The sequence below is a fragment of the Panicum hallii genome, chromosome 2, assembly GCF_002211085.1.
Source record: "Panicum hallii strain FIL2 chromosome 2, PHallii_v3.1, whole genome shotgun sequence".
Classification (NCBI taxonomy): domain Eukaryota; kingdom Viridiplantae; phylum Streptophyta; class Magnoliopsida; order Poales; family Poaceae; genus Panicum; species Panicum hallii.
Window position 1 is genome coordinate 55885045 of NC_038043.1, and position 66905 is coordinate 55951949.

Genomic DNA, 66905 nt, shown 5'->3' on the forward strand with positions numbered 1-66905 from the left:
AGTCTTGCGCCATGCGGAATCCAACGGTGGCCTCAACCACAGGCAAGACTGGGTGCAGGACGAAACCCTACTCGTTGTCTTCGGGGACGTAGTCTGGGTCTTCCACTGTAAAAATAGGAATGTGGTGAGTACGAACGTATTCAGCAAGTCCAATCACACCCACGGAGGGGGTATAACAGAATTTAATGCAAAGGACAATCCAAGGGTACGGTTAGGGTTTATTTTGCGGAAAACTCGGTTACAAGCAAGGGTTCATTTCGAAAACATTTTCAAAACAAGTTTTCCAATACCAAGGAGCACACGATGTTGATCCACACAGGATCCAAGTTTTAAACTGCTACCGGACTCCCCGTCCGCCGTAGCACACGGCACAACTGCCGGACACTTTCCAAACAACTCACACCAGCCCATCCATTCCCAGAGAGAAATACTAGTTATGTGACCACACCATAACTTGCCCAGTACCGTGGGCACGGCTATTCGAATAGATTTTCAACTCTGCAGAGGTGTGCAACTTTACCCACAGGTGGGGTACCACAGCACGAACACCTTAGTGCCGGTGCAGATCCCAACAAAGCCATTACCCACCTTAGCTAGACCTGACTAGCCATCACGGGATCCATCAAGGGGTCATTCGACCTACCACCGAGGTTTAACCAGGGCATAAGTCACACAGAGCTTATCCCCTCTCCTTGACTACCCGTTGCTCTCAGCTCTCCTGATGACTATCAGGCTAACTAGTGGGATTTATGCTAAGCCGCTGCCCATACAACGGTCAAGTGGTTCGCACGACAAGAAGCTAGGTGAGATGTCACATCAACTCGGTCCTTAGGGGTGACAAGATGGATATCTCCCTTCCTTGCTCAACCACACAGGTACGAGCACACCAACGGCAATTCACACAGAAATGCCATCCATCTCGTCTAACTCACTTTTCAAAACCACATTTTATCCCTTCCCACACATACACACACTTTCTTTGCGAAACCAGGTGGTCAAGGTATGGTTATCACAAGTAGGGGTGGCTATCCTACCATGTTTTCAGCACGCAAAACCATGCAATTTTATAAAACGGGCCACTGGGTTGTGTTTATAAAAACTAGGACAAAAGTATGCATCAAAGGGCGGAATTGAACTTGCCATCGTCAAACCCTTGCGGGAGGTCTTGATCGAAGCACTGTCCCTCGGGTTCGGGGTCGCAAAACTGGTCCTCGGGTGCTTGGTCGCAGTCGGGAACTCCTTCGTTCACTCCGTGTCCTACGACGCAAACAAACAGGCATACCATCAAGCGAAAGAACTAAAAGCTTTCATCGTTGAGCTTGAATCGGAATTAATTTAGTTACGGAGTTAGGGGTGATATCTCCGGGTGGTTTCTTAATGGCATGGCTAAAACTATACTAGAAGTGGAGTGGTAAAGTTTCGGATCAATCGGAGGTTGTTTCGCACATAAAATGACGAGTCAAAGAGGGTTCGGGTGGTTAAACAGGGTTCTAGGGGTCTATTCGTAAGTATCTGGAAAAAGTAAGGGCCTATTTGTAAATCCTAGAAATACCCCGAGCATGCAAAAAGGTGTCAAGTGCATCTAGGTTTATGCATCGAGGGGTTTGGTTTGAAATAACGGGGAGAGCAGGGCTTTGTTTGCAAAAAGGGAGTGGATGGGGGGTTCCTTTGGGAAAATAGAAGAAAGGGGGGGGGGGTTTTGGGCAAACGGCCCTCTCTTCTTCCTCCTGCCGCAGGAAACAGGGGAGGGGGAAGGGGGCTCGGCGCCGGCCCAATCCCGGCGGCCGAGGCCCGGGGCGGCTCGAGCGCGTGGGGGAAAAGGGAGAGGGGGGCGCGGGGAACCAGTTCCCGGCCTCACCTCGGGCCGAGGCAGCGCGTAGGGGCGGGGCGACGGGGGCCGGCGGAGGTGGCCGCGGGAGCTTGGCGGGGCGGCGCTGGGCGTGGGGAGGGGAAGGGTTAGGCGGCGTGGCGGGTTGTGGGGATGCCGGAGGTGCCCCTCGGCCCTTCTTATAGGCGGCCGAGGTGGGGATGGCCGGGGGGCGGCAGAGGCCGGGGCGGAGCGCCATTAATGGCGCTTCGGCCCTTCGCGCGTGTCGTGTTGCGGCGTGCGGCGAGGCCGGTGTCAAGCACGTGGAGGAGGAGGGGCCGGGGCTGTGCGCACAGGGGCGGCGCGGGCGGCGAGGTGGGGTGCGGCAGCGGCGGGCGGCGCGTCGCCACGGCTCGGCCGTGCGCGCGGAGCGACGGGCGGCACGGCGGGCGGCGCGGCACGCGGTGCACGCGCGTGCGCGCGCGTGGGCGCGGGCATCCGGCGTGGCGCGGGCCAGGGGAGGGGGGGCGGCCGGTGCTCAGGAGTTGGGCGGCGCCCGGGAGCAGAGGAGAGAAGGGAGGAGAAAACAGGAAGGGAGGAAGAAGAAAAGGAAAGGGAGGGAAAGAAGAAAAAGGGAAAAGAAAGAAAATGAAAGGGGAGGAAAAAGAAAAGGAAAAAGGGAAAGGAAGAGAAATAGAGAGAAAAGAGAAAAGAAAAGGAGGGAGGAAGAAGTGCCGGCGCCGGTCGCGGCGGCGACCGCGGCCGGTCGGCCACGCGCGGGGGAGCGCGCAGCGCGAGGAGAAAAAGGGGTTGCGTCGGCGTTGATTGCGGAAAGTGGTCGCGCGTGAGCGGTGCGGGATGGGACGGCTGTCGGTCGAAAAGAGTTAGGGTTAGGGTTTTGCCGGCGAATGACTTTTAAACGACGCTCTCTAGCGCGTGATTTATCTTGGTGTATTTTCAGGGCGTCACAAACCTACCCCACTTAAATGAATCTCGTCCTCGAGATTCGGCTGGCTCATAAATAGGTGGGGAAACTCCTTTTTTAGCGCCTCTTCGCGTTCCCATGTTGCTTCTTCTACTCCGTGTCTGCTCCATTGGACTCTGCATATCCGTACTTCGGAGTTTCTTGTCCTCCTAGTGACAGTGTCCAGAATTTTGACCGGTACTTCCTGGTACCGCAGATCCGGTTGCAGGTCTATTGTTTCCACCGGCACGTGTTCTCCCTCGGGTACTCTTAAACATCTCCTTAATTGCGAGACATGGAATACTGGGTGTATATCTGACATTTCTTCCGGTAACTCCAGTCGGTATGCCACTGCTCCGACCCTCTTCAGAACTCGGTACGGTCCAATGTATCGAGGGGCCAATTTTCCTTGCACTTGAAACCTTCGCGTTCCTCGAATGGGTGAGACCTTGAGATAGACAGAATCTCCTGGGTGGAAACTTATTTCTCGCCTCTTCCTGTCTGCGTAACTCTTTTGTCGGGACTGGGCCGCTTTCAATTTCTCGCGGATCTCCGCTACTTTTTCTTCAGCTTCTTTTATAAGTGCGGGCCCTACTAGCGCACGTTCTCCAACTTCCGACCACATTAAGGGAGTTTTGCACTTTCTCCCGTAGAGGGCTTCAAATGGCGACATGCCCAAGCTGGCTTGGTAACTATTATTGTACGAGAATTCTGCATAGGGCAGACTCTGTTCCCAATCATTTCCATAGGTTACGACACATGCTCTCAGCATATCTTCCATGATCTGATTCACCCTTTCGGTTTGACCATCCGTCTGTGGGTGGTATGCGGAGCTAAAATCTAACTTCGTGCCCATGGCTTCGTGCAGGCTTTTCCAAAACCTAGATGTGAATTGGGTCCCTCTATCCGAGACAATTCTGCTAGGCACTCCATGTAACTTTACTATGTTTTCCACGTAAAGTTTTGCCAGCTTTTCCCCACCATAAGTGGTCCTTACGGGTATGAAATGTGCCGATTTAGTGAGTCGATCCACAATTACCCATATGGAATCGTGTCCCTTCTGTGTTCGGGGTAGTCCCACTACAAAGTCCATCCCTATCTCATCCCATTTCCAGACCGGAATGGGCAAGGGTTGTAATAATCCCGCCGGTTTTTGATGCTCGGCCTTTATCCTTTGACAAGTGTCACAATGAGCCACGAATCTTGCAATATCTGCCTTCATTCCACTCCACCAATACTTTCGCTTTATGTCCATATACATCTTGGTGGATCCTGGATGGATGGAGTAGGCTGAGCTATGGGCTTCGTCCATGATTACTTGCCGGAAGCCTCCATTCTGGGGTACGCAAATCCTATTCTCGTACCACAACGTCCCCTTATCGTCCACTCTAAAACCTGGTGCTTTGTTTTCTCCAGTTTGCTTGCAGATCTTTACTAGCTCTTGATCCGAGTTTTGAGCCTCTCTAATTTTATCCTCTAATGTTGGTTGGACGTTCAGCACATGGCTGGAACCTCGTGGAACAATGTGCACGTTTAATCGTGCCATTTCCTCGCGTAGGCGGTCATCCTTGGGTCCATAGGTTTTTCGGCTTAAGGCATCGGCTACCACGTTCGCCTTTCCGGGGTGATATTGAATTTCCAAATTATAGTCCTTGACCAACTCCAACCATCTTCTCTGCCTTAAATTTAAATCCGGCTGGGTAAAGATATACTTCAGACTCTTGTGGTCGGTGTAAACCTCACACTTATTTCCGATCAGGTAATGTCTCCAAATCTTAAGGGCATGCACCACGGCTGCTAGTTCCAAATCGTGGGTCGGATAATTCTGCTCATGAGTCCTGAGTTGGCGGGACGCATATGCAACAACCTTTCCGTCTTGCATCAGTACACACCCTAATCCTTGTCGGGATGCATCACAATAAATGACAAAGTCCCGATGAATGTCCGGTAGGGTCAGCACTGGGGCGGTTGTCAGTCTTCGCTTCAATTCTTGAAAACTTCTTTCACAGGATTCTGTCCAAGCGAACTTTTTCTCCTTCTTAAGAAGTTCCGTCATGGGTTGGGCTATCTTAGAGAATCCCTCAATAAATCTCCGATAGTATCCGGCTAATCCAAGGAAACTTCTGATTTCACTTACGTTAGTCGGTTGCTGCCAATTGGATACGGCTTCAACCTTCTCTGGGTCCACTGCTACTCCCTCCGCGGTCAGAATGTGACCAAGAAAAGCTACTCTCTCCAGCCAGAATTCACACTTGCTAAATTTAGCATATAGTTTATGCTTCCTTAGTTTTTCCAACACTACCCGCAGATGTTGTTCATGTTCCTGAACACTCTTGGAGTAAATAAGTATGTCGTCGATAAAGACTACGACAAACTTATCCAGCTCGTCCATAAACACTTTGTTCATGAGGTTCATAAAGTAAGCAGGGGCATTGGTTAGTCCGAAGGACATTACGGTGAACTCAAACTGCCCGTAGCGGGTGACAAAAGCTGTTTTAGGGATATCACCTTCTCTAATCTTGAGCTGGAAGTATCCTGACCTTAAGTCGATCTTGGAGAAGTACTTGGCTCCCTTTAGCTGATCGAACAGGTCGTCAATCCTGGGGAGGGGGTACTTATTCTTAATAGTAACCTCATTCAGTGCTCGGTAGTCCACGCACAACCTCATACTCCCATCTTTCTTCTTGACAAACAGCACTGGGGCTCCCCACGGCGACGAGCTTGGTCTAATGAAGCCAATTCGTTGCAGTTCCTCTAGTTGCTTCTTTAGTTCTGTCAATTCAGAGGCCGCCATCCTATATGGTCTCTTGGCTATGGGGGACGTTCCGGGGATAAGGTCTATGACGAACTCTATATCCCTATCCGGCGGCATACCGGGAAGCTCTTCGGGAAATACATCTGGGTATTCGTTTACTATCGGGACTCCTTCTAAGGGCTTGGCTCCCATGCTAAACATCATTGGGTCAAACTTACTATTCCGGGTATGGCAGATCACTTGTATTCCTTCGGGGTTCGTTAGGTGTACCACTTTGTCAGTGCAGCCTATGAGACCATTGTGTCGGCTTAACCAGTCCATCCCAAGGATCACATCTATTCCCCCAGGCTTAAGTACTACCAAATCTGCTAGAAATTCTACCCCACTTAAATTGATCCTTACCCATGGACAGCCTAATTGACATTTGATGTCGCCTCCAGGCGTCCGGGTTAATAGGGGTGTATTTAGTAGTACTGTGGGTATTTTGTGTTTTTCCACAAAGCTTGAGGATATGAACGAGTGCGATGCTCCAGAATCAAATAGTACTGTTGCCAGAGCTGAGTTGACTAGATACTCACCGAGCACTACGCCCTGAGCTTCTTGAGCCTCCTGCGCGTCGATGTGATTGACGCGGGCTCGTCCAAATGATTGCTGCTTCACCTGCTGGCTGCTATCGTTGTTGCGGACCGGCACTCGGTTGGCACCGGTCAGGGCTGGTCTGGGCCCATTCACCGTGTTGGAGAAGGCTGACGTGGCCGGCTTATTCTTGGCATAAGGGCAGTTGGCAATGTAATGCCCTATCTCGCGGCAGTTGAAACAGGCCCTAACATTGTTGTTGTCAGGGGCGACCTGGCTTGTATTGCTCTGCGGGGCCCTCGTGGTATTCTGGCTTCTAGGTGGGGCCTGTGATCCTGTCACTTGAGACTGAGTTCTATACTGCATCGGGGCCTGAGATCTTGGTGCAGTGTAGCTGGAGTTCCTCGGCTTTTGGTAGCGGTCCTGTTGGCGGGTCTTACTTTCCAAGAATTTGCGTTTATTATCCTTTCTCTCTTCAGCTTTGGCTCTTTCTGTGAGGATAGCCTTGTTCATCAGGGTGTTGAAGTCCGGATAGATCTGGGGAGTAAGCAAGGTCCGGAGTTCTGGGCTTAACCCCTTCTTGAACATGTCTTGCTTCTTATCGTCGTCGTTCACTTCTTCCGGCGCGTACCGGGCCAATTCTATGAACCGGTGGGTGTATTCTTCCACCGACATGCTTCCTTGTTGTAGTGCGCGGAATTCATCCGCCTTGCGCTTGATAGTGGCCGAAGGGATGTGGTAGCGGCGGAACTCTCTTACAAATTCTCCCCAGGTGATGGTAGAGGCATCTTCGGCTGCAGCATAATAGTTTTCCCACCAGGATAATGCCGTTCCGGTGAGCTGGTGGGCTGCCAGAAGGACTTTATCCCGGTCCTGGCATTCGAATGGTTCGAGCTTCCTCTGAATTACTCGCAACCAGTCGTCAGCATCCAACGGGTTGCAGGATCCGGCGAAGGTAGGTGGCTTGGTCCTTAGAAAGGCCGTCAGCTTGTCGTTCATATTCTGCCCTCGAGGCTGCCGGTTAATGAGGGCATTCGCCAGAGTCTCCAGTATGAGGGTCTGGTTATGGATGATCTGCGCCAGGTCTCCGAGGGGTGGGGGTGGTGGTAGTTGTTCTCCTTCTTGACTTCCCCCTCGGTTCTGGCTTACTTCTTGTTCTCCTTGGGGAAGATCTTGTTCAACGGGATGTGCTCCGACACTAGCGGCTACGGGGTTCCGGCCACGGGAGGCCCTCGCGACGTTCCGGGGGGTCACCTGTTGATCGGGTAGATTGGGGTTACGTTTATGTGATGTTTAAGTTGTTTAATTCGTACATATATGTAAGGCAGAATCTACCTCCTGCCGGTACTCATATAAATAATCAGCACACAACAAGCCAGCAAACAACATCACAAACAACAAGCACAAACCATTTTATTACTGCAAGGGGGGTTACAACTTAGGGTAAGGCTAGGTATCGTACTACTCGTCTGGGATCAGGCACCACAACAAAAGTGGCCAGGGACACATGACTAGGGTGGCGCCGGTCATTTTACTCGCGGGGCAGGCCTTCTTCTGGGGCGGAGAGCGCGAGTGATCCTTGCTCGACGTCCTCTGGGTTTCCACCGGCCAGGGGTTGCGCTTCAGCATCCCTTTCGACGGCGGCAGCAGAGCTTTCAGGGTTCCCGGGTGGGGCTTGTGTGTTTCCAAAAAGGGGTCCCCATCCTATGATGGGCGTCCCGAGTAAAACATGGTCCTCCCCAATTGCCGGGACTGGTGTCCCACTTCGGGTCCAATCTTGCATGCGTCGGTCTCGGGCTTGCCTGAGGCTTTCTTGGGCGACTGCTTCGCTACTGACCGCGGCTGCGGCTCTCGCCTCGGCGTGGGCGGCTCGGATCTGCTGTAACCTTACTGCGAGCTCTGCTTGCTCGGCTCGATGGGTCTGTTCCCTCAGAAGGTTGGCTTGCTCATCAAAGAGTTGGTCCAGGGCTGCTAGGTATGTAGCCACTTGGTACAGAGGGCTTTCTTCGTGGCGACGCCGCTCCAGGTTTCTCATGCGTGCTTCCCAGACTGGGGTCCTGATGGCCGGCGGGAAGAACTTCGCTGGCGTGGGGGCGAGGTGTCCTTCAAAAATCCGGCACAAGTAACGGAGTGCTTTCCTGATGGCCAAGGGGTAGGTGTCTAGGTGTCTAAACCCTGTGGCGGTCGCGCGACAGGGCTGGATGTCGGGGTAGCGGTTGCTCCTGGCGATGACCAGGATCACCCTACAGCGAAGGGTACCATGGTGCTCGTACTCTCGGCTGTAGTACCTTGGACGTTCTGTAACGCCAAGGTCCTCCAGGGTGTTGATTAAGAGGCTGGGAAATCCAGGTGTAGCTTGGCAATCGCCCTGGGTCCATCCTTCCTCAGCCATCTGAAACAGAAATAGGGTAAACAACCTGGTACAGGTGCAAAAGGGAGTGGACGATATTTATTATTACAACAGGGGTGGTACAGTTTTCATAGATGCGTGGTCATTAGGGTAGGGTTTTAGCTAGGGGTGCTAATCCTATCATGGGGATTCTTCCTCGGCCCTGATAGAGCGCTTCTTTATTGGAAGGAACCGATCCATCTCGTTTTCGGTCTGAGTACCCTTATCCCAATGGGTTTCCATAGGTTCTTCTTCTTCTTCCTCGATCCATCCACCTATTCCGTTGCGGTTTTCGTACTCTTGCATCTGGACTTGGAGGGCGGCTAAGGAGTACTCGGCGTTTGCGGCTCTTGTCCGTTGTTCCTCCAGCTCCTAGGTTATCTTTTCAATCCTATGGATTAGCTGCTTCAGTTGTGCCGCCTGTTCGCGGTAGAGTGCATCCAAGCCAGTGAGGTAGATGGACAGGTGGGAGACCGTGTCTTCCAGGTCTTCTTCTTCTCGTCCAAGTCCCCTCATTCGGGCAATCCAAGTGCGCCCTCTTCCCTCAGCGGGTGGGAAAAATCCCATAGGAGTCCGCTGAAGGTGGTGCCTGTAAAGCACACGCAGTCGTCGCAAGGCTTTACGAGCGGCCTTTCGATAGGTGTCGGGGAAGCGGAAACCAGTGGTGGAGATGAACCAAGGGTCCACATCAGGGTAGCGGGTGCTTTTCTCCACAAAAACCATTACGTCGCACCGAAGGGTGCCTCCGGCGATGTACTCACGGTAGGCGTACTCCGGTGGTTCCATAATCCCGACGCGTTCCAGGCTGAGCAATAGCAACTTGGGGAGGCCGGGCTCTGCGTGGCAGATTCCGCTAACCCATCCATTGCCAGCCATCTGGAACAAGGCAAAGACCAGTGGTGAGTGTTTGTGCAGAAAATTTCTGAATCGGGACAAGTTCTAGGGCCTGAAAAGGGGTCTCGCTCCTAGGGTCACGTCCTACTGCCAGCCTACGGCTCTGATACCACCTGAAGCGTCCCCCCCCATCAGGGAAGACTTAAAAGCGTTAATTTATCAGTCCCAGGTGGCTGATAACACTTTTATTACAACAGGTGGTACATCACCGTACAACTCTTCGCGGTAATGGGCAGTGAAGCGCCACTATCGCGAGGATTACAACTAAAACCCACACCACTACACTAGTTACGAAAAGAGAATCATCAGAGTCTTGCGCCATGCGGAATCCAACGGTGGCCTCAACCACAGGCAAGACTGGGTGCAGGACGAAACCCTACTTGTTGTCTTCGGGGACGTAGTCTGGGTCTTCCACTGTAAAAATAGGAATGTGGTGAGTACGAACGTATTCAGCAAGTCCAATCACACCCACGGAGGGGGTATAACAGAATTTAATGCAAAGGACAATCCAAGGGTACGGTTAGGGTTTATTTTGCGGAAAACTCGGTTACAAGCAAGGGTTCATTTCGAAAACATTTTCAAAACAAGTTTTCCAATACCAAGGAGCACACGATGTTGATCCACACAGGATCCAAGTTTTAAACTGCTACCGGACTCCCCGTCCGCCGTAGCACACGGCACAACTGCCGGACACTTTCCAAACAACTCACACCAGCCCATCCATTCCCAGAGAGAAACACTAGTTATGTGACCACACCATAACTTGCCCAGTACCGTGGGCACGGCTATTCGAATAGATTTTCAACTCTGCAGAGGTGTGCAACTTTACCCACAGGTGGGGTACCACAGCACGAACACCTTAGTGCCGGTGCAGATCCCAACAAAGCCATTACCCACCTTAGCTAGACCTGACTAGCCATCACGGGATCCATCAAGGGGTCATTCGACCTACCACCGAGGTTTAACCAGGGCATAAGTCACACAGAGCTTATCCCCTCTCCTTGACTACCCGTTGCTCTCAGCTCTCCTGATGACTATCAGGCTAACTAGTGGGATTTATGCTAAGCCGCTGCCCATACAACGGTCAAGTGGTTCGCACGACAAGAAGCTAGGTGAGATGTCACATCAACTCGGTCCTTAGGGGTGACAAGATGGATATCTCCCTTCCTTGCTCAACCACACAGGTACGAGCACACCAACGGCAATTCACACAGAAATGCCATCCATCTCGTCTAACTCACTTTTCAAAACCACATTTTATCCCTTCCCACACATACACACACTTTCTTTGCGAAACCAGGTGGTCAAGGTATGGTTATCACAAGTAGGGGTGGCTATCCTACCATGTTTTCAGCACGCAAAACCATGCAATTTTATAAAACGGGCCACTGGGTTGTGTTTATAAAAACTAGGACAAAAGTATGCATCAAAGGGCGGAATTGAACTTGCCATCGTCAAACCCTTGCGGGAGGTCTTGATCGAAGCACTGTCCCTCGGGTTCGGGGTCGCAAAACTGGTCCTCGGGTGCTTGGTCGCAGTCGGGAACTCCTTCGTTCACTCCGTGTCCTACGACGCAAACAAACAGGCATACCATCAAGCGAAAGAACTAAAAGCTTTCATCGTTGAGCTTGAATCGGAATTAATTTAGTTACGGAGTTAGGGGTGATATCTCCGGGTGGTTTCTTAATGGCATGGCTAAAACTATACTAGAAGTGGAGTGGTAAAGTTTCGGATCAATCGGAGGTTGTTTCGCACATAAAATGACGAGTCAAAGAGGGTTCGGGTGGTTAAACAGGGTTCTAGGGGTCTATTCGTAAGTATCTGGAAAAAGTAAGGGCCTATTTGTAAATCCTAGAAATACCCCGAGCATGCAAAAAGGTGTCAAGTGCATCTAGGTTTATGCATCGAGGGGTTTGGTTTGAAATAACGGGGAGAGCAGGGCTTTGTTTGCAAAAAGGGAGTGGATGGGGGGTTCCTTTGGGAAAATAGAAGAAAGGGGGGGGGTTTTGGGCAAACGGCCCTCTCTTCTTCCTCCTGCCGCAGGAAACAGGGGAGGGGGAAGGGGGCTCGGCGCCGGCCCAATCCCGGCGGCCGAGGCCCGGGGCGGCTCGAGCGCGTGGGGGAAAAGGGAGAGGGGGGCGCGGGGAACCAGTTCCCGGCCTCACCTCGGGCCGAGGCAGCGCGTAGGGGCGGGGCGACGGGGGCCGGCGGCGGTGGCCGCGGGAGCTTGGCGGGGCGGCGCTGGGCGTGGGGAAGGGAAGGGTTAGGCGGCGTGGCGGGTTGTGGGGATGCCGGAGGTGCCCCTCGGCCCTTCTTATAGGCGGCCGAGGTGGGGATGGCCGGGGGGCGGCAGAGGCCGGGGCGGAGCGCCATTAATGGCGCTTCGGCCCTTCGCGCGTGTCGTGTTGCGGCGTGCGGCGAGGCCGGTGTCAAGCACGTGGAGGAGGAGGGGCCGGGGCTGTGCGCACAGGGGCGGCGCGGGCGGCGAGGTGGGGTGCGGCAGCGGCGGGCGGCGCGTAGTCACGGCTCGGCCGTGCGCGCGGAGCGACGGGCGGCACGGCGGGCGGCGCGGCACGCAGTGCACGCGCGTGCGCGCGCGTGGGCGCGGGCATCCGGCGTGGCGCGGGCCAGGGGAGGGGGGGCGGCCGGTGCTCAGGAGCTGGGCGGCGCCCGGGAGCAGACGAGAGAAGGGAGGAGAAAACAGGAAGGGAGGAAGAAGAAAAGGAAAGGGAGGGAAAGAAGAAAAAGGGAAAAGAAAGAAAAGGAAAGGGGAGGAAAAAGAAAAGGAAAAAGGGAAAGGAAGAGAAATAGAGAGAAAAGAGAAAAGAAAAAGAGGGAGGAAGAAGTGCCGGCGCCGGTCGCGGCGGCGACCGCGGCCGGTCGGCCACGCGCGGGGGAGCGCGCAGCGCGAGGAGAAAAAGGGGTTGCGTCGGCGTTGATTGCGGAAAGTGGTCGCGCGTGAGCGGTGCGGGATGGGACGGCGGTCAAGCCCGCTGTCGGTCGAAAAGAGTTAGGGTTAGGGTTTTGCCGGCGAATGACTTTTAAATGATGCTCTCTAGCGCGTGATTTATCTTGGTGTATTTTCAGGGCATCACAGTGCAGTATCTGTTGGCAAAGGACACAAAGCCTCTGCTTCATCCTGTGCAGTTATGTTTTTTGATGCGTCCTCGGCTCTTTTCTTTCTAGTCAGTTCATCAAGTTTCTGCCATTGCTTGTTAAATTTTTGCTGATTCGTTTCCTTGCATAGCCTCTTGAACATATCCATAAGGTGCTTGTTCTTGAATTGCCTGAAAAAGTTTGCACCGATATGTCTCATGCACCACCTACTGCGAACATCACGCCACTTGGGCGGCTCTCCGGTCTCCACACACCCCTGCTGCAAATCTAGTATTGCCCTCAGTATGCCGACGTGACGATCATGAATCAGGCAGACATCTTCCCTGTCCCGAACGACTGCAAGCTTAACCCGTTCCAAAAACCAGTACCAACTGTCTGTGTTCTCACTCTCAACAAAAGCAAAAGCAACAAAAAACAATTGATTGTTTCCATCCACTCCAATAACTGTCAGCATTTGCAATCTATACTTTCCTGAGAAAGGTCCCGTCGATGCACAGGAGAGGCCGGCAGTGATTGAATGCGTTAATGCATGGACCCAAGCTGAAAAAGACCCGCTGCAATGTGTAGGGCGGACCTTCTCCTCTGTCTAGAGTTTTCAGGTCATAATAGCTTTCAGGATTTCTCTGACATAGGACGGCCAGCAATCGAGGAACATTATCATATGCAGCCTTGAACGTACCAAATCTCATCTCCAACACCTTTTGTTTTGCACTCCACGGCTTGCTGTACGAGATGGTATACTTGTACTTTTCCTGAATATACCTGATAATAGATTTTGGTTCATATGACAAGTTCTCTACTATTGTCCCGTACATCTCATTCGCGATGTATTGCGACGTGAGGTTGCGATGGGTCTTCTGCACCCCAGGCAAATGACAAATATGCTGAGTGATAATGGGGCATTCCCAGTAATCTTTCCATTTACCCTTATAGGCATGCACCCGCCACGGACAGCCCTTCTTCACACATACCACATCGTACTTACGAGATTTGCACTCGACTGTTTTAAACTCTCGCATAAGAGAGAGACCAGCACTTAACAGCTTCCTTCACCTCTTCAGTTGAGTGGTACCTCGCACCCTGAATAATTTCATTCTCCCTGCAATCCGAAGGCTGGCTAGATCCATCATTTACGACAAGATGACTGAAATCGCTGCTTACCCAATCTTCAGGCACATCATCGTCATCATCAGACGAATCAGCATTCATTGCTTCGTCCAATTCACGTTCTTCGTCTTGCAGCTGTTCAACAATGAAGGGTATGTTCTCCCCCTCATCAGCCACGCATTGAGGTGCTGCGGTGCCACCTACCTTAATGTTTGCCTCCTCAACTTCTTCATCAATATTTTCATCTCTCGGAGCAGCTTCAATGTTTATCAAAGGGTTCTGGTGCACACTGACAAGAAGTACCAGTGGCCATTGCCAATGACTTGCATTTTGCAGATAAGTTAACCAGTCCTCGTTGCTTGCAAATGGCATCAGCTCCCAGATCAAAGCGTGAGTGGTACGATTTATGACGCATTGAACACTCACAGTGTGTGTCTCCTGATTAATCCTTAATCCCCTCATTAACCAGTTGCATAGGGATTCAAATGTCCTCTCGTGCGGTCTGGTAATTTCTCTGACCGCACAGTTGAATTCACTTAAATCTACCCCATTTGGCCCATAAATCACATTTTCTTATCCGTAATATATACTGAAAATACCCTTCTCGGAAGACATATCTGAAAATACCGCACAGTTGAATAAACTAGTTATACTACGTATTAATACACAACGACGACCATAAGTTTCAGCGATTCTCAGATTATATTTTACAAATTCTAAACTATTCAGAACATAAATTATACTAAAAATAAATAAAAATACTAAAAACTATTCAAAACATAACTACTCTAAGAAATATTTCCTAAATTATAGTTATTTTGAAGTAAATATACGGCTAGAATGAGAATATACCTCCAAATCGACGTGTGAACAGGGCTTCGCCGCTTCCTCTTCTCTCTTCCTCTCCTCTCTTTCTTTTTTTTCTGATTTTTGCTGGATAAAAAAAAAATTTTGGGGCAGATTGGGACTTATATAGCCGGGGGGACCTCCCGCCTGACTAAAGGGCAGGATGCCCCTCAGGACAACATCCCGCCCTTTGGGTGGGCGGGATGCCCCCGTAGGCTCCGCAGGGACCTATTCGCAAATAAGAAATTCGCGAGGAGGCCCTCGGGGAACCTCCCGCCCGCTGGATGGGCAGGAGGTTTCCTCCCGCCCGATCAGCGGGCGGGAGGTACCTATTTTTTAAAATGTTCCCCACCGGCACCCCTTTTCCCAATTTTATTTTTTTATCCTTTTTTAAAAAAAAGTGGTGTTTCCGTAGTGGGCTGTCCGACCCACAAGGCCGAGTTATCACATCAGGGTCCTTGATGTATACTCTTTTTCTTTTTTTTTTGAGGACAATGCATATAGCTGCTCCGCTTCCAAAAATGTTAAAAGCCGCGCGCCGGTCTTTGTAGCAAGCTGTTTCAGTTCCAAATTATGTGATTAGGATGCCTGGACCATACATGTGATTTGGATAATGTTTTTTTTTAATTACACAGTACAACTCAGACACTCACAACGTACGTAGATTCATCTCTATAAACGCATATACGCAAACCATACCTCTGTGAGTAGAGCTGGAACTTGGACCGTGCTATTTTTAGGCAGGCTGCAGCACGGCCTTTTGGCACGACCTTAAGCACGGCATGGCACGAAAAATTTTAGACCGTGACGGCACGACACAAACACAAGACCGTGCTGTGCCTAGTGTCTTACACAATGGGCTGTATGGCACGACCCGTATTTTGGGTCATGCTTGGCCAGCACGGTACGAAAATGGTCCATCAATTTGTGTGTAGCCAGTTATTCTAATATCAATCAATTTATACTACTTTCTAATTAACAATTATTATTCTTCAATAGAGTTATTAAAAAGATGATTTTTCTTTTTTATATACAGAAATCTTTCTAATTAACAATTGTTATTCTTCAATAGAGTTATTAAAAAGATAACTTTTCTTTTTTATATACAAAAATCTTTTCATATAGCGACAAGTATTTAAACATACATGTTCCGTAGAACGATAACTGTAAAATATACTGAGAGATCGTGCTTGGGCTGGCACGGCACGAAGACGTGCCAGTGTGCCGTGGGCCGTATTTGGATCTAGTAAAAAGATTGTTGTGCCGTTGTGGCCCGGCACGATGTGGCATGAGGCATGAGAGGGCCGAGGCGGGCCGACCCAAATCCCACATGAGTATCTTCGAAAGCTGAGCTGGAAAATCCTTGAACAGACGCCTCGTTGTAGACAGGAACATCATTAAATCTTAAAAAATTCGCTCACACGGAGAATCGACTCCAAGATCTCGGATACTACCAAGACTCTTTTAACCACTGAGCTAGTCTGCTAAACTCTGCGCTGAACGGTCGATGAGAACCGGAACGCTGTCGATCTAGCAACAAAAGGTCGTGGACAGGTAGCTGGTCTAAACCGTTGCATAGGAATCTTAGAATATATATTGAATTTCTAGGATCCTACACTACATTTGATCAACTTTGGCATACCACACTACTTATGCAACCTAGGAATCTGACAAGAGGGTTGCTTGCTCGTATGACTTGGCATGTCATCTATGTGATCGGCACTCCTCGACCTCCTTTCCTTTTGGCTTATCATTGGCTCCCCTCAGGGCCTAATTCGGTCCAGTATATATATTTTCTAAAACGTTTCTGATTTGCGCCTGCGCTGCGAGACGCTCTGCTCCGCTCCAGCCGTCGCCTGCGCCTGAGCCAGCCGCTCCTGCTCGCGCCTGCGCCTGCGCCTGCTCCAGCGCGCGCGCTCGCTCCGCCCGCACAGCGCAGAGGGAGGGAGGCAGCAGAAAATGAGCGCCGCCGGTGGGAGGGAATGGAGAGAGGCGCAGGTGCGGTCCGTGTGTACCTCGGCAGGCGCCAGGCGTGGCGGAGGAGAAACTGGGAGCCGTGCAGCCTGTGGGGGATCAGCGCCGGCGCGGGAAGCAACGGCCACCTCGCGTCGGAAGGCGGCTGCGGCGTCCGATGGGGAAGCTGCTGGGAGCACGATGCAGAGAAGGATGCGGAACAGCTGGACCCCACCTCGGTTCGTGCGGTGTTATCCTATCGGGAGCCGGTAGCTGCTGGGGATAGCCTAACGCCCGCAGCTCCCGATGCGCTGGACATGCTCATGCTGCTGACTAGATAGAACCAGTAGATTCGTCTCCCGAATTAGCCTCCATATATACAATTAATTTTATAATTAATTTATCTTTAATACGTCTAATTAGTAATCAAACATTCGATATGATAGAAACTTTGATCCCTGAAACCAAACATCCTTAAACCTGGCCCTATTGACCCATCCAAGCAGGCCAGTTCTGCAGTCTGCACCATGCAAGTCTGCCTAGGTCCTAGTGCACCATACCAATCACAACCATAGCCACCAAAACTCTGATCCAATCGTAGTCTCAAACTTAGCCCTTGTTCGTGGTCACCATGATCAAATCCAGCGTTTGAATCACCAAAAAATGAGTTAAAATATTCACATTAACTATCCAAGAATAGATCTGTCTACACATCCGAAATATTGGGGATTCCTCATTTCTACAAACACAAAAAATGGATGGATTTACAAGAACATGCACGCTGCTTGCAGCGTGGCAATATGGGCTGGGTGGGACTGGGAGAGATTCCCTCGTCAACCATCCGGCTCCAGTTCCGTTTCCTCCACGCGACTGCAGAAGCCGCCTCCTACTATCACCACCCGGTCAAATGGAGCTGCGCTGAGACCGGCTCACCCAGTTCCACTCCATCAGCAGCGCTGAGATCTAGGAAGGGCATGTTGGACTTGCCGAACGGGAGCCCAGACCAGTCACGCGGCGGCGCGCTGGTGCGGGAACCGCGGCGTCGGCACAACGAGCGGGTCGCGGCCCTCCTGCATCTTGCGCAGCCGATCCGGGATGGTGTCGTCGAACAGCCGCGACCCGGGGTTCTCGGCGTAGCACACGTAGTAGCACCCCACGCACGCCTGCGGCAGCGCCATGCCGATCCGGGTCATCAGGTACCCGACGAAGAAGGCCAGCAGCGACACGGTGGCCGTGTAGTGCCGGTGCGTGGCGAACGCCCAGGACCCCGCCATGGCCACGCACAGCGCGCCGCTCGTCACGCCCGTCAGGAAGCACACCGAGCTCGTGATGTCCGAGTCCACCAGCGCCGCCATCCCCGGCAGCGCCTCGAACTGCCCCCAAGTGCTCCGCGACGCCTGCACGAACCCCCGCCCGTACGCCGCGATCTGAAACACCACACCAACAAAATCATCAGCTTGCTTGTCAGTGCCAATCGCATCGCCAATTGAAGAAGGAAGGGAAAATGGACCCGCGATCTGAACAGAACTCACATGGACGAAGGCCCAGCTGTTGCCGAAGCTGAAGATGCCGTTCATGACGTGGAGGCAGCAGTGCGCGCAGGAGAACATGAACTCGTCCTCGCCCTCCAGGAGGTTGAGCCCGCGCGCCAGGATGCGCAGCGCCTCGATGGTGGGCACGAAGAGCGACCCCAGGCAGGCGCTGCCGAGGTTGTAGCTCAGCGCGCGCTGGAAGCTGAACTGCACGCTCGACTGCATGCCGCGCAGGTAGTAGAGCGCGATCACCCGGCTCGCCGTCAGGTTCGCCACGTTCCGCATCACCTCCGCCGTCCACATCAGGCTCAGCACCAGCGCCAGGATCGTCAGCCCGGGGAACCGGAAGTTGACGGCGCCGATCACCGCCACGCACCATACGGAGATCCACACGAACCCGGCCGCCACCATCAGGTACGCGGGGCCGTTCAGCCCGCGGAACTTGTCCACCGGCTGCACGGCGCGCTCGAACACCCGCGCCGTGAACCCCACCCGGCGCGTCACCCAGCACGCGTACAGCCCCGTGCCGATGGAGAACACCACCATGGCAACGCCGAGCCCGACGGTGGCCAGCATCGAGAAGCACATGAGCAGCGCGCCCACGCCCAGGGTGACGGCGAAGCTGGACCAGAGGATGACGCGCACCATGGCGCGCGGCCACGCGCGCACCGCCTTCTGCCACGCAAAGGCCAGCACGATGCTGAGCACCACCGTGCCCTCCACGGGGAGCAGCCAATCGCGCAGCAGGCTGCGCTCGCGCCGTGCGTTACGGGACCGCGGATTCCGAGTGTTGTCATGGACGGTCTTGAACACGAAGAACCCCATGGCGAACCCCGCCGCGGCAAGGTGGAGCAGGAAGACGCACAGCGTTATGCAGTTGGTGTACTTGTGCGAGTTGAGCGACGGAAGCGGACCCTGCAACGACAAATCAGTTACTCAGCTCGTCAGCTCAACTGAACCAGAATGTCAATAGCAGCTACAGATTGTCAGCTTCAAGCTTAGATTACCGATAAGTCGCATTCAGATTCAGAGATTCGATTCCAAGCATTGGTACATTCTTGAGCATATTTTAGAGGAAATATTAGTACCTATGAATCATGCATGTGTAGCTAGTTAACCAAAGCTATAAGTTAGGCGGCATTGTGTCAAGCACTACCACCTACGATCCTTTTCTATTGTGGCAGGTTGAGCACCTTGGTTCCTTATTAAATTGCTTTTGGCGTTCACCTCAAAAGAAAAACACAAGCCGGTTGTGATGTTGGATATTCCATCACGCATTATTGGCTTGCTGCCGTGTGCTATGTGGAAGCTCCATAATTGAAGAACCTAAGCCTAAAATGGGCACATAAAGATTACCTTTCTTTGATCCTTTTAGCATCTAACATATCTGCAAATATCAACAACACAACTTGCAAAGCTGCATGTTAACTACTCTTTCGCCCATCCTAATCTAAACCAAACTATCAGCATCAGACTATTCTTTGACCCTCTTTTACAGCTATTTCTTTTGCAGTACTTTCAAATCCGTACTGTCAATGTAGCATAGTGATAGAATAATTCTGTGATTCTTTGAAATGTAGTGTTGTGGTAGAATAATTCAGCAAGCAAGCTGCAAGCAAGCATGAACTCCCAAAGGTCAGAAGTACAGGGCACCGCCAATACACTAAACCAACTGGTACCAAACAAAATTATTGTACTGCCCTCCTAGCCTACCAACCAGCTTGAATTGATACAGTCGGATCGCAATCAAGCACGCCCACATGTCCTAAAAGGGCCGAGGCAATCCCACTATTTAAACCGAAAATCCTAATCAATTAGATCGAGGTTTTATTTTATATCAAGAATATAGGCAATTGGGATTGGACATTTCTTTCTACCTGCTGTGGGGCCAGCGGGACGGGCTGGTACGCCGCCACCTGCGGCGGCGGCTCGACGGCGCCGGAGGCCACGGAAATGGGCGGCGGCGGCGCCTGCGTGGTGACCTGCAGCGGCGCCAGCGGGCGCTGCGCCTGGAGCCTCGACACGGGCGGAGGCGGCGCCTGGTCCACGACGACCACCTTCTCCACCGCCTCCGGCGCCGCTCCCCTGTCTCGCGCGGCCTCCTGCCGCGGCGGCGCCTGCAGACGCGTCACAGGCATGGAGTCAGCACTCGTCAAAGCCCACCAGCCGCGCCCGTGGCAGAGCGGCGGCCAGAACAAGCGAGCAACGGGCGTTACTCGACAAAGGGACGATCTTTTCGGGGAGCAAAAGGAAGAAAGAAACGTACGGCGTTCTCGGCGGCGCCCATGACGCCCCGCTGCTCCCGGCCGCCGGAGAGCACAGCCGCGGCCTCGACGCCTTGTTCCTCCTGGCGGAATGGAGAAGTAGACGAGAGGAATGGAACGGGTGGACGGCTGGTGGTATGGAGAACTGGGGGAGGAGGGAGGAAAGGGGAGGCGGGCGAGGATTTGGCTGGGGGTAACTTGGTGGCGTTGGCGACAGCAGGAGGGAGGGAGAGAGAGAGAGAGAGGAGAAGGAGGCGAAACTGCGAGAGCCCAATCTGTGACCGTTGGTGTGGCCTTTTCGCTCGTGAGGTGGCCTCGCGCGGGGTCGTGGTGGGGCCGGCGTGGCAGTGGGCGCGTGGGCAGGGTCCGCGGTGCGCCCCCGTGCTCCTGTGGGCGGCCCTGTGGCGTTTACGTTTTGTTTAGTAGGGAGTTAATTTTTAAGCTCTCTTTCTCTCTCTCTCTCTCTCTCTCTCTCTCTCTCCTCGTCAGCAGCTCGGGAGAGTGGCTGTGCTGTGTGCTCGAGAGCAAATTGACTTTTTTTTCTCACCCTTTCTACGGAGTAGCATTTGGATTTGGAATTGGTTTTCTTGGGCCCCTGGGTTGTCCACACGTTGAGCACGCAAGGGAGAATGGCCATTTGCCCGGGGAGCTTTTACAGTCAGCCACTCCGATCTCCAGCAGCCTGCGTGTGTATGGTCCACGTGGGCCTGGGGCTGCCTGCCACCTTCAAAGCCTGGGGGCCCGGGGCCACATCCGTCAGTCAGGGTGGTCGTGCACCTTTTGGGCCTTTTAACCCAGGACGAGATGCGTGACGTCGGCGTCTTTACCCTTTTCACCGTGCCAGTAGGAGTGACAGAGAGGTAAAATCGCCATTATGTCCTCATCATGCCTGCGGTTGTCATCAAAAGCATCGTCATGTCCTCATCACTCGATGATTTGGGATCCGGGTGATCATCAGCACGGTCTTGTCTTTTTCATCCCCCGTGCTCTGCTCTGCATTTTACTAGTAGTTTCTAGTGTAAAAACAGTCAGAGCGTGTGTGAGAGAGAAACAGAGAGAGAGAGAGAGAGAGAGAGAGAGAGGGGGAGGGAGGGAGGGAGGATACTACCATGAGGTCCAGGCGAAGTCAACGCTAAAAACACGTGCAAAAAAGAAGGGGCAGCATCTTTGACGTCTGAACTCTGACGTGCCCGAAAGAAACAGCACGTTTGTTTGGAGCAGGCAACCGACATGGCTGCAGAGCTCTGCACCCCAGAAGATCACGCCCGGATCAGTCCCGGCGACCTGATACGCGTCCAACTGTCAGACTGCCAGTCCGCCGCCGTGCGAGGAAGCCATTGCAGACTTGCAGTCTTGCTTGCGGAGGAAATACAAACCCAAAGGACGGCGTCTTGGCGACGCTGCGCATCGCCGTCGTGCGGATGCGATGCGATGCCCAGGAGATGGCTTGCTTGATCCTCCCGCGGGGCGTGTGGCGCGGGCTTCGCCCCTGTTCGACCGTCCGATGCCGCATGGAACTGTGCCAGGCGAGGGCCCTGGCGGCGCCGGAGATAAAAAGGAGACCTGAATGTTCCTGAATCCCTGGTGGCGACGCGTCTCGACGGGGAAGACGGCGACGGCGAAGGCGACGCCTCGCTCTTGGCCAATGGCGCCATTTTCCCGCATGGGTTCGGGTCTTCGGGATGTTTCGAGGTTAAACTTTGCGCGATGTTTTGGAGGCAGGTTGCCTAATTTTTCATTGACATTGTTGATTCGTTGCTTCGCTTCACACTTTCACATAACCCAGCTAGTTCCATTCCATGTCATGAAGATTTTTTTTTTGAAAAAAAATGCGTCCCTGCTTCCTGATACTAGCGCCAAGTCCCGGCAAGGTTCAACGGCCGAAAACACGTGCAGAAAGAGAAAGCATCTTGAGATGTTCAAAAGGAATGGCACGTTTGGAGTAGGTAACCGACATGGCTGCAGAGCTCGGCAGCCCAGAAGATGCATGGATGAGCCTCTTGGACCGAGCAGGCCTACTTTGACCCGGCCTGGCCTGCGCCCAACTGTCCGTCGTCCACCGTCAGGCAAAGTCCATTGCAGCCTCGCAGAGGAAGGAAACCTCACTGATTGGACCCTGCACGTCATCACCATCATCCTGTCCTGCATGCACACGCGATGCCCAGCTCCAGCGGATGCTCGCCGTCGGAGAGCATGTGGCACGCGCGAACTCGCCGCCGTCCGGCCGTCCGACGCGCGTACCGGCGGCAATGGCCGCATCGAATCGCCAGAGCAAGCCTTGACAGCGACTGGGAATGGGATAGTTTTCATTGCTCACGATTCTGATGCAAAAGACGACGGAGATAAAAGAAGATTTTGGGTGATCCACTCTGAATCCGTGATGGCGATGCGTGTCGAAAGAGACGACGGCGACGGCGACGGTGACGGCTCGCTCACGGTCTTTGGTCACCGGGGACCCTTCTAGACTCTTGATGCGCGTTTGTGCCTAGACCAAATCTGGGGCGTACAGTACATGGAGATTCGATGGATGGGAGAATTTAGGAGTTGTTCATCGATGTAGGTCGTGATCCGTGTCAAATGTGTGTGGATGTCAAGTCCGGTGGAGACGTGAGATTGAGCGAAGGCGTCACGGGCAGCTAAGGTCCGAGTCACGCTGATTAATGGCTGATGGCACCATTTACCGGACGGGATCAGAGTTTAACTGGGTTCAGGCCTCTCCTGAATGGTAAGTGTGGGCTGGGCCAAAACCAATCCATGGTCTTTATTACTCTGATTTTTTTCCCGGTGCCGCCGCCTTTCGGTTTTCATGTGACCGTCCAAAGCCTGGCCCAACAGCGCCCGAAAAGGAGGCCTCGTAATTTTTCCAGAATTCCTCGTACCAAACAGCCAAACACGGCATATGTATTCTTTTTGTGTGTGTGTGGAATGCGTTTCAGACAAAAAGAAAGAGAAAACCTGTGCTCTGTTATCTTAAAGCTCTATAGTAGACTACTGTGGGCACGTGGACCTGTCTCATTGCTTGTCGTAGCACCCGGGTCCCGTCTCACCAAGGCACCTCCAAGCCGAGCGCCTGGGCGGGGTGTCGGTGGCCGGCAGTGGCACGGGAGCTGGCCCCTCCGCGCCACACCGCGATCTCGTCAAAACTGACGTGATCTTCGGCGGCAGGTCGCGCGCGCCGGCCGCCGCCTCGTCCGTTTGCCGGCTGCTCCCGCCGTCCCTCGCTTCGATTCGATTCACCCGGTGGCATGGCATGGCGTGCGCCCACCCCGCCGCTGCGGATCAGGATGATAAGCTGCAGGCTACCATCGCGTAACGGCTCTGCGGCGACCCAACCGCGTGACGCGCGAGATCGAGGGCTGGTGTGCCGTCGCACGCCACGACAGACATCGCCGGGCGGCAAGAGAGTTAGCGGAGGTAGATAGATAGCCCCAAGCTTGCACGCGCACGCGATTGCGGCGCGGGGGCAAGGCTCGGGTTGATGTGCACGGGACCTGTTTCCATTGCGGGGCGCGCCCCTATCTTGATATCCCGCGCCTTGGCAGGATTAAGTATTTTAGCAGGTTACTTATCCATCTTTCTAATACCAAAAATTAAGTATTTTAGCAGGATTGCCACAGCGTGCCTAACTTGTGGCGCTCAAAACGGCCGCCACATCTGCGGCGGAAAAAGTGTGGCGCGCCGTGGCGGGTTAGACGGCACTCCAAACAGCCCTTAAGTATTTTAGCAGGTTACTTATCCATCTTTCTAATACTAAAAATTAATATTTTGATGATTGGAGGTGCTCCAGCAAATTACCAATCAAATCTCTAATACCTAAAATATTTAAGCAATCACCAAAATACCCTCACCTCCACCCTAAATAAAAGGTATTTATCTCTTTACCTATTTTTGGTGATTAAATTTTGGTAGTACGCCGCACAACTATTATCAAAAATATAAAAGTAGTTATTAATAATGAAGAGAGTGTGTGTTTTTAGCGTGAGATACGAGTAATTTATTGGAGATCCTCTTATCTTCGGGACCAGAGCCTGTGTTCGCAGCACGCACGTGTACAGATATATGTTTGTTCGGTTGTGTCGGTGTCCGGATACGATGGCCCATAGCCATGTTCTGAACATAGCGCGTGGCACTCCTTGTGTGCAACTCGCGTCAGTTCAGAGGTTCGTTTGGAGCAAGGACTATGCAGGTAATGCAGCTCTTGAGGTACTCCAAGGCTAACGTGGCGGTGCCATAAAAGTGAAGACTGTCCAGAGAATTTCGTTTTTAGTTCGATACACCACTGAAGAACTGCACAAACGCTGCCAATCATTGACGCAGTGACTCATTGAGACGATGGGTGTGGTCCGTCAGCATGGGAAGGAGTGGAGACAAACAGAGCTGCGAATGTCAGAAGATATTTCAGCCCCACCAAGAGCATAAACATCCACAGAAAAAAAACAGCAGCAAACTACAGAGCCCTTGCAATCAAACTGTAACTGTGAGCTTCCAGTTCCAGCCACGCAACACGCAGTAAACACAAACACACGACCTGTCGGCTTCAGAGTTCAGAACTTGAGTTGAACAACAGTCAACAGAGCATGGCTCAATCTTTTATAAGCCTTGGGAAGGCACGGCTTGTGTCTCCGGGCTCCAGCCTCCCTGCTCCCTCTCCTCTGGGTCCTTGCAGAGAGCCATGAAGAAGCTCACGGCACAGGTGCCAGTGCTAGCGGCGGCGGCAGCTCATATCCTGCTGCTGACGCTGCCGGCGGCGCAATGCTACTGGCTCAACCCGGAGATCTACGACGCCGGCGGGCTGAGCCGCCGCGCGTTCCCGGAGGGGTTCGTCTTCGGGACGGCCGCGTCGGCGTACCAGGTCGAGGGGATGGCCAAGCAGGGAGGCCGGGGGCCCAGCATCTGGGACGCCTTCATCGAGGTGCCAGGTAAGAAGTTGCAGAGTAGCTTACCATGTATCAAGAAGAAATGGTAGCACTGATATACTTGGAATTGCTGTGTTCTTGTGTTGGCAAAAAGGGACGATCCCTAACAATGCCACGGCAGATGTGACGGTCGACGAGTATCATCGGTACAAGGTGTGTCATACACTGTATAGGCATTCTGAATTTCTGATCACTGTGGTTTGGTGGTGTCCTTGTTTGATGCCTGATGGATGCTCTTTGAGGTGTAGGAAGATGTGAACATAATGAAGAACATGGGCTTTGATGCGTACCGGTTTTCGATCTCTTGGTCTAGGATTTTCCCAAGTAAGTGTAAGTGTGCTCCCTTTTTAGAATTTTCTTGGGTCAAGGGAATTTGTGATGTAGAATTTTGCATAAAATTTAGATGGAACTGGTAAGGTGAACCGGGAAGGAGTGGATTACTACAACAGGCTCATAGATTACATGATTCAGCAAGGTAAATTTCTCAACTGGATTCACTAATAACCTTATAAAGAAAACAATCTTTTGTGTCAGATTACTGTTTTATGATTCCTCAAAAAAGATTCTTGGCCTACTTTATTTTTTTATAAAAAAATTGACTTATGGTTCTGTTTCCGTACCAGGAATCACCCCATATGCAAACCTCTACCACTATGATCTCCCATTGGCACTCCATGAGCAGTACCTCGGCTGGCTTAGCCCAAAGATTGTGTAAGAATTTTAAACTAGGAACTGGGATATCAAATTCCAACTCATTCAATCGTGTGACTAACACAACTGTATATTGCACTCACGGAGGGAGGCGTTTGCAGACTACGCCGAATTCTGCTTCCAGACATTCGGAGACAGGGTGAAGAACTGGTTTACCTTCAACGAGCCGAGGTGCGTCGCTGCCCTGGGCTATGACAATGGCTTACACGCACCAGGAAGGTGTTCTGAGTGCGCTGCCGGAGGCAACTCCACGACAGAGCCGTACCTAGTTGCACACCACCTCATCCTTTCTCATGCAGCTGCAGTCAAGCGATATCGTGATAAGTATCAGGTGAAAAATGAAAAATCAGTTCAATGTTTAGAAGCGTGCACTGCACACTGCAATTTTGGTTCAGTTAAAATTTCAGTGGTTCTTTCAATTGGACAGCTATACCAAAAGGGGAGGATTGGAATTCTCTTGGATTTTGTGTGGTACGAACCTTTCAGCAACAGCAATGCGGATCGAGCTGCAGCACAGCGAGCCAGGGACTTCCACCTTGGCTGGTAAAAGCCTGAAAAATAAAATACTACATTCTGGATCAAACATCATTGCTCACCTTAGAAGTTCAGTGTATCAGTGACATTGTTACAGTGTTGGCAACTAGCCGCAAACTGATGATGTATTCTCTTGGCTGGAAACAAACTAACACAGCTCGTTTCAAAGAGAAAACTGATATTAAATCTTCTTACAGGTTCCTTGACCCCATTATAAATGGACAGTACCCGTACTCGATGCAAGAAATTGTCAAGGATAGGCTGCCATCATTCAGCGATGAAGAGTCCAGGATGGTGAAAGGCTCCATAGACTACGTTGGCATCAACCACTACACTTCTTACTACATGAAGGACCCTGGGACATGGAACCTGATGCCAGTCAGCTACCAGGATGATTGGCATGTTGGTTTTGTCTGTAAGTTCTGACTTCACAACACCAAATTCTTGAATTCTGGAACGTATATTACTTTCTGCAGTTTCTTGTGCTGCTGTCAAATGTGACTAGATGCTCATTCAGTAATATGCTTCTCACATGTTTCAGATGAAAGAAACGGTGTTCCTATTGGCACTCATGTACGTGTACTGCTAGATTCCTACAAATATCAAACGCAGGGAGAACTGAAAGTTGGTTTGCCTCTGATTATGACATTATGTAACTGCAAATTCTTTGATTGTGCAGGCAAACTCCTACTGGCTGTACATTGTACCGTGGGGAATCAACAAAGCTGTCAACTATGTTAAGGAAACCTATAAAAATCCTATAATGATCCTTGCTGAAAATGGTACTCATGATTCAAAATTTCAATTCCAAAGGAAGAATGATCTATGGCTTGGTTGTAACCAGTGTTATGCTCTTGCAGGAATGGACCAACCAGGTAACGGCAGTATTACCCAGGGTGTGCATGACACGATAAGAATACGTTATTACAGAAACTACATAAAGGAGCTCAAGAAGGCAATAGATGAGGGTGCCAGAGTCATTGGGTACTTTGCGTGGTCACTGCTTGACAACTTCGAGTGGAGGCTTGGGTACACTTCCCGGTTCGGCCTGGTTTACGTGGACTACAAGACACTGAAAAGGTACCCCAAGGATTCAGCTTTCTGGTTCAAGCACATGCTCTCCAAGAAGAGGGGCTAGGATGGCAGACAAGAGGGCCAATGGATTCAGGTGTCACACAACAATTCACTCTGCACATCTAACCCTTAGATGTCAGATTGAGCTTTAAGAAACCGTGAAAATAACTGTGTTTCAAGCTCGACACCTCTAGCTTTGTTAATTGTAGCAATACTAAGGTAATAAAGTGGTATCTTCAAACACCTTGAGCTTCAATAACAGAACTAGTAGAAGCACAATGACTGGATGACAGGCAGATGACACACAACATCATCTCCACTTAAAAAAATCAACAGCATCAATTCCATAGCGACAGATAAGGGCCAAATTAGAATTCCATAGCATCAAAGAGGCTGAAACATGAACGCTTAATATTGAATTATCCAAAAAGTTATATTCGATTATATGATATATCAGCTCAGCATAAATGAACAAAGAAGCATGATAGCTGCATCACTATAATTTCTGTACTAGACTTATATTTAAGATCCTATATATCTCTCCAATTTTTTGTCCAAGAGCTTATCTTCATGGTGCTAACATGACAAACTTCTATCCTATAAACCTCTGTAGGAAGGCCAAACTGGGATATTAAGATAACAGGTTGCAGAAATAATTAAATACTCTTCAGAAGATAACTTGGCCTCTCCAATAGCCTTACAGTAAACATCCCCATTGCTATAAACACAACTTAGTCAAATTCACCGGGTCAGTCTGCGACCTGCAATTTCATTCAGAAAGTTAGTATACACGATAAATCATGTGAGTCAATAACTATAATACATATTCTGCAAAATTAGAAAAACTCAGGATATGGTTGAGACTGCTATTCGTGCTTGCAACAGTACACTATGCTGCGAAAATCACATCACTTCTATAAATTCTACATTTCACTGGTTTGACCTTCCTGGATGTGCATTGCCCTTCAGGTGTTCAACTTTGCGATGTAGTACTTGATGGTTTAAGTATTCAAGAAACAAAAGCTGATAATTCAACCTATAGAACTTTCAGAACTATAAAGTCAAGCAAGATCTTTGTAAAGCTGGGTAAGCACAAATCATTTTTAGCAATTCATATCAACTTTTCAAATGTTTATTCTATACTGGACCACCACAAAATGCTAATAGCTAAGCCTTTCAATTCGAACTTTGCACACAGACACATATAGACCCAATATCTGAATCTCACAATTCTAAAGCTCTTATCTCACAACTAGTCTCCTACAAGCATTTTTACAAACTCCACAGTTCACCAAATGTGAAAGATATTCAGGGTTCCATCTTTTCTACTGAACCACAATATCTCTGAAATTTGCAGAACTTACAATTTTTAGAAATATTGAAGTCAAGAATGATCAGTGTACACTTAACGGGTATAGCAATTCATTCCAACTTTCAAATGTCATCCAATGCTGGGCCACTTCATACTAGTGAAGTAGTATTCCAAGAAGTGAATAGCTAATTGATCACAGTCTCCACTCCAAATTTGCATAATAACACAGGTCCATACAGATCCAATTACAAATTTCTAAAACAAACTAGCAATCTTCAGTCAACAACCTAATACAATGAATTTAAAAATCCAATTCCAACTACCATCCTAATTTAAGTACTCTGCACGAATTTCACATACCATATAAACATACGGATCCAAGGGGCCGCCAGTTCCTGCTCGCCGCAAGCCCCCCTCCTGCTTCAGCAGCCTGCAAATTTCGCACGAGCAGAAGGAAGCAGATACACATGTTTAGGCAGCAATCAGGCAACCATTTCAAAACCGCTTCAAATGGGAGTTGGAGGCAGAGTCCTGCTCACCAGCGTATCGCCTTGCTCGTCCCGGAGTTGTCTCCGACCGCGGCGCGGATGTCGTTCTCAGTGGCCGGCCCAGCTTGAGGCCGCGAAAACCACTGCATGATCACGTCTGCCCTCCTCGGCGGCTTCTCACCACCACCACCACAATCACTCGCCCGCGGAGGCCGGCGGCATCTCCCCGACGTGGCCGTGGAGCCCGCGGACGCAGCGGCCGTGACGGTGCTCCCCTCGCTGGCCACCGCGCTGCTCCTCTCGCTCTGGTCCTCCTCCTCGTCGTAGCTGTCGATCTCGATCCACACACCCTTCCGCTTCTTCTCCGCCCCTCTGTGGAACAGCGTGCTTGTGGCCTCGGCGAGCACCTGGAGCCAACGAGCAGAGCCATCAGTATTCAGTGCGTATCTGCGGAAGAGACGGCTTGCAATCGCGCGCTGATCAGCAATCGAGGAATGGGATTGCTCACCTTAGGGTTGATGCGGCGGAGGGAGGCGACGACGGCGAGCACGCGGAGGGGGTCGACGGGGCGGCTGCGCCGCGCCGAATCGGAGACGCACGACCTCGCCGACGCCCCGGAATAGGAGGAGGAGGAGGAGCCCGAGTAACAGGAGAGCTCGTCACTGCAATGTGGGGAAGCGCGCCGCAACGGAGGGTCGATAAAATTGCGACGACGGAGTGCGCGCGGGCACGCAATTCGACAGTGCGACGTGAGGAAGGGGAGGAACGTACCTGAGAGCGGGAGGAGGCGGAGGCGCGGGCGAGGAGTCGGCGAGGAAGAGGAGGGCTCTGGCCCCGGAGACGTCCGCGAAGGTGGGGTAGTCCGTTCCCATGCCGCCGCCTCGGCGCCGGCAAAGGAGGAGGAGAGGTCGCCGGGAGCGGAGGCAGCGGTTGCCGGGGCTGGGATTTTGTTGGGGAATTTTCGAAAAGTTTCGGTGGTGTGGGCTGTGGGCGTGAGGCTGACAGGTAGGGTGGTGTGGGTGGTGAGGGATTTTTTTTTTGATGTTGGTGGTGAGGGATTTTGGTTTGACAGGGGAGCAGCGCCATTTTGAATTTCAAGCGTCTCGGAGAGGCGTGCGAGTTTGGGATTCGTGGGTGCCATAATGGGCTGAATGGAGATCCTAACTCGGCCCATACCACCGCAAGCGGATAAAGGCCTGCTGCACACGAAAGAGGCCCGCAGTTCGGTCCAAATCCATTTCCGTTACAGCCTACTTCCCTGTTCCCACAGTCCACGCCTTCCGCGTTCCGGTCCCTTCGCCGGCCGGAGTGCCGACCACACCGGCTGCGCCACCAGCGAGGCGCCGCGGCCGTCGCGCTTGAGCCGGCGGGTTGACTCCCCGCCACCATCGCCCTAGCACATCATCAGGTCACCTCACCCTTTCCCTTCCCCCACCCCGCACCAACGCCGACCAGCGACCGCGCCCAAATGCCAGCGCGCGCCTCCCCCACCTCCGCCTCCAAGCGCGTCGTCTACGTTCTCCTCGCCGCGCTCGCCTCGGCTCCTTTCCTTCTCCTCCTCCTATACGGTGGCGCCTCCCCCTCTGCGCTCTGCCCCGCCTCGTTCCGCGCCCCACGCCGCCTCCCCTACCCGTCCGTGCTCTGGTCCCGCGTGCCCCCACTCCCGGCGCTCCCCACCTCGCCGCACCCGACCCTCCGCGCCTCCCGCTGGATCGTCTTCTCCGCGTCGCCGCACGCCCCGAAGCACCGCCCGCTGCGCGCGGTCCCCGGGTGGCAGCTCCTCGCCGTCGCCGACGAGGCGACCCTAGCGGACTGGTCCCACCCGGGTTCTGTGCTGCTCACGCTCGCCGACCAGGCCCGCCTCGGCTTCCGCTCCGTCGCCTTCCTCCCCGCGCGGGGCCCGGCGCGCAAGGCCGCGGGGTACCTCTTCGCCGTGCAGCGCGGGGCGCGGGTCATCTACGACGCGGACGCGCGCAACGCCGTCCTGGGTGGGAACCTCACCAAGCACTTCGATGTCAATCTAGACCAGCGACAGGGAGGCGCCGTGCTGCTGCAGTACAGCCACGCCGATCCTAACCGGACGGTCGTGAACCCGTTCGTGCACTTTGGGCAGCCGTCGATCTGGCCGCGGGGTCTGCCGCTGGAGAAGGCCGGGGAGGTGGACGCTGAGGAGTTCTACACTGCGATATTCAGCGGTGGGCAATTCATACAGCAGGGGATGTGCAATGGCCTTCCAGATATTGACGCAGTGTTCTACTTCACCCGGAAGTCATTAGAAATGGAGGCATTCGATTTCCAGTTTGATGTGGATGCACCCAAGGTCGCACTGCCGCAGGGCATGATGGCGCCCGTCAACTCTGTTAACACATTGTTCCACTCACCGGCGTTCTGGGGGCTTGCATTGCCGGTCTCGGTAAGTCCAATGGCATCAGATGTCATACGTGGATACTGGGCGCAGAGGATACTATGGGAGATTGGAGGGTACCTAGTGGTCTATCCACCAACGGTACACCGGATCGATAATGTGCATGCTCACCCATTTGATGATGAGAAGGATATCCATGTCAATATAGGGAGGTTGATAAAGTTCCTAATGGAGTGGCGATCCAGTAAGCGGACATTGTTTGAGCGTATTCTTGATTTGAGCTATGCAATGACAGAGGAAGGGTTCTGGGGTGAAAAGGATTTGGATTTCATGGCTGCGTGGCTGCAAGATCTGGTTGCTATTGGGTACCGGCAACCACGGTTGCTGTCACTGGATATTGACCGGCCAAGGGCAACAATTGGACATGGGGACAAGAAGGAGTTTGTCCCCAAGAAGTTGCCTGCAGTGCACCTCGGGGTTGAGGAGATTGGAGAAGTAAGCACTGAGATTGGCAATCTTATAAAGTGGAGGAAGCATTTTGGTGATATTGTGCTCATAGTGCATTGCAGCGAACCTGTGGACCGAACTGCACTAGAGTGGAGGCTGCTTTACGGTCGGATATTTCGTGCAGTTGTTATTCTTTCAGAGCAAAGCAATTCTGATCTTGTTGTAGAATTCAGCAACTTGGCACAAGCCTACAAGTGAGTGAAAATAGCTTCATTTCTTATCTTGATACAAATTTTGCAACACTAAATCAATCTTACTGATCCCTGCATCCAGCAAGACTTCATTCCCTTGGATTTTGTAAATGCTTACTGATAATTTTTCGTTGCAGGTACCTGCCAAAGGTGTTTGATCGGTTTGCAGGTGCTCAAGGATTTCTGTTCCTTCAGGATCATGTGGTCCTCAATTACTGGAACCTCTTAAATGCTGATAAGGATAAGCTCTGGATAACCAACCAGGTGCGTATCCATGTCATGTTTTCTAGAACCATGTACACTAAATAAAGAACTTCTGAAGTTTTTGATATGATCAAATTAACCTCTCCCCAGGTGAAGGAATCATGGTCGGATGTGCCTCTGCAAGGTAACAAAATTGAGTGGTTTGTGAAGCAAGGAGATATGGTTAAAAAGGCAGTTGGCAGTTTCCGACCTCATTATCAAACTAATTACAGAAGAAGTGTTGGGAAAAATAAGATAGTTCATTGCAGTAGTGAGATATTTTACATACCTCAACGGCATATTGGTGACTTCTCATATCTTGTTAAAGCTACTGGAAGCCTAGAGATTCATCACAGTATTGCAGTCCCCATGCTATTCCTTGCAATGGATTCACCAAGCAACTTTGAATCCAAAGCTTTGACAAAACTTGTCTATAGGGCAGATCTGCCATCGAATACCACTTTCTTATCAATTTATACTGCTGAAGCGGATGCAGTGTACCCATTGAAGATTCGGAATGAGATTGAATTTGTAAAGCTAATCAGAGTAATGGCTTCAGGTGATCCATTTCTTATGGAATTAGTCTGATCAAGGGTTCCACTGTTTTTTTTAGAAAAGATGGGTTGGAAAGGGAAAGCAAAACAATATTCAGGATACTGTTCTGTTCCTTTTTGTCCACCCTATCAGCTGTAACTGCAATTTAACATTCATCTTACTAGTAAGGATAATCTAGTGTCACTTGATCTCACTTTACATGTACAATCAGAGAATAGAAACTTTCTTTCTTGTGTTGGAATGTTGACATTTCAAGTCCTGAGGTGTTCTCGTTTTTATAATTGGGCGCCTAAAGGGAAAAGAAAACAATGTCCAAGATACTGTTCCGTTCCCCTTTTGTCATGCATTTCAGCTGTCAGTTCAATCTAACACTCATCTTTTTTTAGCAAAATAATCTACTGCAGCTTGACCTCAGTGTGAATGTACAACCAAATAACAGAAAATTATTTTGTTGAAGTGGAACATTCACAATTTAAGTACAAAGTTGCTCTCGTTTGAGAAAACAATTCTCCTCCGACTGCTCCTGGGGATATGCCTGCGCTGCGCACATGTAGCTCGTGTTCATCTCTCTCCTCCGGCAAGCATCAGCGCCATGTTTGGGCCGGACTGGGCCGCAGGATAAGGCAGCTAGGAAAAGGAGGCCAAGCCGTAGCACACTACGGATTTGACGGTGAAGTAAACGCCTCAGAGATTTACAGAAGAGTTTTTCGAGACCGATTACAGAAGAGTTTCAGAAACAAGAGGAGATTAGAAAAGAGGCGAACCCTAGGCGCGAAAGAGAGGAGGCGGGGAGCTGAGCACAGGGAGATCAATCGATCCGGCCGCCCCTCCCCCGCCGAGAAGCTCGGATCCGGTGGTTTCGTGTCCCGCCGATCGGGTCAGACAGCCCGGCCTGCAACAAGCAGCACTCCTTTGATGCGATGTCATGCGCACCCACCGGGCTCGCATGGTCCAGGCGAGCAGGGCTGGTCCTGGAGGAGCCTCCCGGCACCACCGCCGCCGTTCGACGCCTATGAGATCATTACCTCCTATGCCGTGCACTCGGACGCCCTCACAATCTTCATGACCACGTCCTACCGCGATCGCCCGGGCCTCCAGAAGAAGACCTACTCCTTCAACACTAAGCACCGTGTGTGGAGGTGGCACCCCTGGGTTCTGCCTTTCAGAGACCAAGGTTTCTTTGACAGCGAGCTGGATGCGTGGGTTGGGCTCCACAGGGACGGGTACATTTGTTCCTGCGAGCTTCCCTCTGACATCGGCAGCGAAACTCCAATAGAGCTCGGGACAATGGAGTTGGATTGGCAGATGGCGGATGGCAAATTGTTTCGCAAGGAGACTGAGAGGCACTCGAGGGCCTCTCTCACCTACTTGGGCAGAAGCAAGTTCTACCTTCTCGAGAGTGTGATGCGCAAGAGAGGCAAGGCAAAGTACATCTTAGGTGATGGTGAAGACGGCTGTGTGCTGCGTCTCGCTATGTTTGGCCTCAAGTACAATAACAAGGGAGAGCTGGGCGTCACGAATCACAAATCCTCACGCTCCTTCCGAGTTACTAGGCATTCAAATTTCTTTTCTCCCGTGGCATTTTGGTTGCAGAAACTCACTTCAGATCTATGCATATTCTCCGATCCCATCAGAAGGAAAAAGCATGGATACAAATGTCTGTTTCAGGATCATCCGCACACCAAATCACCTTTTGAACCTATTTTCATTTTTTTTTTCCGTTTGGATGTGAGGTGAGAGCAGAGACACATTTAGCGGCTGAAAAGGTGGGGGGAATTCAGAGGAATTGAAGAACATGCGCCCTGCCTCCTACTCCATGATCATGGCGCCGTAGCGGCTGCCATGCCCGGCCACAATGTTGCTGCTCTGCTCGACCAGGCCGACCACCGGTCACTACTCGCTACTAATAAAACACGCAGTAACTGTGTGGAAAGATATGCCTCAGTTTTCCACATCAGTTCTGTCCATCTGGTAGCTCTAGCGCGGAGCTGCTCGTGCTCTGCCCTCTTGTGCAATACGCATGCGATTTCCAAGCAACAAACATTTTTAACTGAAATCCAGATACAGCCATACAGGTATGCCAGAAACGAAAAGGCTAGCTACTCTGCAAAAACACACGGACGAAGAGGAATTGGCTATTGCATCGCCTCTCCTTGTTGTCGCCCGGCTGCATCCCTCCTCTGGCTCTGGGAGCGCGACCTACAGCGCCATCCGTCCGGCTGTTGGGGGTGAAGCTCCAAACAGCCGTAAGCTGTTCGTCCACTCCTCTGTCATCCAGGAATTGCATCATGGATGACGAATCGCCGCGATCCGGGAAGAGGCGAAGACGGGCTTGCTTGCTACGGCCAAGCCAGACAGCTTGAGCTTCAACGGCGCGGCTGTTCGCTCGTCTCGATTCGGCCGATCAGGGGCGCCTCCTCCACTCCTTGTCTTCTTGCTGCGGGTCGCGGTGCTGGTTGTATGGCCTGGTATGACCGTGATGGGTCTTGCGCTTGCGGCTGGGACAGACCGTGGAGAGGGCTGCGGTAGCCGGCGGCGAAGTGGCGCGGTAGCAGGAACCCCACCCAAATCAGGGACCTATTTGAAAAGAAAGAGGGCTATTTGTAAATTTAAGGGGGTTAAATATAAATATTCGGATCGCGACTATTAATCTCGATCCGAACTAGGGGGTTATTTGTAAATTTTGGGGGTTTTACTGTAAATATTTGGGGTCGCCGGCGACGGCCAGTCCCATCGCCATGCGTCTTGCTCGAGCGCGGTCCTCGCTCAAACTCTCATCCTCGAGCTACTGTCTGCGTGGCTGCGTACTCCCTTGCGTGCCGCCGCTGCTGGCTCGTGTCGTCGTCCTCCGCAAAATCGCACATGGCTCCTGCTGAGCGGCTGCGTCGCACCGGCGGTCGTAGCCCACGCCGCCCGTTGGCGGAGGGACTGCTCCAGCGGCGGCCAGCCCGGCTCATGGCGGCCCCTCGGGCGGCGGAATCCACGTAAGCCATCTTGGATTCCTGCCTGTTCCGTTGCTGCTCCTAATTCTAAGCTGATATTGCTGGAACAGTCATGCTGATATTTGGGATGGGTCTTTACACGCTGTTCATCAGCAATACTTCAACACATGTGCCTTCAGAATCAGATCGTGCCCTCAGGGGGTCATCGCTGTTTGGACTGTTCGCTTTGAAGGTATCATCAATGTTCAGACTGATATTTTTACAAAGCTTTAGCTCCACGGGCGATCGAGGGGCGTGTTTCATGCGCCGGAACAGACCAAACAGCTATGTGTCCTCCACGTGCGTGGGGCTGAGCCGTGGGGACGGCGCGCCCGACAGCGACGTCGTGCGATGCTAGGGTATATCTCTTGCTCCCGCTCTGCCCACCTCTCCCTTCAGATCACTCGTCTCGCTCCACTCCAAAGTCCAGCCCGGCGTTGCACTGCCGCACGCGAGCCGCGGCGGGCAGCTGCTCAGCTCGAACCCCACCGGCACGTGCCGGGAGGCAGGAGCAGCAGCAAGTCGCTCGTGTCGCCGTCCACCGCGAGATGGCTCTCCTGCTGAGCTGCGGCGTCGCGCCGGCCGTAGCACGCGCGGGCCCGGCGCTCCGGCCGCCCGCGGGGCTGCTCCCGCCGCGCCGGCGGCCGGCCCGGCTCGTGGCGGTCGCCTCGGTGGCGCCTTCCTCCACGCCGTCCGGCGAGGTGGCGTCGCGAGCCCGCGACTACGGGGTCGCGGGCGGGACCAACGGCACCGTCACGCCCACTGCCAAGGCCACCGCCATCGAGACTACCGTCGAGAGGGTAAGCGCGTTCGTTCTTGCAAGATTTGCTTCGGTGGATACATGAACGTGATGATCTTGAAGAAGCCTTCCACACGCATGCTGAATTGCTGATGCTGTTCGTGGCGCAGGTGATCTTTGATTTCCGGTTCCTGGCCCTCCTCGCGATCGCCGGGTCGCTGGCCGGCTCCCTGCTGTGCTTCCTCAACGTAAGCCATCTCGGATTCCTGACAGTTCCATGGCTGCTCCTGATTCTAAGTTGAACTTGTACGGTTTAGTTGGTGTTATCCCAAATTTTCAATGGGAGCCCTACAAGCTGTCAGACTGTGTTACCATTCTTAAGCCTCATTGCTTTACTACTGTTACTGAACAGGAGGGCTCATGGATCTTGTTATCTGACGTCTACTTGTGAGTTGTGACCAGGGCTGTGTCTTCATCAAAGAGGCGTACCAAGTTTATTGGTCGAGCTGTGTCAAGGGAATTCATTCGGGGCAGATGGTTCTCAAAGTCGTCGAGGCCATCGGTGAGATGTTCATCCAGCCTATTTGTTCAGTTAGCACGAGCAACGGCCTTTGCCGCGGTAATGCGTGTCTGTGACATCTTGCTGAAGTGCTGCTTTGCGGCTTCGATGCTTTGCAGATGTGTATCTTGCTGGAACAGTCATGCTGATATTTGGGATGGGTCTTTACGGGCTGTTCATCAGCAATACTTCCACCGATGTGCCTTCAGAATCAGATCGTGCCCTCAGGGGATCATCGCTGTTTGGGATGTTTGCTTTGAAGGTAACATCAAATGTTCAGACTAAACAGTTTTACAAGCTTTAGCTGAAAGTATTTAATCATTCAGCGCACTACGTACAGCTGGACTAGCACGCCCATGTCTCCAATGGCATTGCATAGCTTGCTCCAACTGTTATGCGGCCAACTGCTTAACTGAGTCCATTCAGACTAACTATACTACTGAACCAAAAATTCAGACTAACAATTACTGAAACATAAAGATACTGTATAATAGCACATAAGCACTTCCTACTCCTGGCTTCCTGGGTCGAAAACTGTTCTTGTCATTTCAACAATTTTCTTCTTAACTTGAGAAACACAAACGGGCCATGCAAACTCTAGAAGCTAGCATACCCTTTTCTTTTCTTTTGTGTGTGTGTGTTGAAGTGAAATCTTACGGTAAGCCTTAATTGCTATTTTCTTAATTCGTACAGGAACGGCCAAAGTGGATGAAGATCACATCCCTCGACGAGCTCAAGACGAAAGTTGGGCATGTCATTGTGATGATTCTGCTGGTGAAGATGTTCGAGAGGAGCAAGATGGTAAAGATAGCCACAGGGCTAGACCTCCTCAGCTACGCCATGTGCATCTTCTTGTCGTCGGCTTCTCTCTACATCCTGCACAATCTCCACAAGGGCGACCACGAGGAGGGTGCAATCCCACATTTGTGAGTCTGTAAAAATTGTAAAATGACCAAATCAGATATGCTGTAGCTATTGAAGGAAGAACTAGAAACTTTTTGTGCAGAATTGTTTATCTCACAGGTACAGCCTCTGACTGCTGCAAAGTCACAGGCTTCCATTAACAACACAAGAGATATTTGCCGCTTGGTTCTGCTGCCATGTGGCCCCTGGACCCACATGTCAGTTTGCAAGGGGATGGCGGATATTGCAGGCTCTTCTGTCTCCGGACATAGTCAGCTATACACTCAACATTTCTTCTTGTTTCCATTCTCAAAACCTTTCTTCCCATCTGTTTTCTTTGCTCAGCATTTTGCAATTTGAGGAAATTGTCTGTACATGGTATCTACATTGGGTTTGGCCTATTGTGGACAACGGCCTTGTTGGAGCCGTAATGGAGCGAGCTTCCAACTTGGTCACTTTGACAGAGAGAACAGCATTGCAAGAAGCGCAGCGCAATCAGTACTCCGAGTATTTCAGGATGAACATGAGGCGGTTCTGAATAATCTCATCTCATGAACCGATTCTCCTTCCCGTGTCCAAACAATTTTCAGGGGTTACAGATTTCACCATGGTTAAATGTGTTTTGTGATCCATTTATTCCGTGAATACTTTTATGATCCTTTCGTACCGCTCACTATGCGAAACAGAAGTTGGTTCTTTCCAGCAAAAATGAGCTGCGATCACTGTCACAGGCTCGATCGCATCCTCTCCTGCGCCCGCATAATAATTTTCAGAGAGGACAAGGGTGTCTTACGGTCTACAGTGTACTGGGCGTGGCTATTTATCCCTTCAGGTGATAAAATAGCATCCCATCGCCTGAAGCAGTCCGCAAGAGGCGCATCCATCTCCCCGACGCCTTGCCCGCGCGCCGCCATCCTTACGGCGGCTCCCGCCGCTTCTCCCCCCTCGCCCCCTCCTCCCAAACCGTCATTCTCTACCTTCTTCGACGCCGGAGCCGCCGGATCAGACCACCCCAGCCTCGACGGAGATCTCCAACACGCCCCCGCCTCCACCGCCACCCACGGCTGGTGGCGTCCGCCACCTCGCCGCCCTGCCCACGAACCGCCACCGCCGCCGGCTGCCGTCCACCCAAGGCCTTCCCTATGCATCCAGAAGCTCAAGACATCACTGGATTCCCCCCAACCCGAACCCCGAAAACCCCCAACCTAACCCTAGCCATGGCGGGCGAGCAGAGCGCTGGCTCGAGGAGGAAGATGGAGTGTTCTTGGGCCGCCGTGGGCCGTGAGAGGCAGCGGGAGGAGGAGAATTGCAATGGGCCACGCGTGGGTGATGGTTCTCTGGTTCGTAGCACAAGCGGCATATGGGTTGTATATAGGTTGTGATTGGTAGGCTGCACGAGGGTCTACCAGCTTGCATACATAGTGCAAGTTTGGATGTTTGGTAGTCTGAATAGATTGTTAGTTAGATTTTGGTTATGCAAATAGTTCTGTTCGGTCTGCATAGTGGAAAATGCAAATAAGGCTCTGTCTCTGGTTGTGCAGGCTGCAGTTGGCCAACTTTTAGTCTCAACCTAGCTACAACAGTGCAGCTCGGGGAGGAATGCAGCCCAGGAAGCAATGCAGCTATCCAAATAAAATCTTATGCGGATCAGTAAATCCACAAATACTACGTAAGTCTAGCTTGGACTGGTCTACGTAACTCCTAGCCAGGTTAGAATGGACCGGGTAACCCATCACACCCATAGTCGCCGTGCGGTGTACTGCTCGGTTTGAAAAGGAAGTTAGGCACGAGATGAAACGTGGTGTTTTGCAGCAAATGGGCCATGGTCACAGAAGGCTTTATCAGTAGTTGGAAGCTATCTCTCTTGCTTGGTGGACCAGTTCGGTTGATCAGTGAGCGTGGTCCAGCAGAGGAGAGGATAGGAGGCGGACCAGTTTCGGTTGATCAGGTCGTGCGACAGGCGAGCTGCGTGATGGGCCAGGCAGGCTCCTTGCATTTGGCAAGATCCTCCCGGCCCCTCGTCTCCCCCGTGGCCCCTGAGATCTCGTGCTGTCGTGATGGTGCTATTTCTGGCCCGTTCTTCAGAAGTTCAGTGCAGAGCGTTCGGTGCAAGCTGATGCTTGTTAACCGTTGTCGAGCTGGTGGGGCCACCGTCCGTTGCAGCTAAAAGGCGTCTCGTTGGTGTTTTCATCGGACCTAAAACCTTATGCTATTTATATCCATGAGCCTTCTGTAAAACAAAATTCTCTTTTATTTATGTCATAATGGTATTTTTTTTCCACAAAATTATTGAAATCCCCACTTGCCAAACATGGTGATTTTTTGCTCACTGAAGTGAGCTTCCATTGCGAAGCTGTCAAGACTCTGGAGCATAGCGCCCACGTGCTGACACTTACGCGTGGCAGTCAATGACCGACCGGTTAAAATGCTTGGGAAAATGAGCAAAAAAAATGGTGGGGACGGGCGGGCAGTGGTGGAGAAAACAGAGCCACAGAATCACGGTACCAACCAAAACGGAACGGAGGACGTAACACAGCGCCCAAAGAAAAGAAGTCTCGAAAAAACAGGAAATGATTTAAAAAATGGAGGAGCAACTGGGCGGGCGACGACGGCGACGTGCGGTGGCGGCTGGTCCCAAGCTCGGGGGCGGGCGGGAGCACCGCACCGATGCCGATGCTCCTCCCACCCCCAACTACTACCTTCCCTCCCCCCATCCGCCCCACTCGCAGCCCGCTCCGCCTCTGCTCCTAGCTTCCGGCCCCCACGCGACGCTCCCCGGCGATGTCGTCGCCGCCGCCCGACGACGGCGAGGGGGAGGGGAGCGGGGGGAGGTCGTTGAGCTACGGGGAGGCGGAGTACTGGGACGCGCGGTACGTCGAGGAGGGCGGCGCGCCGTACGACTGGTACCAGCGCTACGACGCGCTCCGCCCCTTCGTCCGCCGCTTCGCGCCGCCGGCGTCCAGGCTCCTCATGATTGGATGCGGCTCCGCTCGTACGCAGACCGGCTCCTCTTTCTCCTATCCTATCGATCGCGGTTAATTCATTGCTTGCTGCTTTGGATAATTTGCACTTGCTTTGTATGGTAGTAGGACTGCACGAAACAAGTGGAGTTACCGTTGCCTCGCTTTCGGATTCCCATCTTCCCGAAGTAGAAAGCTTGTGTCCTTTTTGTACTTCTTCTTTTGCTCATATAGCTGGGAATGGATGGTGATCCTCTGTACTTGTAGCTGCGTGCATAGGCAGAGTTTGCGCCGATAGAATAGAAATTGCTGTTTGGGTTTGGCCACGCAATAGTTTGTGGAAAAGTGTACTTGACTAACTGGTGATTTGGCCGCGCTTGTTTTTGTATCTTTGCTTACATATCATCATGACAACCGGGCAGTGTCATTCTCTCCCCCCAAGTTCTTTTTTAGCAAGTCATTCTCTCAGTTAGTCAACGTGTTAGCATTGGTGATTGGTCCACTTCTGTACTGATAGGTCCCTTGATAACAGTTTACTCTGAATGAAATTTTGTTGCTGTGAGCTGCTCTACAGCCGGTCCACTTGTGTACTGAAATAGTGAATGGCATCTCTTGTTGTTGATGCCCCATGTCTATGAGGCCGGAGCAATGTTTCTTCTATTTTTGTTGTGTTATAAGTGCAGAGCCAATCATCTAGAACCAGTACTTGGATATAATTTTGTTTCTTAGGAAAAATATATAGCTTTATAATTGATTATCTGTGCTTGCCAAGTTAGGCTCCAACAATCTGAAAGCAGCCCCCTCTAAATTGGCTAATTCCGGTTTCCTTTTCTTCCGCTGCTGTCTGTAGTTATGTCCGAGGACATGGTCACCGATGGTTATGTGGAGATTGTGAACATTGACATTTCTTCGGTTGTGATTGAGATGATGAGAAAGAAATATTTCAACATTCCGCAGCTACAATGTATCCTTGACTGTTTTATCATTTTCGCTGTTGTTTGAAGATGCTATCTACCTTCGATTGATACCCTTATGACCTGCAGACCTGCGTATGGATGTCAGAGATATGAGTATGTTTCCTGATGAATCTTTTGATTGTGCAATTGATAAAGGTATGCATTCTTTTGTGATGTTATATTTCTGGCAATTGCAGATATTCAGTTGCAATTTCACTTGCTTAACTTTTATTATTTTCTTAGGTACTCTGGACTCATTGATGGTAAGTACGTAACATAAGTGACTGTGTCCTTTTGCTTATTTCTGGACTTCTTCAACATTGAGGTCTTGCTGCTTTCTAGTGTGGTGTGGATGCTCCTCTCAGTGCAGCTCAGATGGTTTTGGAAGTGGACAGGTTTTTTAGTGTCTTGCTGCCCCTCTGAAGTATCACTCTGCAGTCTACTCTGCACCAAGATATCTGTTTAATTTCAACGTTCCTGTAGCCTTATCAGTTTTACTTTTGTTTGCAGGCTTATTAAACCAGGCGGTGTCTTTATTTTGGTAAGCCCTGTACATTTTCTTTGAGTAGTGATGTTGAGGACGATTTGGGAACTGAATTCTAGATTATTTTCCATTCCTCTTCTTCTTATATGTATATGCGCAGTCCAGCCTCAACAATCCTTAATTTGTTAAAACCCTGATATATATTCTGATCAACTTTCATGCGTGAACTTATAGATAACATATGGTGATCCATCAGTTCGTGTTCCTCATTTGAATCAACCAGGATGCAATTGGAAGATTGTACTTTACATTCTACGTACGTATGAAACTTAAATTTTAGTTTTTACCCTTTTGCTTGGCAGAAATGTTGTGAGAGTGACAGTAAATCTTGTATGTTGTGGCAATTTTCCTTTTCCTTTTGTATTGCGGTACAATGCTTAGAAGAAGGCTTCGATCTTTTCCCGCTGTATAATGCAATTAAGAATTGATTTTTTTTCTGTTTGCTCATGAATATTCTGTCCCGTTACATGAAGTTACTAACATGCGTAATTCATTTCATCGGATTCTGGAGTGCTGCAAGAGTTATAGAAGAACAATGCCAAACTTCAATGTTTTTAGTTTATCTATTAAGGCGCTTTGAACCCAAGTAATAGATTGGTGTTCCTGTATCAGTCTTACAACTTTATTCCCTCATGTAATATTCTTCTCGAAGAACAAGATGTTTTTTTAGAAAAACAAAATTGCTGCAGAGTTGCTTCTGTTAGTTTGCTTTCTGTGGTGCAACATTTAGTATTTTGATTCTGAATTAGTGGTCCATACTACCTCCCACATTGTGTTTCGGAAGAGGATAAATATTAGCATGATAAATCAAAATAGATAGCTGTGTAAATCCCAGCTGAGTTTGAAAAAAGAAATAACTGTACTTTTATTCTGGCTTCATCATTGCTATTTTAATGAATTGCAGCAAGACCTAATTTCACTGGGAAGATAAGGAGGCACGTATTGGATCCTGTTCCACTGACAGAGAAGGGTAGACTCCCTGATGGATTTGTTCCAGAGGATCCTGACTCCCATTATGTCTATGTCTGCGAAAAGATGCAAGGATTGACAGGGGCAGGTTCCCCAACCGTAGAGAGGCAAGGGGAAGAATAAACTATAGGATGATTCATCCCACAAGATTTGTGGATCATTGTGATTTGTACATGATCAGATGACGTGATGTTGCCACCTTTGTTATGGCCATCCAGATATGGTAAGCATGCCATTGCATGCATTTATATTTAAGAAATCTTGCAAGAATCAGGGTGTCGATGTGTTGTGCAACCACTGTTTCTCACTCTCATTTTTGTATCGTCTTGGAAGCACAAAAGAATTGCTTGGTAGATTCGAGGAAGAAAATTTGTTATTAGGAGAAAGGAATTGGCCTTTTTCAAGGAATACTCTATTTTGTTTCTGTGGAAGTGAAATCCTTTGTTTCTTCAAGAACTGCTTTCACTAATGCCTGGGTGTGATTTCTGAGACACAGGCTCTTTAATACTTCTAACTCATGGAACGGATGTTATATTATCTCCTGGCAGTACCAGTACATATGCTCCGTAAATTTCATTCTCTGATCGATATCTGCAACACGTGAAAGCAGCAGTTTTGCAGCATAACTTTCTGGTGGTTACTTTTCAGATTTGGTAGGTTTCATTCGTGTAGAGATTTCTCTATGTGAGTATATAAGTCTTTGCAGACCTGCAGTTACATGATCTAGGAGGTGGGTATATTTCTATCTTCTAACATGATTCGTTTTCGCTTTCTTCTCTCAATGCTGAATGGAATGGATACATATCGTGTTGCTGCTGATGCACTCTTTATACTTCAGAATGCTAAGACTGTTCGCATTTCTTGCAGTCAGGGAGCGCTTTGCCTGCAAGGAAACTCTGAACGAGCACAAGCGCCCGCTTCGGCTGGTAGCTGGGGACCTCATGGCCGGCTCCTCGCACGGTTGCCAGGCTGAGGCTGCCCTTCTCCTTGCCCTTGTACTGCACGACGTAGCCACCCACCTCTCCAGCACCCTGGGTTCAAAGGATTGAAAAGATCACCACAAAAAAACTATTGCTCATGAATTGAGTGCCTGTTCACTTATATTAGCTAGCTACTGATGTTTAGTGTTGTTTTGTGCTTATATGTTTGCTTCTTGTTGCAGTGAACAGGGTGAGGGAAGTGGTGAGCACCTGAGTGCTGCTGAACCATGGCCTCCATTTAGCAGCAACTGGGAGCTGGAGCTGGTTCACAGAGTATCTGCTGGAAGTGACCGGCACTCTCCCATCGGTGTCACCGCTGCAAAAACATCAGTGGCATCAATTTCCAATTCGAAGTGTTGCATCAGTGAAACTGAAGCATCTGGTGAAAGCTGTTGCCCATACCTGTACACCCAGACCCTGATGTTGTTGCTCAGGAGCTCCGTGATGATAGGCAAGACCGTTGTGGCGCTGTCTGTCCAGCGTCTCAAGACGTCACTGAAAAAAGATTTAACATATTTTTGTAAAATATAAACACACACACGCCGCGGTTTGAAGATAATATTTGATCTCATTTGTTTGTCGTAGATGGCTGCGTTTGCACATGGGCCCAATAATTCCTTGCGGGATGGGCAGGAAGCAAGTGGACCAATCATCATGGACTTCCAAGGCCCATGCGTAGCGCTGCAAGCTTCAAGATCGATGTGGAGTAGGCTGCTCCATGCATCTGAAAGGATCTAAATCCCAAAGAACATGGAGAAAAATGCGGGCTCGTCATGTGCGTTGGGTCACGATATGGATGGACGAGTGGAAACCATGAAGGTATGATGCTATCGGATCTTGTTAGGGATCATCAAGGTCAAACCTGAAACCCTAAACTAGTGGCCATGCGATCCCTGCCTTCACATTTGTTAAAGATATAAAATTTTCTGGGAAGCAATCTCTACAGGGAGCTGGAGCAGCGGGCGATTTCTGCACGCTTGGCCAACTCACCGGAGCAAGTTTCGCAGTTGGTGAAAGTTCGAAGGCATCGAGCAATCGAGCATGCAACCACCTACCTTTTTGCGTTGTTCCTGTGCTGCACCTACCGTATGTAATGGCGCCGCATTATCATACTGTTACGGACCCAAAAAAAATTGTACGTGGCGAACTATTCAGGGTAGCTAGATGAACACTTTTTTCGTGCCTGTGTTTGGCACGGACCTAATTAATCCCTATTATCGATGCCGTAACAATCCAGCTCAAGCCTGACGTCATAAAAAAAATCGGCGTGCGTTTCGTGTGCCGTAAGGCACGGCTTGTCTGAACGAATGATTGATGGGCTCCAGGTTGTGCAGCGATTAGTCAGGTTAACAGTAGTGTAGATCGGTGACACGATGAGGCAACGGGAAAAATATCCCTAGCTGCTGTGATTTGTGAACCTGGGATCCACCGGACCACTTGCATTGGATGGCTAGGCTGTATTTCGTTCGACCAAATCATGTGCTAAGCAAATAGAAATAGTCCCCGTTTGATTATTGTTTGAAATAGGGAAATTCTTGTGCTCCGAGCACACCGTAGGTTTGGATATGAACGCCATTTATTCGGTGAGAGGTGGAGTGAATTAAAATTAAGTCTAGTTTGGTCAAACATGAGATTAGTAAGATTGTAGGCGCGAAACGTGCTTTATTTCGTCCTAATGCGTCAAGAGATAGTAATCCTTTTTCTCTTTTTCCTTGGGAAAAAGAAGGAGTGTGTGTACCTGCAGGCCGACCAGGGGTGGTCGAGGCGGGTGACGTTGGCGTGGAGCGCCCTCTGCACGTCCGGGTCGTTGAGGTAGGCCTCCACGTAATAATCCGTGCACGGATCAAAGCTCTCGATCTGCAGCGGCCACATTATTATTTGTCACGTAAGATCCAAGCCACATCATTATTAGCAGTAGACGCATGCTTCGGGCCTTCGACTGCATGTTAGCTCAACTAATCAAGGCATCGTCATCGTATCAATGGCGGCCGGCGGCCGGCGCAGGTACGCACCGAGGCGGTGACCGGCGGCGTGACGAGGCCGGCGGACTGGCAGTTGGGCGCGTAGATGTTGTAGATGTCGATGTCCTGCAGCGCCTCGTTGGCCTCCGTCGTCGCCGCGTCGCACTTGTCCGAGTCCGCCGCGCCGGCGCTGAAGTTGCAGTACCTGCTGATGCCGTCCGCCGCCTCGTCGGAGATGAGCGCGTGCGTCCAGAAGAAGTCGTACATGCCCTTGGTGTCCGTCCCGTCGTTGATCACCGCGTTCCCGATCTTCACCGCACGCGCACACATCAGTCATTAATCAGCCCACACGACACGGCACGGCACGCCAATTACTGCTCGGTTAATCACTTTGACGTGTTGGTTAGTTTCACACTGCGCGCGGCCACGTACCATGATGCCCTTGAGGTTGATCGGCGACGAGGCCTTGGCGGCGTGGCGGAGGATGGCGTGGGCGAGCTGGGGGACGTAGTGGCCGGCGTAGCTCTCGCCGGCGAGGTAGAAGTCGCGGCCCTTGTACTCGGGGAACTTCTCCATCCAGTTGAGCAGGAACAGGAGCGCGTCCTCGGCGGTCTTGTTGTCGCCGCTCCGGCTGTAGTCCGCCGTCGTGTTGGAGTAGGAGAACCCCACGCCGGCGGGGCTCTCCAGGAACAGCACGTTCGCCGCGTTGTTCCACGCGTACGGGTTCCGGTACAGCGTCTTGCCGTCGCTCTTCACGCGGAACGGGCCCAGCTCCTCCATGGCGCCGTACCCCAGCGACGAGCACCCGGGGCCGCCGTTCAGCCAGAGGAGGAGCGGCCTGGACGCCGCGGAAACGTTGCCGGCGGCCTCGGCGAGGTAGTAGAACAGCGCGCGCCCGGCCGCGGCGTCCACCGTCACGTACCCGGCGTACTGCGCGAAGTCCACGCCCTCGGGCTGCCCCGGCAGCCGGTCCACGCGGTCGTCCTCCTTGCGCCCCACCCCCACCGGCGCCGCGTGCCGCTGCGCTCTGCCCGACGGCGGCGCGACCGCCAGCGACGACTCGGCCTGCCACGACTGGCGCCCGGACGCCGGCGACCCGCGCAGGCGGTTCAGGTAGTCACCCTGCCGCGGCCGGGCCTTGCTGGCCGCGGCCGCGCCGGGGAGCAGCAGCGCGAGGCAGAGCGGCGCTGCCAGCGCCAGGAGCGGCAGCACGGTCCTGGTGGTGGTCCTCATGGCGCGTGCTCTGCTCTGTCCGGTGGTTACGGAGCTGGACGAGCACGAGCACGTCGCACCGGAGGGCGTCCAGTATATATAGGCACTGATGGATCGCGAGCTGCAATCTTCTCTTTTTTTTTTCTGTTTCTGAATTAGGATGGGTTGCTGAAATCGATAAGGGGCGAGACAAATGACAGGGAGGAATTGGTGGCAGGATTCCCCATTCCAATCAAGAGGATCACCCACTTGGCATGGATGATGATTGAGCCTGCTCTGTCCCAATGCAATGCAATGGCAATGCTTGTGTTACTATCCAGTGTCCATTGCTATTCTGTTCTTAGCTGGAAAGGAAAAGGGTAACCTGCCAAGAACTATGACCAGGTGCCACCAAGCTGTAGGATTTTGATTTGGCCGATGGGATGAAGTGATAAGCAGATTGTTCTTCCATCAGATTTTACTGCCCTCTTCAGTGGTTTTATCGATCAGTGGAACTGGTGTGGAATTTTCTATTGGTAGACAATGATATGATATATGATTTTGATTGACGAGCATTGGAAGTGTGAAGGAAACGGCATCAGCATAAACGTAACACTGAAGGTTCAAACTAACACTGGAAAAACCTAGCTCTAGATGACGTCCAGTCGGTTGATACGAAAACAAAAGGAGATCAAAATATAAGAGGGAAATGAGAATTCGTCAGCTGTTTGTATCTCATGCCGGGTGCGACAACGGAGGAACATTGCATTTTGCCTTAGATATGGATTAGTTTCAACATCATCTAGAGACAAGTCTCTGTCAAAACTATGTACTTGAGATGATAATGAATTCCCAATCAGCAAAGCAATGAGTTGAATCATTAACATCTAGAAGTTGATCCTTTCAAGATAGAAAAGAAGATTAAGACGTGATGTTTTGGCAACACCACCCACAGTTCTTGAGGAATACACCTCAGGCATTGGAGTTCCTTTTTTAGTGTGGGGAGGCAGGTAGTGGAAAGTATCATTTGGCCTCTTCTGACTGCTCCAGCCTTCAGCTATGTTATCCATGATCTGGTTAGGCAAGTACACAATTAAGTATTACCAATTACCACGTGATTGCGAGCTAAGCTTGGTCAGAATTTTTGGGCCTTCCACTAAAAAAGGCCTAGCACTTTTACAATTTGCGATTAGTAAACTTCTTAAAGCATGCTGGTTATCCCTTTCAATGGATATCCCGCGTATACGCAGTACGCGTTCCAGATTACCTTTTTCCAGTCAAAGAAAGGTGGTGTCATGGAGAATGTGCAATAACCAACTCTTCAGTTTGATACTTTGGCATACACTATATCAAATACATGTTTATCATATGAAAATAATATGTACAATTCATTTTAATTAATAGCATTATATTATTAGTTTTTTTTGGACTCTTAACGCAATAACGCTTGATATTTTTAGGCTCCAACTTTAAGATCTATGACTCAAATAAAATCTAACTTATGCAAAAAAATACCAGGTGTTACATGAGGCTTTGACACCATAATATTCATCATTATTGTCAAAATATTACACAAAAAAGTAATTATAACTCGTGTAAATTAACTATAACTAAAACATAAACAAAATATCAGATATTGGAGGCTATATAATGCTTGAAATTTGGAAAACCTAGATTTGTGCCATTTTGGTAATTGTGGTTTCGACATTTGCCTTTTCTTTTGTAATATTTAGACTCATGGCTTTGCTTAAAAAGGGATTTAGTGAGAATTGTTCCTTTGTTGGACTCCTGTTGAGAATAGACTTGTTCTTATTCATGCTGTTGCCATACTAATTTCAGTGTCGAAATTTCTTCGATCCATGCCATTCAAAACAGTACGGTAGTAGCATAAATGGAACAAAATTTACACAATGGTGGCATGAATCCAAAAATTACAAAAGCACTGGTAAATATGGATATCGTAAGCAACACAGCGGTACAAATCTAATTCTTCCAGTTATTTCTTAACTCGCATAGTAACCAAATATCGGCACAATTTAAGATACCCGACCAAATACCAGTTATTTTTTAATACAGGTCCAGGTTCAAAACAGTGTCTCAAGGAATATGGATGTCGTCCATGCCCAAGACATCACCGTTGCCGTGTATCTTTACCAAGTCTTAGATAGCGAAACCACCAAAATTGGTGTCTCCGTAGTAGATAGCGAGAGGATGCCGACAGAGCCGAGGAGAAGTGAGCAGGAGTATCCTTTCGTCGTCATAAATAACACGACAGTGTAAACAGCTAAGATGCCTCCTAGCTAGCTGCGTTGAGTTCCAAGAGTGTCCGTCCATGCAAGATTTCCACTGCAAATCGTCCTGATGACGATGTGCAGCATGCCTAGAAGCTCTCTACCCAGCAGCAGGTTACAGGCCTCCCCCCGCACGCAGACAAATGCGCCGACTTTGGACTGATGGATCCGCATTTCGCCATTGGAGGAGTGTGCGACAGGGACGCTGCCGTGGCGACCGGTCTGGCCTCAACCGGCGTCCAAATCGGGCCGTCGCCGTCGACGCCGAATGGTGGGCGCGGCACAGCCGCGCAGGTGTACGCGTAAGTGGAGACCTACTGGAGCCCGTCGCATCACCGCGCACGAACCGGAGCCGATCGTGCGATCAATTGCAGAATGCTGCTGCTGCTGCCCATTGGAGCCGAGCCGACTAGCTAGACCACATAGTAAACATGAATGCATCCATGTCCTGTTTGCCCCCATTGCTATTGTATTGTTCAGGTCCATTTGCATCCAATAATTTTTACTCGCTTGCTAAAAAAAACTTTGTATGTTCCTTCAGCCTATGTATAAGCCGTCTTCTTCCTCTTCTCTAATAAGCTACTCCTACTTGCTCTACTATGATAGTGCCATCAGCCTAACTGTAGTACACGTTAGGCTGGATGTGGAGACTGGAATTTGACTGGTCGAGATAATGCCATTGCCATTATCCCTTAAGCATCGTCTCTCTCGCCGTCTTCGCATCTGGGGGCGGCTCCTGGGTCACTTTCAGGTGTAGTGTGCAGTAGACTGTAGCGGGGAATGACATCCTCTTGGAAGAATCCACACTAGCCGGTAGTAGTCTCTCACTAGTCACTACTCCAGTCTCCAGCCACTACGCTCGGCCGGCGTTCGTCGTCGACGAGCTCAATCATTCTGCACGGGCCCGACCCGGAGACCGGTCCACCCGCCTACCGCACCCTTGTCCGCCGGCCCGTGCTCGTGCGCGCCGATCGCGACGCCACAGGCCGCCCCCAGCCTGTTGGCTGTCCCGTTTCTCTTGAGGTGGTGGCGTTATCTGGTCGACGGATAAACACCTGCGGAATCTGAATGGCACGGCCGTCGCGTCTGCCGGTTCTTCTTCTTCTTCCTGGCAGAAGACGCGAGCGATAGACGGACGCCATGGCGATTTCTAGTGCCTCGGGCCTGAATCCATGCGACTGTTTCTACTATCTCTCTCACACACACAGTCTCACTGCGTTCTCGGTCAGAGTTCTTCAGAGCTACCCGCAAAAAAAAAAAATCTTCAGAGCTGTGGAAGCATTCCACGGCCGCCGTGAAAGCTGTTTGTTCAGCCTTGTCCGATCGGCTGTCAGTCCCACCCACTGTCCACTGAAAGGGAAACTTCCTGCACTCTGAACTTTATGGTTGTTACCAGCAGCAGCAGCATCTCTTTTCGAGGCACGAGGCGGTAAGGGTTAGGCGTATGATTTGCAAGAGGGCAGGAGAAACGCTCAAGTTGCTGTTTACTAATTTGGCCGCCGCATGTCGTTCGGCATCGTGATGAGATTTCCTAGAAATCTGCTGAGCTGGTTACTGTCGCAGTGTCGGGACTCGGGACCAGGGGCAGTTAGCTTGGTCTGCTGATGCCAGGAATCCAGGCGGTCTCTACTCAGACTGAACCATATCCTCAGCAAAGGCTTCTCTTCATTCCTGCAAATTCGACTAATTTCGCTGAAACCGGCGTCTAGAAATGGAAGTTTCCATCAAGAATCGGAGAGATTGCGTGGATAGCTCTGAACTTGCTGTGGCCACGCACGAAGGAAACACAGGCAGAGGGTGCCTTTCAGGTGAACAGAACACAGGATCGGGATTGTAGGCGCAGAAATGGGACAGAGAGGCGTCGAGAAGTACGCAACGGCGCATGAAGAGGAAATGCGACCGCCGCAACTTGCAATCCGTGTTAAAGCGATGAACCTGGACGTGAAACGAGGAACGTACGTTGTGATTGTGAAGCCGAGCATCGAAGGAATAAGTGAATAACGGAAAGGCAAATAAATAGCTAAGCAGTGCCCATGTTGCTGTTGTACCTTAATCAATACCTTATCAGGATTTTATTATGCCACCGATGAAATTTTGAGAATGCCACCTATATCATTATTTGAGTTTGGAGCTAATGTAGGGTTACGGTTACCCAGGTAGGTATAGCAGCTACCCCGCGAAAAAAAGGCAGAAATATGGTACCAGCTCCACTCTCAGCCCTTGGCTATTTTTTTCCACTTAGTTTCAGTATGCAACATTGTTGTTACTCAGCTTGGGTACATCAGCTCGAATGTGCTCTCTGAGAAGGCCCAAACAGTGCAGAAGTTTGCTGTTTTTGTTTTGGATTGATATTTTGTAAGTATAAACTCCAGTGCTCTGTCTTTTAGGTGTTATTAGTTTTGGTACATCGGTTCTGACTCAACAATGTGGGGTTGCAAACGCTGCCCAATCTTCAATTCATTATGTGCCTGCTAATAGTGTCATGCAAATGTTTCAAATAATGGGCCATCCAGACAAGGTTCAGTCATTGATGCAGGTCTGTAAGTGTACCGATTAATATGTGAATTATATCACATTAGAATTTTCATTATGCCTTCTGACATTGATTTTAAATGACAACAGTTAGGGATGCTGCCAACACTCCACAGGAAATGAAAAGATCGAGGGATAGGGTGCACTATGCTAATATGTCCGATGAGGCTAAAAAGGAAAAGATCATCAAGAAGAATCTGAACCGTAGCGTTGCCAGAGGCGGTGTCATTGCGTCTCTCAGAAATAGATTATTCGAACCAGGTTTTTCTCTGAGCCAACGATGTATTGTTTGTTCGTTATATCGATTTGAATTAGTGATTTTGTAACCTTTTAATATTGTTTTATTTTGTGATCCTCAGCGGACTTAAATGCTTCGGTCCAGTCAACAGTGACCAACATCTGCAGTGCTCCGGTCACCAGAAGTGTGTCTAAAGGTTATCAATTCTACTGTCCAACAATGGTTTATCTTTAATCTTTAAAATATATGGATAACTGTCTAAATTTGTCAACATAGTATAATTTTTTATTTAATTCTTAGCAGCCGCGTATGACTCCGGTATATGGGAGCCTGACGATACTGCAGAAGCTAAAGAAGGTGTTTTATTTCTACGGTCAAGTACATTTTTCATTATCGTCATTCCGAACATCATAAAGCTTCACTTTTCAAAAACATGCATAAGAAGATTTGGACTGCAAACAACCGGATGGTGTTGAATTTGAAATTTATGAAGATGATGAGGCTAGAGTCTACCATGAGATAAGTATGTTGTGTGTATAGTAAAATCTTTTGTTTATGTCTATATATCAAGTACGGCAATAATTTTTAGTAATTGTTATACTTTTTTTCAGATGTGCAGTATAAAACATCCAGAGATCCTGATATTGTCATCCCAACACATGATCCTTTTGATGCAATTTATAAAGATCTTCCACAAAAACATTTTGTTTTAAGAAAAGTTCCAAACTGTGAATACTGTGGTACTTTGGAAACAGTTTCCAAGCGAGGGGCCTGGATTTTGTTGCAGAAAAAGGAAAGGTTAACATATACACACTGGCCGTACCCGATGAACTTCGCCGATTGTTCATGAGCCAAATGGATAGGGATGCTATATACTTCAGAAAGAACATAGGTTACTTCGGTGCCACTGTTGATCATAGCTTCGCCACTGTCGCAGTTACTTTATTTGCTATTTGTTGCCATAAATAATTTTCTTTAACTATTACACATCACACTTTCATATATATATATATATATGTAATGATAATGATGTTTTTTCAATATATGTATTTAGGGACTGGAATTTATACGTTTAAAGTGCACGGTCAGATTTGTCACAAGCTTGATCAATTAAAACCTGGTGGCAAGGGTCCACGACATATGCAGCTCTATTTTTATGATACTGATAATAGTATGTCGCATAGAATAAAGAGATCTCCACATCTGGATTCAAATTTAATTAGAGCTATTTTGGAATTACCTCAGCACAATCCGTATGTGCGTGCATTCCGGAGTTTGGGTGAAATGAACCAACTTGATGAATATAAGATAGAACTCAATACATACCAGCATTTCAGTGGATCAAAGGAGATTCAATGCTCCCGTGATGGAACAAGTTCGTGCTATTTGGCAAGATGGCTCTGATGAAAAGAGTAAATTTACTAGGAGTATAATGGTTTATCCAAACTCTGTCATGGGTGTTATGATCCGTTAGCTTACCCTTTGTTCTATCCCGGTGGTGAAATTGGTTGGGAAGACAAGAGTATTTTGCTTGAGGAGAATCCTGTTATCTGTTTCCCAAGAACTAAAAGAAAATACAATAGATGTAAAACCAATGGTACGTTAGATCTCATGGGTTCGTACTTTTTTTCACATTTTGGTTTAGCACAATATTTATATATATACTCATGGGGTTGATCACAAAACTGCATGTCCGAATGATGATACAAAGAGTGAAGGTACCCGTTCAGGGAAAAGTACAAGCTCGAGAGTTAAGAGAGCATCATCTGTTGTTGATAAAATGAATCTTGCCGATTCTTTTGCTCAAGGTCTGAAAAAATTAAAAGATATTAAATATGTTATCAGTGTTAAGAGGGACTACATGTTAATGCCACGCACACTGCCTAACGTGCTGTAACTTTACAGAAATTGAAGAAGATGACCTTGACGGTGATGATGATGTCCCACAAGAAGATGATGATGAATCAGGTAAATCTCGTTTCAATCAGCACCCTATAATAAACGCGCTAATATTATATTTTAAATCATTTTTGCGCTAATTAATTACAGGACGAGGGTCAAGATTGCACGTCAGCGCACGGGAGTACTACTGCTATCTTTTGCAAATACGCAATGGGGTTTTTATAATTTTTTTCTATGGTGGCCGGCTATTCCAGCAATGGATCGTTGACATCTACATTAAAATTGAATCGATGAGATTGGATTGGTACTCAAACCCAGAGCACCAGAAAATTATCCGTGTCGATTTATACCAGGTATAAACAACAAAGATATAAAGCAATGCATCATTGTCTTCTCGAATTTAAGTTGTTTGTATGCAATTTATGAATCTAATTTCATCTGTATGAAATTTTCTTCAGGGTATAATGGACACACTTGCTGCTGGCGAGGCTAGAGGTGTACATGCTGGGAAAAGAGTGGTACTTTCAAAGGACTTTCCTGGAGGTGACAGAGATGTTCAATGCAGGTTCATGGATGCCATATCTTTGGTTGCACGCTATGGAAGACCAGATTACTTCATAACAATGACTTGCAATCCTTATTGGCCAGAGATAACTGAGCTTTTGTTGCCAGGACAAACACCGCAGGACAGACCAGATATCGTTGCAAGGGTCTATCCTGCTAAACTTCTTGACCTTCATGATTTTCTGATTAAAAAAGGATTTTTTTTTTGGTAAGGTTGTCGCTCAGGCACATGTCACTGAGTTTCAGAAGAGAGGTCTGCCTTATGAGCATTTTTTGCTTATAATGCAACAAAGTGCAAAGCTCAATGGGCCTGATGATTTTGATAAATACATATTAGCAGAAATACTAGATGAAAAAAGTATCCTATTCTCCACCAACTGGTCTGCAAACACATGATGCATATGGTCCTTGTGGTGTTCTTAATCCTAAATGTGCATGCATGACTGACCGTGAGTGTCGTTTTAAATATCCTTGGCAGTTTTGGGAGTCGACTCAGCAAGGCAAAGATGCGTACCCCGTGCACAGGAGAAGGAATGATGGGCACAAAGTTAACATCCAGAAGAAGTGGTTGGACAATAGATGGGTTGTCCCTTACAACCCCACACTCCTCATGCGATATAACTGTAATATTATTGTCGAGGTTTGTTGCAGTATTAAGTCAATCAAGTACTTATATAAATACGTTTACAAGGGGCATGACTGTGCCTCGTTTGCGGTCCAAGAAAGTGGTCAATCAACCCCACACTCCTGTTGAGATTAATGAGATCAAGCAATACAGAAAAGCCAGATGCATTACTTCTATAGAGGCAGTATATCGCCTCTATCGATTCCCTATGTTCTCAATGTCACCACCTGTTCTCCAAATGCAAGTTCATCTACCTGGCATGCACATGGTCCCGTTCAACGATGATGACGACCTTGAAGATGTTCTGCAGCGTGCTAAGTCACAAAGATACTGACTGAGTACTTCAAAATGAATTTGGAAGATCCTACTGCACGGAGATACCTATATAGGGAATTTCCAGAACATTATACTTGGAGTGAGTCTAAAAAAGTTTGGAAGCATAGAAAAAGAATGTTTCAGATTGGAAGGTTGGTTTATGCATACCCATATGAAGGAGAGAGATACTACCTACGTGTGCTTCTAAACCATGTTAGAGGCGCAACATCTTTCGCATCAATCAGAATGGTACGTGGTGTCGAGAGTTCGACATTTAGAGAAGCATGTGAAGTCATTGGTCTTGTGGACACTGACAGTTCTCTTGATGATGCAATCATTGAAGCTACAAATTTTCAGATGCCAAGCGCCCTAAGAAGGATGTTTGCCACAATTGTTGTGTTCTGTGAGTACACGAACATTCGTGCGCTATGGGACAAGCATTTTGAATCTATGGCTGAAGACTACCGTCGTACCCATGGTAATTCAGAATCTGTTGAATAGTATGTACTTAGAGATATAGCTGACATTGTCCGATCGATAGGAAAAGATATCAGAAATTTCGGTCTACCTGCACTAAAAGAAACAGGTGGGATGCTAATTTAGAATCTATATATTGACATGAATATTTTTGCTTCAATTTTTAAGTTATAAAAATACATCCTTTTGTTAACAAAACATATTTCTTTTCAATAGATAATGTGATGAGAGACTATTATAGGGAGCTAACAGAGGAGAGAAAGATAATCGTGTCAGAAGAAGATCTTAAGTTAGCAGACTCTTTGAATACGGAGCAGCTTGAAGGTTTCAGAGAAATATATGATCACCTGGTTAGCACCAAAGGAACGGTATTTTTTGTAGATGGTCCTGGTGGAACCGGCAAAACTTTTCTGTACAGGGCGTTGTTGGCGAGAGTTCGATCAATGGATAAAATTGCAATTGCAACAGCTACATCCAGTATCGCGGCCTCTATCATGCCTGGTGGTCGTACGTCACATTCTAGGTTCAAAATTCCAATCAAGCTTGATGATAATTCAGTGTGCAATTTTACGAAGCAAAGTGGTACTGCTGCATTATTGCGTGAAGCTTCATTGATCATATGGGATGAGGTGGTGATGACACGCAGGCAGGCAACGGAAACTCTTGATAGATCGCTTCAAGATATAACTAGTTGTCCGGAACCGTTTGGTGGTAAAGTTATGGTGTTCGGAGGAGACTTCAGACAAGTTCTTCCAGTCGTGCCTAGAGGGACTAGAGCACAAATTTGTGATGCGACCCTGCAGCGTTCTTATATATGGGATAATATCAAGATAATTCGATTGAAGCAGAATATGAGAGCACAAAGTGATCCTTAGTACTCAGATTTCTTGCTAAGATTTGGCAATGGCACTGAAGACACAATCACCAATGATTATGTTCGAGTTTCTGATGACATTGTGATCGAATACAAATCTGATGAATCAATTGACACTCTAACCGAACATGTTTTTCCTGATGTAGATATAAATTGTACTTCCATGGGATATATGCATGAGCGTGGAATACTGAGTATAAGAAATGAACATGTTGATGGTCTCAATGCCAGGATGATTGAAAGGTTTCCAAGCAAACAAAAGGTGTATTATATATAGTTATGATTCAGTTGATGATGACTCAAGTAATAACTACCCCCTGGACTTTTTAAACTCAATCACACCCAATGGTCTGCCCCCCAATGAGCTAAAGATAAAGAAGAACTGTCCAGCTATACTGCTTCGCAACATTGATCCACACAATGGCCTTTGTAATGGAACTTGTTTGATAGTGAGGGGGTTTTATGACAATGCTATCAACTGCGAGATTGTTAATGGACAACATGTAGGTAAAAGAATTTTTTTACCGAGGATCCCGCTCTCTCCATCTGAAGACATTACTCTTCCATTTAAATTTAAAAGAAAACAGTTCCCTATCAGATTAAGTTTGGCTATGACTATCAACAATGCTCAAGGCTCAAGGTCAGACTATTCCAAACGTCGGAATTTATCTACCAGAACCGGTATTCTCGCACGGTCAGCTATATGTGGCCCTATCCAGAGGCATTTCTAGACACACTACCCAGATTTTGGCAAAACCTAATAAAGATGTTGACCCAGAGTGCAAAAGTGCTAAAAATATTGTATTTAGGGATGTTGAAAGCGTCTATTAGAAAATACGGTGGTAACAAAATATGTAATAATGATCCACAATTTATGATTTGATATATTTATTCGTTATCGTATATTCACATGCGTGCCTCACGTGCACTTTACTAGTGTAGAAGTGAAGAAACAGTGAAAAAAACTGTTGAAGGTAAGACAGGTAAGCATCTAGTTGTATGAAACTCGGTTTGCTCAAGAACCGGGGACAAACACACGTGCGGACGCAATGTTGAGGATGCAAGAGGCAATCACCAATCCGACCATTGAACCAATAGAATGCATCCCTGTGGCCCTATCAATTTGAGAAAGAGGGGGGAATATTGAGGGAACATTTAAGAGTAGCAATGTAACAATGTAATTCTTCATCACTGTATTTTCAAATCATTCGACATGTTCCAGATTTCTACAAGAAAAAGAAAACAAATTGTACCTACCAGTCCAGAGGAGGCGGGGCAAGAGCCCCAGCGACAGTCACTCGAGCCTGGAAAGTAACTAAAACTGGCCAATCCTCTCTTAGGTGCCGAAGGAATGCCCCTGCCATAGATTTTGAGGCGTCATATCCAGCTAAAAGGCAATGGCGGGCAGAGGGTGCAATGGGACGACATTCGGGATGTGCTGCCGCGCGATGGTTGATGGCGTTGGTGTCTGCTGCGATAGAGGCAGCGACACTGGGATTGAAGGGGCGAACCCTCCGTGCTCGGGTGAGCCTCCTCGGACTCGTCCCACTGACACGTGATCCCCGCGTGTTATTGGGAGCGAGTCCCTCTACTTCCTCACCTTGGGGGGTGGATCTCGACGACGGCAGCGGCAGCAACTTCTGCGCGAAGGACTCGACGGTGCGGAGCCAAACCTTCCAGAAGCAATACTGGATGGACACGATCAAAGACACAGCAAATCGAACGGTCCATGTTAACCCAAAAATTTCCAGCTCCGCCGCGGTGCTGGACGTACGATCAGTCCGCGCGACTGCGCGAGCGAGGCCCGCGACTATCCAGGGTACGGGTGCGTTCGTTTTCTGGGGTCTAAAGTTTAGAGGGGTCACATTAAAGAGAATCTTATCATTTAGAAGTATTAAATAAAGTCTAATTACAAAACTAATTGCAGAATCCTAGGGCTAATTCGCGAGACGAATCTAATGAGGTATATTAGTCCATGATTAGCGGATGATTACTTAGCATCACTATAGAAAATTATGGATTAATTAGGCTCATTAAATTTGTCTCGCGAATTAGCACTCATCTGTGCAAAAAATTTTGTAATTAGACTTTATTTAATACTTCTAAATGATAAGATTCTCTTTGATGTGATGGGTCTAAAATTTGGAGAGTAGGAAACGAACAGGGCCATTGTGCTGCAAGGGCTTCACACATTCTAGCTATGGCTGACATGACATGTAGGACCGCTACAAGTCGGCCCTCAAGGCAAAACATGATAGCTCGGCCCACAAGTTAGAGACTGCGGGCGGGTGATTGGCACCGCCGCCCCCATGGTGCCTACGCACTGCATGGTGTTTTTGTCGTCTTCACTTTACCAGCCGCAGGCCTTCCCCCTCCTCCGCGACCAAAAGCTCTGCGTACTCATCGAGGGCTCATCACGGCATTGGGGTTTTGGGGGAGAAGCAGAGGAAGGCCGCAGGTAGGCAAGACCGCAAGAGGCAACCATGTGCCCGGAGCCGATGCTGCCGACGCCGCGGCCTCCTCTGGTGGCATCCGACTCGCTGGCGCCGTGGTGGCGGTGCTCGCTCTGCGGCCACTCCAACACGCCCACACGCTGCGGTTATTTCCTGATGAGCAGATTTCACTGTGAGGGATGTGGATCTCTGGTATGTATTGATCTATCGCTACCCTTGCAAGCTGTGCCTTTGCATACTGTGGTGTGGTAATTGAAGAGTGGAGTGCATTGACTGGAGCCCTGTTAGTCTTTTTAACATCGCTTGCTTGCCACCGCGAGATAGATTGTAATTTTAATCCGTGTTCAGATCTGGATTTGCCTATTGTCAAGATCAATTCTTTGGGGGTTTTACGGAGTACGTGCTGCTAAACAAATTATACTGGATAAGTAGATTCCCAATCAATTACCGCAACGATAAAGTTCAAACCTTTGTGTCTTTTCCATTATTTCGAGTACATTTCCCTTGAAAAATCAATCTGTCATGACATTCACTCGAGCGTGCCAACAACTGGCTGGAGGTAGACCCCTGATAACCGTCGTCCCCTATCTGCAGCACTTGCTCGCATTGAAGGAGAACGACGTCTACTCGACCAAAGGTTTACCCGGAATCACAAAAAAATACTTATCACGTTGTTGTTCCGATCGGTGGACTTCGCGAGGGGGCAAGAGATATGTTCTGGTTTTTGGATTCACACGGTGAGCACCGCCAGATCAAAGGGATAGCAAAGATGTGCGCGGAAGAATGTTTACTTGGATTCGGGATGTTAGAGTTCCGCTAGGTACTAGCGTTAGGAGTGTTGGGACAGATGCAGGATCTCTCCTTCACGACTTAGTATCGAGATCATCATGTACAATTGCCATCTGTTTGGCTAATTTATCATCTACCGAATTCCTTGTTCGATCTATCTTGATGCTGATGATGGGAGTGTTGATTCCTTCATTAGTCGTCGGCTTGTGCGAATGTGTCGGTCGCCCGCTCAGGGGAGCACGGGGGGCAGGGCACCAGAAATGCATCGGCGGGAAGCTAACGAGCTCACCGCGGCTGCGCTGCGGTGACCGGCGGCGAGCCATGCAACGGCAGAAACCACCGGAACCGGAAGAGGAAGCATGGCTGAAGGTGAAGTCTGAAGAAGGTAACATGACGGTACTGCAGAACAGGAAAATGGTACTCAAAATTCGAACCACTACTGCTGAGCAGTACCTTTCCTCTACCCAATTACGACCAGGATTCAGGTCTTCTGATTCTTTGAAGGCAATAACAGGCGACTTCTGATTCTTTCCTCTACCCACGACTCAAAAAAAAAAAAAACACACAGCACAGCACGACTGCACGAGGCTCTGCCCGCTCCCCCGAGCGCACCCACATGATCGCGCACGCTGCAGGGCGGCGTTCGCCTCCTACTCGCCGTCGCCGCCGTGGTGGACCATCTGGACGGGCGGGTTGTGGCGGCCGCGCGGGAGCCTGAGGCGTCCGAGCGCGCCGGCGGGGACGAGCTCGAGGTTCTCGCAGTTGCAGATCTCGATCATGAAGCCGTCGGGGTCCTTGAAGAAGAGCTGGTCGATGGGCGAGCCCTCCTCCTCGTTGATGGTCCGCTTCATGTACCTGATGCGCATCTCCCGGAGCCGGCGCTCCATGACTCCCATGTCCTCGCACTGGAAGGAGATGTGGTTGTCCATGGGGTCCAGCTCGCCGGGGTTCACGTCGGGCACCCTCCGCGCGTCGTCGCGCTGGACCAGGTGGATCCCCACCCCGTAGTTGAACAGCCTGCACAACGAGCAGCGAGCAGAGTCACGGGTAAGAAGCGCGTCCGGCTGTGTGTGTCGATTGAACCAGCCGGCGGGGCTGATGGTACGGTACCATGCGCCGGAGAAGTCGAGCGCCGGCGGGCGGTGGATGAGGACGAAGCCGAGGGCCTTGACGTAGAACCGGACGGAGTCCTCGACGGACTTGCACAGGCGGGAGATATGGTTGAGCGCCATCAGCGGCATCGGCGGCACGTCCTCGTACAGCTTCGCCGAGTCGGCCGGTTCGACGACGCCCTCCGCCGCATGACGGCCGCAGCCGCCGCCTTCCTTGCACTCTTCTCCCATGGCTTAGTTTCGGCTGTGCTCTACTCCAGCCTTGCCGGGAAGGGCGGCGCGGCTTAAAAACGCGAGCGGCGCATGGTCGGGGCCACTCCCGTGCCGTCGCGCCGGCCCGCCACGTTTCCGTGAGGTCTGCATGTATGGGCGGCCTCGGCCGATGTGTCGACCAGGAGGCTCGCCACGGCGGTCTGGGGACTCGAGAGCGGCAGGTCATGTCGGCACCCTACAGGCAGCGGGATCGTGACGATCTGCTTAAAGGCTGCTCTGGCAGAGGCAGGTCTCTCTCGTCGAATCGGAGAATGCATGTGAGCGCCCCCATGCAAGTCCGTGCCACTGCCACTGCCACTGCCACGCCGCCTCCACGGCGCAAGCAACTGAGAGTTTTTTTTTTTTAATCGAGCAACTGAGAATTCTGGGAGAGTTTGAGCACTTTTGAGCCCAAGGCGGTCAATGGACATTTCCTTTTGCCAGACTATGACTTCATAATGGGCCGGGCTATGGAAGCAGGAAGGCCTGCAGTTTTATGATCGGCCTAGTTCTACTCGTCTTTGGTCCAGCCCTCGGTATCGAAATAGGCTCAATAGTTCTGGCCTTCTGGGTCTCCAAATAGTGGCTGCGTTTTTTTTTTCTTTTTTTATGCTCGAGCTCTTCCTCTCTGTAAAACAGAGTGCTAGAAATCCTTAATTATCCATCTTTACACTGAACTTGTACTCAGACTTTAAAGCAAGTCAACGAAAACCTGATTGAAGAACAAAATATGGTGGAGGATTTGTATCCTGACCTGAAATGTACACCTGGCATCAACAGGGAATCCAAGGAGGCGGGTTGCATCCATCAGCGAGAAAAGGTACCAGGGCAAGCGTGGCGGTATAGAAGATTCCTATCATAACCATCGGCAAGGCGACAAGAACAATTTGAAGCTCGGCTAGCAATACTGTGGCCGTGCACAAAAGAGGAGACGGTTGCTGATGGGCAATGGTGCGATTTGACAGTACAATGATACTACAAATAAATAAGTGTCAAGAATCGACACTAGACATTTTGATGTCCATGTCAGCGACCGATGCGCAGTGTTCATGGCACCATCTCTCGAGTAGGTGTATTTTAAGTTCAGATGATGACTGTGCGATGACAAAAAACTGCATCCGACGGCCTGAAACGTGAAATCCATGCACCAACAAGTTTCAGTTCACAAGCAATGAAAAAGCAGAGTATATGGGATGATAGTGGCTAAACTGTTCACTTGAGGAGAGTGGGAAGTGACTAGTCCGATAGGAGAAGAGCGGAAGTGTGATGGATCTTTCGATCCAATCTACGTCGACTAAAATCCATGTCGTGGCTGGCTTTAACAAGTTTTTGGAGTGATACGAGGGCCAATCTTACAATGTGTGGTAAAGTTGCAAGGTGAGTCGCACCAGTCCAAATGCAAATCATAGAATTGATGGATTAAGCATTTTTCAAAGGTTCTTTTCTTCATCGTAAGGTCGCTTTTAGCACCGCTGTGAGCTGTGATGCATGCAGCTCCTCCTCGCTACAAATTTGTAATCCCCGAAGAAAGCCTGTAGCAAAACAATTAATACGGAGATGTGTTTCTAGTGATGCAAGAGTTCTTTCATATGCTAGGAGTAGCTTATTACCGGTGGATTTTAGGACATTCCTGAAACCGGATTAACCTGAATTTCAGAAGCTTCAGATTGCACACAGGCGCTGGGGCATCTTCAAATCTAACGGCACACAGCAACCCGTCCGATGAAACCAACAGCGGTGATCACTCGGAGTGACGCGGCCGCAGGCTTCCAAATCACGCGTGCCAGTACGCAGGGCAAACGCAAACCCCACTTTAACCCGATCAGATCCGCACCGATTCGACCCAAGTCCCCAACCCTCTCCCGCCGCACCACCACCACCTCTCTTCTCCTCCCCACCCCCCTCCAGATCGCCCCCGCAATTCCTCCGTGCAACGCAACGCCCCTGCCCTGGGCGAGCTCGAGAGCGCGGGCGCGCCCAGATCTGCGCGGTCTCGCCGGCGATGGCGTGCATCAAGAGCGCACAGCGGGCGGCGCTGACGGCGCTGGCGCCGGACGCGCCGTACCTCGCCGCCGGCACCATGAGCGGAGCCGTCGACATGAGCTTCTCCGCGTCCGCCAACATCGAGATCTTCCGCCTCGACTTCCAGTCCGACTCCCCGGACCTCCCGCTCCTCGCCTCCGCGCCCTCCCCCGACCGCTTCAACCGCCTCTCCTGGTCGCGGCCGGGCGCCGTGGAGGGCGACTCCTTCGCGCTGGGCCTCCTTGCGGGAGGCCTCAGCGACGGCTCCGTCGCCGTGTGGAACCCGCTGAGCATGATCAGGTCCGGATCCGCCTCCCTCGCCCGTTTCACACTCGAGATCTGCTCTCGTTCTGATTGAATTGCCGCTGTTTCAGCTCCGAGGGCAAAGCGGAGGACGCCATGGTCGCGCGGCTCGAGAAGCACACCGGACCGGTGAGTTGCGCGGGGCTGGATTGATAAGTTTGCGTGGCTAGTATTCTGATGGGGTTGGCGCCATGTGCTGAATTACGTCTGTGGTGGCTTTGTAGGTTTGTGGGTTGGAGTTTAGCGAGCTCACGCCGAATCGGCTCGCTTCAGGGGCTGAGCAGGGGGAGCTCTGCATCTGGGATCTCAAGAACCCAGTGGAGCCAGTTGTTTACCCGCCACTCAAGGTACTTGTTATTTTTCACAGAGCTTATTATCATACAAGAGGATTGAGTATTTGCGACCTGATAGGTAACTTGTGAGATGCGTGATTTCTTCTACTCTCTGCTCGTATTGATTCAGAAGTGCTTTCCGTTTCATGGAAAACATGATGCCTGTTGTGTGTTTACGACTGCCCTAGTGTGGTTATTCCATTTTTCAGACAACCATATTTTTAGTAAAATGAAGTAGCATTCTCGTTTTTAAGTTAGTTTTCAGTATGAGCAGAACTGACAGCACTATTTGGTGCAGGGATGAAACTGTGGGATTGTTGCACTGCTAGATACGATTATAGTCGTAGCTTTTACAACCTCTTTCCACCTGTGTTACACTAGTTGTTTGTTAAAGGCCAAGCAAATCTATTTGTAGATCCTTGATGTTACCTTGCCGCACACGGATTGTGCATTTCCAGCCCTCTTTTTCATGACCTTGCATTTATTTTACATGTTCGATTGGGGTATGTTATTAGGATTGCAAATGAATCTGAGGCTTAGTTGTATGTGGCAGAGTTGTAAACCACATTTAGTGTTTTTTTGGGATCGTTCAACTATGGCACCATTTTTTAGCGACATTATTTTACTGAACTTTATTAGTGTTTAACGATTCTTGTAATTTTAGCAGAGTGTGGGTTCCAGTGCCCAAGCTGAAATCTCTTGTTTATCATGGAATCCCAAGTTTCAACATATATTAGCAACCACTTCTAGTAATGGAATGACAGGTAAATGAAACTTTGGTTGCTTCTGCTGTAGGTTTACCTTACGTTACTGTCACTTGAACTTGTAGTTGTTATATCTGACTATTTTTTCGTGCCCTGCAGTTGTTTGGGATTTAAGGAACCAGAAACCACTGACTAGGTAATTATGGTAACTGTTGAGTTACTTCTGCACTTTCATGATCTCTTACTGATACAATCTATGGTTTGGATTAATAACTTTAAACTGTTGAACAGCTTTTCAGATTCTATTAGAAGGAAATCCTCTGTTCTTCAATGGAACCCAGACATGTCCACCCAACTGATTGTTGCATCAGATGACGACACCTCACCATCTCTGAGAGTAATTACCTTTTCTAAATTTTACTACACCCCAAAGAAAAATGTATCTTACTTACCTTCTCCACGTGAATCTCTCCTAATTCAAACAGACAAATTTGCTGCATTATTTTTTTGGATTCATTGACTCAAGTTGCCATTTCATTATTTTCAAGAAAAGGGTGGCAATAGAGTGGTCTTCCTACAAGTTCACATTACAAACTTTATTATGCTGAATATTTTATTCATTTACACCAATGACATTGCTCTATATCACAGGTTTGGGATGTGAGGAAGACCATTTCACCAGTAAGAGAATTCGTTGGCCATTCAAAAGGTTTCATCTCTCCTTTTGTTCATGGATTTTTCCCCACTTTGCTGATGTACACAAATTGCTTATACTTCTTTCTTATTCTACCTGTGATTTTTGCATTGACCAGGTGTAATTGCTATGTCCTGGTGCCCTTATGATAGTTCGTTCTTGCTCACATGTTCCAAAGACAATAGAACAATTTGTTGGGATACTGTTAGTGGAGAGGTATGTTACAAATTAAAAATCTAAAAGCAAAGTACTTACATTGAATTCTGATATGCTTTACATGTTTTCTTACTGTGCCCATTTCATCGTCTTATTTATTACAGATTATTAGTGAGCTACCAACCAGCGATAATTGGAATTTTGACCTTCACTGGTATCGGAAAATTCCAGGCGTCATAGCAGCGTCCTCATTTGATGGGAAAATTGGCATATACAACCTAGAGGTGATGAGAGCTATAATTTTCCACTTTGGAATATATGTTGAATATCAGTTGTTAAATTGTTATGAGAATTTAAAATTACTATGAAACTGTCACCCAATTTTCGAGACCTGTGTCAGACTTCATAATATACTGCGTCAAACAAT

General features: G+C 49.7%; 9 protein-coding genes across 16 annotated transcripts in view; 5 read left to right on the forward strand and 4 right to left on the reverse strand.

The window, feature by feature from the left end:
* Positions 1–17072: 17072 nt before the first annotated feature.
* Positions 17073–20437, reverse strand: LOC112879353 (CTL-like protein DDB_G0274487). Its single transcript, XM_025943591.1, has 4 exons — positions 20207–20437; positions 19818–20057; positions 17941–18855; positions 17073–17835 (listed from the first exon to the last, which is right to left on the reverse strand). The coding sequence occupies exons 1-4, from the start codon at positions 20225–20227 to the stop codon at positions 17416–17418; spliced, it is 1596 nt and encodes a 531-aa protein (XP_025799376.1). The 5' UTR covers positions 20228–20437; the 3' UTR covers positions 17073–17415.
* Positions 20438–24794: 4357 nt separating this feature from the next.
* Positions 24795–27682, forward strand: LOC112880431 (beta-glucosidase 26). Of its 3 annotated transcripts, none has more exons than XM_025945055.1 (11): positions 24795–25123; positions 25215–25273; positions 25369–25450; positions 25524–25595; positions 25744–25831; positions 25919–26162; positions 26259–26374; positions 26563–26780; positions 26907–26938; positions 27045–27147; positions 27226–27682. In XM_025945055.1, the coding sequence occupies exons 1-11, from the start codon at positions 24877–24879 to the stop codon at positions 27501–27503; spliced, it is 1539 nt and encodes a 512-aa protein (XP_025800840.1). In that variant the 5' UTR covers positions 24795–24876; the 3' UTR covers positions 27504–27682. The 3 variants fall into 3 exon arrangements, with proteins under 3 accessions (XP_025800840.1, XP_025800842.1, XP_025800841.1); XM_025945056.1 differs by having other exon boundaries at positions 24877–25123; positions 25369–25444; XM_025945057.1 differs by lacking the exon at positions 25524–25595 and having other exon boundaries at positions 25369–25444.
* Positions 27683–27847: 165 nt separating this feature from the next.
* On the reverse strand, positions 27848–30295 carry LOC112880432. Its single transcript, XM_025945058.1, has 5 exons — positions 30011–30295; positions 29748–29901; positions 29291–29646; positions 29112–29181; positions 27848–28200 (listed from the first exon to the last, which is right to left on the reverse strand). Exons 1-5 carry the CDS (start codon positions 30109–30111, stop codon positions 28189–28191), a joined length of 693 nt encoding a protein of 230 aa, XP_025800843.1. The 5' UTR covers positions 30112–30295; the 3' UTR covers positions 27848–28188.
* Positions 30296–30507: 212 nt separating this feature from the next.
* Positions 30508–33359, forward strand: LOC112880430 (probable glycosyltransferase STELLO1). The gene is made up of 3 exons (XM_025945054.1): positions 30508–32305; positions 32440–32566; positions 32657–33359. Exons 1-3 carry the CDS (start codon positions 30708–30710, stop codon positions 33131–33133), a joined length of 2202 nt encoding a protein of 733 aa, XP_025800839.1. The 5' UTR covers positions 30508–30707; the 3' UTR covers positions 33134–33359.
* A 3113-nt stretch (positions 33360–36472) lies between these two features.
* LOC112881659 lies at positions 36473–38824 on the forward strand. 2 transcript variants are annotated; one of them, XM_025946449.1, is made up of 6 exons: positions 36473–36881; positions 36991–37068; positions 37283–37382; positions 37499–37641; positions 38073–38305; positions 38386–38824. In XM_025946449.1, the coding sequence occupies exons 1-6, from the start codon at positions 36630–36632 to the stop codon at positions 38441–38443; spliced, it is 864 nt and encodes a 287-aa protein (XP_025802234.1). In that variant the 5' UTR covers positions 36473–36629; the 3' UTR covers positions 38444–38824. The 2 variants fall into 2 exon arrangements, with proteins under 2 accessions (XP_025802234.1, XP_025802235.1); XM_025946450.1 differs by having other exon boundaries at positions 36474–36881; positions 38403–38824.
* A 2053-nt stretch (positions 38825–40877) lies between these two features.
* LOC112879954 (EEF1A lysine methyltransferase 4-like) lies at positions 40878–43991 on the forward strand. 2 transcript variants are annotated; one of them, XM_025944397.1, is made up of 8 exons: positions 40893–41274; positions 42093–42206; positions 42286–42354; positions 42442–42461; positions 42541–42593; positions 42709–42739; positions 42917–42998; positions 43647–43981. In XM_025944397.1, exons 1-8 carry the CDS (start codon positions 41064–41066, stop codon positions 43832–43834), a joined length of 768 nt encoding a protein of 255 aa, XP_025800182.1. In that variant the 5' UTR covers positions 40893–41063; the 3' UTR covers positions 43835–43981. The 2 variants fall into 2 exon arrangements, with proteins under 2 accessions (XP_025800183.1, XP_025800182.1); XM_025944398.1 differs by lacking the exon at positions 42917–42998 and having other exon boundaries at positions 40878–41274; positions 43647–43991.
* Positions 43992–44324: 333 nt separating this feature from the next.
* Positions 44325–48242, reverse strand: LOC112879953 (serine carboxypeptidase II-3-like). Its single transcript, XM_025944396.1, has 6 exons — positions 47085–48242; positions 46704–46961; positions 46430–46548; positions 45094–45186; positions 44902–45007; positions 44325–44742 (listed from the first exon to the last, which is right to left on the reverse strand). Exons 1-6 carry the CDS (start codon positions 47883–47885, stop codon positions 44554–44556), a joined length of 1566 nt encoding a protein of 521 aa, XP_025800181.1. The 5' UTR covers positions 47886–48242; the 3' UTR covers positions 44325–44553.
* A 13311-nt stretch (positions 48243–61553) lies between these two features.
* LOC112881346 lies at positions 61554–62246 on the reverse strand. Its single transcript, XM_025946009.1, has 2 exons — positions 62014–62246; positions 61554–61920 (listed from the first exon to the last, which is right to left on the reverse strand). The coding sequence occupies exons 1-2, from the start codon at positions 62244–62246 to the stop codon at positions 61554–61556; spliced, it is 600 nt and encodes a 199-aa protein (XP_025801794.1).
* Positions 62247–64099: 1853 nt separating this feature from the next.
* Positions 64100–66905, forward strand: part of LOC112880101 (protein transport protein SEC31 homolog B) — a 10934-nt gene continuing 8128 nt past the window's right edge. For 2 of the 4 annotated variants that reach the window (XM_025944582.1, XM_025944586.1), the window contains exons 1-9: positions 64101–64589; positions 64664–64721; positions 64817–64939; positions 65589–65688; positions 65788–65824; positions 65920–66025; positions 66280–66337; positions 66441–66538; positions 66643–66762. In XM_025944582.1, coding sequence (XP_025800367.1) covers positions 64270–64589; positions 64664–64721; positions 64817–64939; positions 65589–65688; positions 65788–65824; positions 65920–66025; positions 66280–66337; positions 66441–66538; positions 66643–66762 — 1020 coding nt within the window. In that variant the 5' untranslated portion in view covers positions 64101–64269. Of the gene's footprint in view, positions 64590–64663; positions 64722–64816; positions 64940–65588; positions 65689–65787; positions 65825–65919; positions 66026–66279; positions 66338–66440; positions 66539–66642; positions 66763–66905 lie in introns of all 4 variants that reach the window. The other 2 variants (XM_025944585.1, XM_025944584.1) reach the window with 2 other exon arrangements.

Bases quoted from the DNA above. Each gene is read 5' to 3' on its own strand.
- LOC112879953 (XM_025944396.1), bottom strand. From the start codon at position 47,885: ATGAGGACCACCACCAGGACCGTGCTGCCGCTCCTGGCGCTGGCAGCG. The intron at 46,549-46,703 runs GTGCGTACCTGC...TGGCCGCTGCAG, and splicing joins CGCCGCCGGTCACCGCCTCG to ATCGAGAGCTTTGATCCGTG. The intron at 45,187-46,429 runs GTACACACACTC...ATCTTTTTTCAG, and splicing joins CACCCCTGGTCGGCCTGCAG to TGACGTCTTGAGACGCTGGA.
- LOC112880430 (XM_025945054.1), top strand. From the start codon at position 30,708: ATGCCAGCGCGCGCCTCCCCCACCTCCGCCTCCAAGCGCGTCGTCTAC. The intron at 32,306-32,439 runs GTGAGTGAAAAT...TTTTCGTTGCAG, and splicing joins AACTTGGCACAAGCCTACAA to GTACCTGCCAAAGGTGTTTG. The intron at 32,567-32,656 runs GTGCGTATCCAT...ACCTCTCCCCAG, and splicing joins AGCTCTGGATAACCAACCAG to GTGAAGGAATCATGGTCGGA.
- LOC112880431 (XM_025945055.1), top strand. From the start codon at position 24,877: ATGAAGAAGCTCACGGCACAGGTGCCAGTGCTAGCGGCGGCGGCAGCT. The intron at 25,596-25,743 runs GTAAATTTCTCA...TTTCCGTACCAG, and splicing joins AGATTACATGATTCAGCAAG to GAATCACCCCATATGCAAAC. The intron at 26,375-26,562 runs GTAAAAGCCTGA...ATCTTCTTACAG, and splicing joins AGGGACTTCCACCTTGGCTG to GTTCCTTGACCCCATTATAA.
- LOC112880432 (XM_025945058.1), bottom strand. From the start codon at position 30,111: ATGGGAACGGACTACCCCACCTTCGCGGACGTCTCCGGGGCCAGAGCC. The intron at 29,902-30,010 runs GTACGTTCCTCC...CCCACATTGCAG, and splicing joins CCGCCTCCTCCCGCTCTCAG to TGACGAGCTCTCCTGTTACT. The intron at 29,182-29,290 runs GTGAGCAGGACT...CGAAATTTGCAG, and splicing joins ACGAGCAAGGCGATACGCTG to GCTGCTGAAGCAGGAGGGGG.
- LOC112879954 (XM_025944397.1), top strand. From the start codon at position 41,064: ATGTCGTCGCCGCCGCCCGACGACGGCGAGGGGGAGGGGAGCGGGGGG. The intron at 42,462-42,540 runs GTAAGTACGTAA...GCTGCTTTCTAG, and splicing joins GTACTCTGGACTCATTGATG to TGTGGTGTGGATGCTCCTCT. The intron at 42,740-42,916 runs GTAAGCCCTGTA...GTGAACTTATAG, and splicing joins CAGGCGGTGTCTTTATTTTG to ATAACATATGGTGATCCATC.
- LOC112879353 (XM_025943591.1), bottom strand. From the start codon at position 20,227: ATGGGCGCCGCCGAGAACGCC. The intron at 20,058-20,206 runs GTACGTTTCTTT...ACGCGTCTGCAG, and splicing joins TGGGCGCCGCCGAGAACGCC to GCGCCGCCGCGGCAGGAGGC. The intron at 18,856-19,817 runs GTAGAAAGAAAT...TTGTCGTTGCAG, and splicing joins TCCCGCTGGCCCCACAGCAG to GGTCCGCTTCCGTCGCTCAA.
- LOC112881346 (XM_025946009.1), bottom strand. From the start codon at position 62,246: ATGGGAGAAGAGTGCAAGGAAGGCGGCGGCTGCGGCCGTCATGCGGCG. The intron at 61,921-62,013 runs GTACCGTACCAT...CTCGTTGTGCAG, and splicing joins CTCGACTTCTCCGGCGCATG to GCTGTTCAACTACGGGGTGG.
- LOC112881659 (XM_025946449.1), top strand. From the start codon at position 36,630: ATGGCTCTCCTGCTGAGCTGCGGCGTCGCGCCGGCCGTAGCACGCGCG. The intron at 37,642-38,072 runs GTAACATCAAAT...TAATTCGTACAG, and splicing joins TTGGGATGTTTGCTTTGAAG to GAACGGCCAAAGTGGATGAA. The intron at 38,306-38,385 runs GTGAGTCTGTAA...CTTTTTGTGCAG, and splicing joins GAGGGTGCAATCCCACATTT to AATTGTTTATCTCACAGGTA.